The sequence below is a fragment of the Bufo gargarizans genome, chromosome 11 (genome assembly GCF_014858855.1).
Source record: "Bufo gargarizans isolate SCDJY-AF-19 chromosome 11, ASM1485885v1, whole genome shotgun sequence".
In the NCBI taxonomy this organism is placed as follows: Eukaryota; Metazoa; Chordata; class Amphibia; order Anura; family Bufonidae; genus Bufo; species Bufo gargarizans.
Window position 1 is genome coordinate 34,167,076 of NC_058090.1, and position 72,089 is coordinate 34,239,164.

At 44.0% G+C, this 72,089-nt stretch overlaps 1 protein-coding gene across 1 annotated transcript; it reads left to right on the top strand.

The window, feature by feature from the left end:
* Nucleotides 1–794: 794 nt before the first annotated feature.
* SIX4 (SIX homeobox 4) lies at nt 795–30,101 on the top strand. The gene is made up of 3 exons (XM_044272663.1): nt 795–1,661; nt 10,558–11,216; nt 27,629–30,101. The coding sequence occupies exons 1-3, from the start codon at nt 970–972 to the stop codon at nt 28,429–28,431; spliced, it is 2,154 nt and encodes a 717-aa protein (XP_044128598.1). The 5' UTR covers nt 795–969; the 3' UTR covers nt 28,432–30,101.
* Nucleotides 30,102–72,089: the final 41,988 nt, after the last annotated feature.

A 72,089-nucleotide genomic window follows, 5' to 3' on the forward strand; every position in this document is an offset into this window, starting at 1 on the left:
ACTGTGTTGGGGCACTAACTACTGTGTTGGGGCACTAAGGGGGAATAACTACTGTGTTGGGGCACTAAGGGGGAATAACTACTGTGTTGGGGCACTAAGGGGGCTGGGCGAGATTGGGCATGTATAGATAAGCATTGGGCAAAGTTAGAAAAGTGGCTTAGTGTAAAATAAAAAGTGCCACAGCCCGCTAGGCACGTTACTGCTACTGTACCTCCTTGGGTATTTCAAAAGTTGGGAGGCGTGGCTATAGGTATTAGGAAATGTAGAAAAAAATTAAACCTATTCCCAGTGACCTAATAATATAATTTCTCATAATAATAATATAATTTCAGTAACCTAATATAATTTCTTCAGATGCAAAAACCTAACACTGTAATTTTCTGCAATATTCAAAATTAAAATGAAGATCAGGTCAATGCAAAACGTCTACAAGGCCACTGTATAATGTGCCATTTCTAATACCGGTGTCTTCTTAAAAAGCAGAGGGGCCTTCAGACCCCCCTTAGGCCCCAGGACTGGGGAGTTAACTGCTACAGCCAGGATTCTGAATCAGGTTTATGGTCCTTCCCCCGACAAGAGCTGTCAGGTCTGGTGAGTTATGATCAGGTCTGGAGAGCAGGCTCCAGCCAGGTGGAGGTGTATATAATATATACGTACAGTCTGCGCCTGACCGCGCGCGATAGGTGGAAGAGGGAGGGGGGGGAGCGAACGCTTTGAGTGACGGTTGCCGCAGCAACGGCCGGTCTTGCATTCCAAAGTCCCCGCCCACCTTAGTTCCCCCAATGGTTCTCCCAGCTCCAGGCCAGGACGTTCCTGCCAGAGTTTGCAGTTGTATAGTAGTCACATTGCTGCGATTCGTTTACACTTCTGGGGAGGGGGGGAAGTAATGATCGCTGCGTGTCCGATGGAAACCTGATCAGACGGGAGGGGTGGACTTTTTTTTTTTTTTTTAACAGAAGGGGGAAAAAAATGTCTTCCCCTTCCAACGGGATCCCAAATGCAATAGAGATTAAGCAGGAAGATGCCTTGGACGCGGCTCCTTTCTCTATGGATCAGCCCGGGACAGAGGAGGGGATCAAGAACGAACTTGTGAGCGGTGGGGCCCCGTACACCCTAGCCTTCTCCCCGGAGCATGTCGCCTGCGTGTGCGAGGCTCTGCAGCAAGGTGGGGACCTGGACAGGCTGGCCCGGTTCCTGTGGTCGCTACCCCAGAGTGACCTGCTACGTGGCAACGAGAGTATCCTGAAAGCCCGGGCGCTGGTAGCTTTCCACCAGGGCAGGTACCAGGAGCTCTTCTCGGTGCTGGAGAGCCATAACTTCGAGCCGTCCAACCACGCCATGCTGCAGGACCTCTGGTACAAGGCTCGGTATAACGAGGCGGAAAAGGCCCGGGGGAGACCCCTGGGGGCGGTGGACAAGTACCGGCTGAGGAGGAAGTTCCCGCTGCCCCGGACCATCTGGGACGGAGAGGAGACCGTCTACTGCTTCAAGGAGAAGTCCCGCAACGCGCTCAAGGAGCTCTACAAGCACAACCGCTACCCGTCCCCGGCCGCCAAGAGGAACCTGGCCAAAATCACCGGCCTGTCCCTCACCCAGGTCAGCAACTGGTTCAAGAACCGCAGGCAGCGCGACCGCAACCCCTCCGAGGCGCAGTCCAAGAGGTGAGCTCCAAACTTCTGCCACTTTCTTCTATTGTGCCTGCTGCAATATGGCGCTGCTCTGCTGCAAACTTTTTTTTTTTTTTCCTTGCAGTGGATCCCATCCTTGCAGCCTGTCTCAGTAATAATAGAGGTGCATAGGTGTCAGTTTTGGGGGGGAGAATGATTTTGGTGGCCTGCCTGTCTATATATTTTTTAATTATGTCGAATTAGATGCAGCCGGGTAGAGAGCATGGCGGATCAGGCTGCAGTGTTTTGAAACCTGATTCTGAACTCATTCAGCTCGGGTTTCATTGAAATCCTAGATAGGAGACGACTCCTTCTGTGCCAATGCCCTTTGATCGCCTTTGCTCATTTGCATTGCCCATTTATTTTTATTTTTTTATGATCTTGCCGTCGTACGGATTCCTGCAGCTGCCATTTAAACCTTTCCGGTAAGATCTGACGGTTTTAGGTAAGGATTGGTCATTTTCCCTTTTACGCGCTGGGTTTAGATTATCTGCAAGGCAATGCTTTAAACTAAAATAAATGACTTCTGGGAAAGGGGGGGGGGGTAGACGGAGAAGGGGCGCTGGTTTGCAGCCAGAGGGGGCTGAGGTTGCTGGAAGCCCCTATGACTGCACAGGAGAGTGTTGGAACAGATGTGAGCTTGTTCCCCTTAGCTGCCACTCAGTTGTTTCTGCAGAGAGGGGGAAATCTAGTGGGGGCTGCACTTTTAACACCTTCGTGCTAGTTTGACTCCTTTTGTTACCTGGAAGTTGTCTTTTTAAGAAACATTTGACCGCCAAATGGTTTACACCGCTTTAATACAATGCAACAAATTGAAAGCCCACATATAGATAGGTGGCGTCTCCTTCCTGCTGTGCAGATTACCATATGGTTCAAGCGCAGACCCATGTAAAAGCAGCCTAGCTCACAACATTATCGGATTGCAGTGGCCTGTAGAGCCACCAGTTCCAGGATGCCGTGACGCTCTGCAGAGTTTTGTTATGCTGGGACTTGTAGTTTCAGAACAGCCAAGGAGCCACAGGACAGTACGTAGGATAATGTGTTGTGAATCAGGCCACAAATGGTGGTCTGTGCAGATGTTCAGAACCATAGGCTACAGAGCATTGGTTTATCATATTTAACAAAAATGGCTTCTAACGTGGTAAGTTCCATCATTTCCAAAAATTCTTCTTCTTCCCTTTCATTCTTGACATGTTTATTGACATGTGTCTACTATGACAAAGGTGGTCACATCTGACAGTGTGGCCTGCCATGGTCTGAGGGATAACCAGCGTGCAGAGCTTTCGAAATTCTACAGATTCCACCATTTTTTGGTGGTCTTACAAAAGACACTTCTGATTTACTTAAAGGAGTTGTCCAAAAGTAAGACAAGACCTCCCAAGGGTGGGTGACCTGCGGTGGAGATAATACCTGGTCCCCACTGCTGGGGTCAGTCTCTGACGGGCTCTTCTTATCCATGCAGAGATGAAATCGATATCCGTCGACAGTGCAATACCTGACGTCACGACCACTGGTCACCTGATGCAAGGGAACAGGTCACTGCTGCAGCCTTTGATTGGCTACAGTGGTCACATGTCCCCTTATCGACTGAGGGAGAGGGAGCCGGCCCGGGAGCATAAGACACCGATCCCTGCGGCGGAACCGGGTATCTCCGCGGATAAACCCTTTAAGTGCTCTCATCTAGGATATGCCATCACTTTACTGTAGGTGGAGATCTGACTTCTGGTCCTCTGACCAGTTTGGAGAATGAAGAGATGACCACGCTGGTTTTTCCAAGCCCATGGCACTCTAGGCCACATGGCTGCAAGGCGGGCCCATTCATTTAAAGGGGTCCAGAAGAAAACTGGACAACCCTTTTGGCATGCCTGCAATAAAGAATAGACCATTACTTACCTAGCAGATCCCATGCTGCCTCTCCTGTTCTCCCGGGTGGGCTCTGCTGACCCAACTACAGCATTGATGCCACATCAGCAACACATGACTGCTGCAGCCATCACTGATCTCAGCGGTTTGCTGTTTGAGCCTAGTGACTGGCAGCAGCTGTGACGTCACATTTTGTTGAAGTGATGCCACCGCTGTAGCTGGGTCAACAGATCCGTGACACTGGAGAACCCCTTAAAATGAAGCTGTGCGCAGTTCCCTTGCATAGCAGGTGGCTGAGGAGTTGCTCTACAGCAGGCATCCTCAAACTGTGGCCCTCCAGCTGTTGCAAAACTACAACTCCCAGCATGCCCGAACAGCCTACAGGTATCAGCCTACAGCAGGGCATTGTGGGAGTTGTAGTTTTACAACAGCTGGAGGGCCGCAGTTTGAGGATGCCTGCTCTACAGGGTCAGCAGTGCAACTCCTTCATTTTCAGGATTGCTGGGGGTCCCAGAGGCAAGACCTCCACTGATCATAAAGTGGTGCATCTTTACGAGATGGGAATACCCCTTCAAAGTCTACATTAAATAGGTCACGGGACAGGGTGATTTCTTTTTTTTTTTTTTCTATCTGCAATAGTCAAGTGGTGTCTGGCAGCTGCTTATCTCCACTGAAATAATATGCATGTTCGGCCTAGCTGTGTGAATGGGCGAATCAGGACTGAAAACAGGGATCTAAACAGTTGTTCCCGTGGCCGCCAGTTATCCTGTCCTTTGTCCAGATTACTTCTTATGTTTGAGAGCAAGGTACAGGGTTGTAGCGTTGTCTAGGACGTCAAGACTTTGCAGGGGTTAGTTTGTTTTCTTCAGAAATCCCTTATCTCTACAGGTTTGTGACTGGTTTGGCCTGCCAGGTGGAGGTGACCTGTTCTTCCAACAGAACGTTCAGCCCTTCCCTGTTCTGTCTCTTTTATGCCTCCCATTTGTAGAACTTTTAATGAGAGAAGTTGCCCTGAGGTGTTTTTTTTTCTTGAAAGGCACGTACAGCAGTGAAATAATGCTGTGTGTTGTATTTGCAGTGTGATCTGGCGTTCCCCATACTTCTAGATATTAGTGCTCTGTAGACAGGACATTCCCTAAACTATCTTTACAGCTTGAATATTGTTAGCAGGGTATGCTATGAAGCCTTAGCATTTACACTGTAGGACAATGCACCTAAGGTGTTGCCTTTATGAAGGAGTGTCTAGTCCAAACGAGCTGCCCCATACTATAGACCAGGGGTGGACTGGCAACCTAAAGTGGCCCCTGGGGAAAAAAAAAATTGAAAGTGGCCTATCCAAAATGACAAAGGGTTAGAGCAGCACAAGTAAGCGTGCTCAGCTATATCATCTGCAGTTCAGGCCTAGACCTCATCCAGCCTGGGACCTGAGATGCCTGCATTCCTGTGCTGTTTGTACACTGCCTCATAGGCTTCAGGTCAAGTGGCCTGTTTCCCCATGAGGGTGATTGGTGGGACAGAAAGCCATGGGTATGGGTGATACAGTTGAATTCAGAGGACACTTGTGCTACCCGGCTTGCCTCGTAATTAATCGTTGCATACCTGGCAGCTTGAGGGGGCCTCGAGTGGACTCCTTGGCATCAGCCTACCAAGAAATTTCCCGGTGGGGTCTATGACCAGTCTGCCCCTGCTATAATCTGGATTTAGGGAAGTGTGAGTGTGCATATCAACAGACACACAACCTCTGTCCAGCTGAGTGCAAAGACCCCTGAGATATGTGCAGTGCTTATTGTAGTGTATTGGAGGGACTAGGAGAAGTCCATGTGATGTCCATACAATGAGGGTTGCCACTGGTATAAGGGTTTCCATGGATTTCTAGACTTCTCAGGTGTAGAGGGCCTGGTCCGTATACATTTTTGCCTCATTTGGATAAATGGTTTATAAACCTGGGCCTTGGACTGATCTATGTAGCTGTGAAAGAGTAGATGATTTTGTCAATATCTGGGTGGAACCAATGGTTTGAAATAATCTTTGTGATGAAGATTGATTTTAACTGAATGGTAAAAATTGTCTTTGCAATCTTTTATGCCTCATGCACGTGTCTGGATAAATCAGGTGCGGACTGGAAACGAGTGCGAGTCCAAATTCACACAAGGCGGGGCAACACAAGTAGGCAGGGCCAGCAATACTGTAGTGCACCACAAAATACCGCCCCTGCAGAACCAAATACTACAGTGCAGCACAAAATACCGCCACCCTCGATGCAGTATTCAAGTGTATCACTGACCTGAGGATGGCGATATAGTTGAATTCAGTAGGGCACCTGCCAGGTGCATAAGAACCTGATGCTCCTACATTAATTAATGTTGAGAGCATCAGATCATTATGTACCTGGCTGGCAGCTTGAGAAGGGCCTAGGTGGCCCCCTGGGCATCGACCCAACAAGAATATTTCCCTGTAGGGTCTATGACCAGTCCACCTCTGGGATAAGATATCAGTTCTGATCGGTGCTCTGTACGGATGAGAAGTTGTGTGTGTGTGTGGCCCTGCCATCATCCCTAAGAGATATGGATGTGTTTTAAAAAAAAATGTTTTAAGCCTCCTTTAGGCTACTTTCAAACTGGCGATTTTGCTGGATCCGGCAGGGTTCAGCAAAAACGCTTCTGCTACTGATAATACAACCGTCTGCATCCGTTATGAACGGATCTTTAACATAGCCAAGACGGAACCGTCATGAGCTCTATTGAAAGTCAATGGGGGACGGATCAGTTTTCTATTGTCAGATTGTTTCGGTATGAGAACGGAATGCATTTTGGAGCACTCCGTTTTGTTCAGTTACGTTTTGTCCCCATTGACAATGAATGGGGACAAAACGGAAGCGTTTTTTTTCCGGTATTGAGACCCTATGACGGATCTCAATACCGGAAAATATTAACGCTAGTGTGAAAATAGCCTTAAAAAGGTTATCCCACCAAAAAGTGTTTATCTATCCACAGTATAGACAATACAGGCTGTATTGCAGGAGAATCCAACCGCTGGGACAGAGTCCCCTCTACAAATAGAGTGGTAGTGCGCAATATGTCTGTCCATTCACTTATATGGAACTGGTGTAGACATTGCCCCTTCAGCCCACTGCTCGCTTCAGATAGGGGACTTGGGATCCCTCTGTTATCAGGATCACTGGGGGTCCCAGCAGTCAGACCCTTGCAATCTTACATTTATATATGCACCTTTTTTTTTTTTTTTTTGTCTGTCCGAAACTCAGCTTTTATGCCGGAAATCAGCCGGATCACCGCTGGATCTCATTAGTCAATGGAGATGTGAACAAGGTATAAACAGTGACTGCCGCTATGACAAAGTGCTATTTAGCACTGCAGCCTTGCAACATAATGGAAATGAGTTGGGTCGCAGCAACCCTTGAATTGCAAAAAAAATTAAAATCCAAATGTCTCTTCCTATTCACATGGTGACCCCATTTTCTTACATTAAGCAATCTTTGGTTGGTCCTGACCAAAATCGCCATCGCTGCCGGAATTCGTTCTTTCCCCTTTTACTATAATGGCGGTGGAGATCCCGGAGAAACCCAGCAAATATGCCGAGAAGCGGCCAGACATAGACCGCTGCCGGCTGCTTCTCTGCATATTTGCCAGGTTGCGCCCGGATATCCACCAGTCCCCATTATAGTGAATGGGGTGGAACAGAATTACGGCAGTGATAGATCCGGAAAGCTGTTCCCTGTCGGATCTGCATCAACACAGATGTGAGACAGGCCTAACCTCTGTAGCAGGTGATGGCTCATTACACTTCAAAGATATACGCAGACGCACGGAAATACAATATCCGCAAGATACCATGACCTCAGTATTACGACTTTATACCAGAACTAGTATGGCGTCATAATATGGCCGACTGCGTTAGTAGGTTGCAGGAAAATGGATATCAGTTGCTAATAAATGAAAAGATCAACGAGGTCAACAAAATCCTTTACTTCATGATGTGATGTTTTCAGCCCTATCAATAGGAATTTGGTTGTTCTTTCCTGATATAGCATACATGTTTCCATATACCCGCCATTGTAAATGTGCAAGTATATGTCATAGATCAAACCTTTACAGCTTGTAAAATATTCATGGGCTTTAAGTGTGCAGATATGAGAGCCCCGCACAATGGATGCTTATGCATCTGCTGGTTGGGGTCTTAATTGTCCGGTTACAGGCATGAGCTGCAGAATGGTTTTTTGTAATTTGTGCTTTCCAAGGCGAGATAGCAATCTCCATATCCCCGGCTTACTGCATAGAGATGTGGGGGAAGGGAGGTCTTGATGGATGGGCAAATGTGGACAGGTAACATTCCTTGTGCTGTCTAAACGAATCCTTCCTGGGTAGAGAAAACCTCCCCCCACTCCTCTGAAGCTCTTCCCCATACATTCACACCTTTGGGGCATTCCATCGTATTCCAGGCCTTCCTGTGAATTGCAAGCTTGTGTGATCAGGAAGTATATGGTTACGCTGGACGTACACTGTGGGTTTCGTTTCTCATGCACGTTGGAGGCAGCACGCTTTCCTCTCTTACCTGGTAAAACGGTAACCTGACTGACCCTAATATAGTCACTTGGGTTTGTCTAGTGCAGTTGGTTTCAGTTATGTGTCAGATTTGGCACTTGCCGTAGGTCATTTTCATTGTGCTGCTCCTATAAATGAGCCCAAAAGAAATGGCAGCGCTGTTGTGAACCCAGAAAATTGGGAGCAATTATTTCGAGGGGAGATGGGAGGTTTGCATACACTTTAATTGGCCGGTTCCGTTGCAGTTGGCAGGTTTAACCAATGTTAATCTAATGTGTATGGACCAAGGGCTCTTATACATTGGCTGAGGATAGAGTCAATTATTGGGCACAGACGTTCGTACGAACGCTCGTCCCCGACAATTGGCCTGTGTACAGATGTCACCTATCACCCGACAAATGTAAAGAGTCGGATGATTGGATCTTTCCTGCGGCCCCTTAAACTCGTCATTTGTCGGCAGCACATCACCCTGTGTAAACAAGGATCTGCTGCCAACAGTATGCACAGTGAAATGAGACTAAACAATCATTCGACCCCCTTTTTACTTTGCATCTGGTCACGTGAATGACCCTTTAAATGAGTGCAGATCGATTGACTGGTATATCTTCGATCAGCGCTCATTATTGTCCCGCCATTAGCAAATGTAAGAAGACCCTAAGGCAGGGGGCCACAACCTTTTCTGGTTGGGGGCCACATTGTCAGCCTGAACCAATTCCAAGGGCTGAAAATAAAACTTAAAGGGAACCTGTCATCAACTTTATGATGCCCATACTAACGGCAGTATAAAGTACAGACAGGTGAGTTGATGTCAGCTGTCTGTCATTATAAGTTAAAAGTAAGTGGTCGCCGAGAAACCAACATCACAATCATTGCAGACTGGGCCTGGAAAAGAGTCCCGGACACCTGAGAAGAGTCATGGTATACATGATCTCCTGCTCTCCTGCCCACCTGCTGATGGCTGACAGTCTTCTACCTAGTTTTCTCCCTCTCTCTCTAGGAGAGAACTGCCAATCATCAGCAGATGGGTGAGAGAGCAGGAGATTAGGAATAACCAGGACTCTTCTCAGGTGGCCTTGACTCTTTTCCAGGCTGGGCTGCAGTGATTATGATGCTGGTTCTCAGGCAACCACTTACTTTTAGCTCATGAGTGACACCGCTGAGATCAGCATTTCTGTCACTATTGTATACTGCACTCAGTGAGATCAGCATAACGTTGATGACAGGTTCCCTTTAAAGGGGTATTGCCAACTGAAATACTCTATGGCATATAGAACATAAAGTATACATCAAAAATGTCTGGTTACCCTTCCAGGACTCCCATCTAATGGGGGAATACATGAAAGATACATGTGAGCAGTCACAAGCCATAGACATACATGTCTGTTACCAGATGGTTGGGGACCACACAGAATGGTATCAAGGGCCGCATGTGGCCCCCAGGCTGCAGGTTGTGCACTCCTGTCCTAAGGGTTGATTCACATGATCGTGCTCGGTCTGGGAAGCTACAGCCTGTGTATCGGTCGACCATGGCTCCTCTGACCTAACTGACTACATCATGATGCCGTCAGTTCCTATCGGATCGCGGGTGTATTGTACTGTGCTGACATGATGTGAGCATAGTACAGTAGACCCACAATGTGACCGGAACTGACTGTCCTAAATCGCTATAATGAAGTCAGTTTAGGTCCGGGGAACCGCAGTCGGTCCGGAAGATGTAGCGTGCACATGGGCTGTGTTTACTAGAAGCAAACACCGTTGTGCGAATCAGCCCTAAGGGCTCATGCACCCAGCCTTATGTGTTTTGCAAATTGTGGATTCCACAAAACAGGGATCCCGGCTGTGTGCATGCTGGCAATTTTTTTATTTTTTTTCACTTCAATAAAAATGTCCTATCCTTGTCCATGAAATGGACAAGAATAGAGCATGTTCCATCTTTTTAGCGGGGCCATAGAAAGGACGCATGAATGGGTCCGCATCCGATCCGCTAGAAAACTTGGATAGTATGCAGACCAAACATAGGGTCGTGTGCATGAGCCCTAAGGCAGAATTTGGTCGCCCCTTATTTTGGTGGCTGGTTCATAATTACTTGGTAAAAAAGAGTCGTCTTTTCTGCAGTTGTAGATGACTGTAATTGATTGCTTAGAAAATAACTTTTCTATTTTACAGCATCCAAGCATATAATCCTCGGCATGGTATTTATTGTGCTTGCTTAATAACTGCTCCCCGCTTACAAATGCCACCACTTGACTGCCATATATTTGCCAAATGGCCCTTCATGTGTTTGCTTCTTGCCACTTCACACAAGCTGAAGTGTCCATTAGTCTCCTCACAAGAGGGTTTCCCTGAACCAGCTGTTTGCTTATACTTTTGACAGTTTTTTATTTTTGCTGTCAAGTTGTGTCACTTCCATTTACATTGCAGTTTTGTTAATGATGTTTCTTTTTGTGTGCTTTACTTTGCAAATTTAGTGAGTCTGATGGAAACCACAGCACTGAGGATGAATCGAGCAAAGGCCAAGACGACTTGTCTCCACATACTCTTTCCCACTCAGATGGGGTCTCCAACCTAAACCTTTCATCTCACCCAGATGCGGTGTATATGCAGCACATTGGAAATAAGATCTCCTTAGGTTCCTCTGGAGTGCTGTTAAATGGAAGTTTGGTATCTTCCAATACTTCACCTGTCTTTCTAAACGGTGGCTCGTTTATCCAAGGACCCAATGGCGTGCTTCTAAATGGTATAAATGTGGCAAATTCACAAACGGTGACATTGAATTCTCAAAAAGTGGCCTCTACCATTATAAGCAATGGTGCCCCAAACTCGGACATCTTAGTGTCTTCTTCCGAGGAAGTCAAGGTTCTTCAAGCTGGTTTGACAGATTCTTCTTCAGCGTACACTACAAATATACAGTCTTCTTTCCCCGGGTTAATACCTGCTACAGAAGTCAAGAGTGAGACTATCCAGCCTGCTGCTTCTCAAGATGGCGGAACAGTTGTTACATTTACCACTCCCATACAGATAAACCCATATGGCATTGTCCAGATCCCCAGTTCAGGAACAAACGCCCATCTCCTTAATGGAAGCCTTGGATTCTCTACACTCCAGCTGCCTTCTGTCATGTCTCAAGGTAAATGCTAGGTTAAGATCGCATGTACGTGCATATGGATGTGCTGTCATCCTGGTACATTGTTTTCTAAAATGTTTTGTGAATTTTGACACCTCATTAATTTGGGTAGACACCTTGTAAATGCTGGACATTTAAAGGGGTTTATGGTCCTTTAAAAATTGCTGCTAAACTATGTAAAAATAGCGTGTAAAAAATATATATTTTAATATACTTCCAAATATGGTGCAGGAACAGAGCCTTTATGGTTTTCTCTTGTCAAAGGGATCGTATCCTAAGGATAGGTCACCAGTATGAGAGTCTGACTTCTGGCATCCCCACTGATCAGCTCTAAAACCTGAACTTCTCAGCTCCATCCATTGTGTAGTGGACTGAGCTGCTCCCATGCGGTATGGGGGCGAACTTTCATTAAAGGGGTTACTGTGTTTTCTTCCTCAGACCCCCCCCCCCCCCCCCTTCCCAAAAAAAAAGCATGACTGGACCCACGGTGGTGAGCATACTTAGATTTTCTCTGCCACTCGGTTCCTGCTCCATCGCTCCGCCTCATGCACTGCTAGACCCTGTTGGACGTGACCCCTGTGGGCACTGATTGGGCATGGCGGTCACGTGACCCACATCAAACAGGATATTAAACTGTGTATACCCAGGACCAGCAGTGCACAAGGTGGATCTACGAAGCCAGAACCCAGTGGCAGGGGTGTGCTCTCTACCGCAGGTCCAGCCACCTCTGGAAGTCTGAAAAATAAAACGCAGCAAAGATGGACAACCCCTTTAATACTATTGTTCGTTCTCGTACTGTTTGCGCTAGTCATCAGCACCAGGCGCCGAATAATGATTTTTAGTGCCGCATTGAGGATGCTCACAGCCAGGGAGAAGGAGACACCCACAGCAGAAGACTGCGTCCCCTCCCCGTTGCGAGTTTACTGCTCATTATAATACAGCGCGCCAAATCATCGGGGGGGGGCTTTAGAATAAAAGAAAATAAAGAAAACACCCACCATGGTGTCAGTGGGGGCCGCCCTACAAGGTAATACCATAATTAGCCTATGTCAAAACTGATGAAAGGTCCTCTTTAAGTGTGTGTGTATATACTGTCTGCCATTTCATAAAGCAAAATGTAGCCTTGAAAGCTGTGCCCATTCCATGTTTGTGAAGTCATTGAGAACAACGGCAAAGCTGTGTCTATACTTTTATGTTGCAGCTGTTCTGCGGTATTAATAGCACCGCTACGTATGAGGTATAATTAAGTGGCCTTCGTATACTTATTGGTTTGCAGCGGTCCTGCTTTAACAGCCCATTAGTAGGACTTCCAAATGGATATAGCCATCATTTGGTTAAATCAGAAATGCGCAGATGATGGGGCCTCGGTGTCTGCTGTGTGTGTATATACCTCATGATGATGCAGAGAAAAGTGGCGCACAGTAGACGCTGCTCATCTCTATCTACAGAGGCAGTCTGTCGCTGATTACGACGTGTGACAACCGCTAATTGATACGTGGTGCTTCTTTATGAAGTTGTTCTTCAGCAGCTATGCTTTATATAGTAGTATGCTGCAGCTGCTGCAGAACATCATTAGACACATCTGAGGTGCTGGAGAGTTTCTTTTAAAAAGGATAAAGTTTTGCAGGAGTGCAGGTAACAAATAATGTAGCCCCCAGCTGTGCATTATATAGAATATAATGTGCACTCTGCTTTTATATGGACGTGGTACAGCTCTGTGACTTGTACTGTTCCTATAATACGCGTAGTAGTTTACTTTTTATGGAAACCTGGCCTGCCTCTAGCAAAGCTGTAAACAGAGATTGCAGGTAATAATGTAAAATGTTGACTGCACATCACAGGTGACGCCTAGACTTTGTGCACTCGATGGAGCCCCCAATTAGTGACGTTCTAGCTCTTAAAGAGGACCTCTCCCCTCTCCTGACATGTCTGTTTTAGCAGCCACTTGCATTCCCCGTGTAATAACAATTCTGGAGCATCTGTTCTTATGACTCTGTGATGTGCCATTCCTCTATTATTCCTGCTAAAAGTTAAGCAGTTTGCAGTGAAGGTCCAGATGGGTTTTGCTAATTGGCGATGTGACCTTGCACTAATTGACACTATCCAATCGGTGCAGCCAGTGTCAGACTGTACAGGGACACACCCCCAACTGGTAGCACCCATCTGTACCTTTACTGCAAACTGCTAGCAAATAATTCATAGCTTCTAGCAGGAATAATACAACAATGGCACATCATAGAGTCATATGAATAGATGCTCCAGAATTGTTATTATATGGACAATGTAGATAGTAACTAAAACAGACATCTCAGGAGAGGTGACAACTCCTCTTTAACCACTTCACGACTGCCCATTGACTATAAACATCCTATGGGCGGGCGTTTTATCTCTGAGTGGACGTTCTGGAACATCCATTCAGAGATTGCAGCTGCACGCTAATCGTTGTCAGTGACAGCAGGGCAACCTATAGAGAAGGCGCTGTGTATACAGATCAGGAAGCGCTATGCGCTTCCTGTGCCGGCCCGGTGGTCATGTGACCGAATCGGGAGCGTCCAGAAGCTGTCGGGTATTCCACAGACCTCAATCAACCCTGGACTGAGGCTGTACAGCAGGGGTGCACAACCTTTTCTGGTTGGGGGCCACATTGTCAGCCTAAACCAATTCCAAGGGCCGAAAAAAAAACTTAGAGGTACTACCAACGGAAATACTATATTTTTGGCATATTGAACATAGAGTATATATCATAAATGTCTAGTTACACTTCTAGTACTCCCATCTAATGGGAAAATACATGAAAGATACATGTGAGCAGCTACAAAACATAGAAATACATATTGTTACCAGATGGTTGGGGGTTGCACAGAATGGTATCGAGGGCCGCATGTGGCCCCTAGGCCGCAGGTTGTGCACCCCTGCTGTACAGCCTCTCTGGGGGGTGTATTTCCCCTGTAACTGGAGCTACTATGTCAGCCCCAGTTAGAGGAGAAATCAATAGTGAAAAGAAAAAAAAAGTGAAGTTAAATGTCCCCCAGAGGTCTTGTATGACCTTTTACGGGGGACGCAAAGTGTAAAATAAAAAAATGTTTTATAAAAAATGAATAAAATAGACATATTTTGTATTGCCGCGCCCGTGACAGCCGGCTCTATAAATATCACATGATCCACCATGTCCGATAAACGCCATAAAAAATAAATGAATAAAAACTGTGTAAAAAAAAAAGCCTTTTTTGTTTGGTACCTTGCATCACAAAAAGTGCAACACCAAGTGATCAATGGTACCAATTAAACCGTCTCATCATCCCGCAAAAAATGAGATCCTGCCTAAGACAATCGGTCAAAATAAATAAATAAATATGGCTCTCGGACTATGAAGACACTAAAACATCATTTTTTTTTTTTTTTTTGTTTCAAACATGCTATTGTGTAAAACTTAAATAAGAGAAAGTATACATATTAGGTATTGCCACGTCCGTAATGATCTGCTCTATAAAAAAAGTAGAAATTTGAGAGAAATGAGGGGGCACACTCAAAAGGGATCACTGGATAAAGTATAGATATTTATTAATATTTTAAGAACAAACCCTTAAAATCATTAAAATATATATTAAACAAAATGTGCAAAACTTCACTAGTTCTAACACCAATCTGGGAAAGTTGCCAACAGTGATATGATAGCAATGGGTATCCCAGTGAGAGATTTCCAGTGAAAGTTTTTTCCACAGAGGTGTAGGACTAAGGCCTATAATGTTGGGGCAATGGTATAGTCGGTATCAGCCCAATGGCCCAGTCCTATTGGAGCGCTGATATTGTTAATGTCTATTTGTCCAATATGCTGGATTAGCAGAGGTATGTGGCAAATGGGAGACTGTGCTCCCGTACTTACAGTCTCTTGTCGCTTGTAGTGTTACGGCTCACCCTTCCTAGCTGGATCTTCACAGCGTGCGTACGCTCGCAGCGTCTCGCGTGGTGTACTTGGTCAAACCGTGGCGTCCCACGTGACCTGGTAGTCTTGGGTGCCGGCTGAACACTAGACTGACGTCACTAAGTTGACGTTGGACTGACGTCAGTAGTGTGCGACTTGTATTCCGGTTTTGATGAAATAAAGATATCTCGTATATCAATGTCTTTTAAATGAAGAGCTTTCTTGTTCTTCTCAAGAATCCGCGCTCACTCGGTCTCTGCCAGACGCGTTTCTGGGTCATACACCCCTTCCACGCCACTGAGGAAGGGGTGTATGACCCAGAAACGCGTCTGGCAGAGACAGAGTGAGCGCGGATTCTTGAGAAGAACAAGAAAGCTCTTCATTTAAAAGACATTGATATACGAGATATCTTTATTTCATCAAAACCGGAATACAAGTCGCACACTACTGACGTCAGTCCAACGTCAACTTAGTGACGTCAGTCTAGTGTTCAGCCGGCACCCAAGACTACCAGGTCACGTGGGACGCCACGGTTTGACCAAGTACACCACGCGAGACGCTGCGAGCGTACGCACGCTGTGAAGATCCAGCTAGGAAGGGTGAGCCGTAACACTACAAGCGACAAGAGACTGTAAGTACGGGAGCACAGTCTCCCATTTGCCACATACCTCTGCTAATCCAGCATATTGGACAAATAGACATTAACAATATCAGCGCTCCAATAGGACTGGGCCATTGGGCTGATACCGACTATACCATTGCCCCAACATTATAGGCCTTAGTCCTACACCTCTGTGGAAAAAACTTTCACTGGAAATCTCTCACTGGGATACCCATTGCTATCATATCACTGTTGGCAACTTTCCTAGATTGGTGTTAGAACTAGTGAAGTTTTGCACATTTTGTTTAATATATATTTTAATGATTTTAAGGGTTTGTTCTTAAAATATTAATAAATATCTATACTTTATCCAGTGATCCCTTTTGAGTGTGTCCCCTCATTTCTCTCAAATTTCTACAATCTCATCTGGGTCCTGTGGGTAGGACCAGAGGGTGAGCACCTGCCCATACGCAACGGGGGTGAGCCGCTGTACGTTATAACTTTCTATAAAAAAAGTCACATGACCTAACCCCTCAGATGAACGCTGTAAAGATAAATAAAAACTGTGCTAAACTAAAGTGTAAAAACTTCTACTTTTCCTGCAAAAAACAAGCCCCACCACAAAATGATCGGCAGAAAAATAAAAAAAATGCGTTCAGAAAATTGAGACACAAAAACATATATTTTTTTAAAAAATGCTTTATTGTGTAAAACTGAAATAAACAAAGAAAGTAGACCTATTTGATATCTTTGCGTCCGCAAAAAACTGCTCTATAAAAATAGCACATGATCTACATTGTCAGATGAATGTTGCAAAAAATAAAATCTGTGCCAAAACAGCCATTTTTTGGTTACCTTGCCTCGCGATTTTTTTTTAATCTAGAGCTATTTAAAATCATATGTACCCCAAAATTAGTACCAAAAAAACTGGCACCTTATCCCCTAGTTTACGAAATGGGGTCACGTTTTGGGAGTTTCCACTGTAAGGGTGCATCAGAGGGGCTTCAAAAGGGACATGGCATCTAAAAACCAGTTCAGCAAAATCTGCATTCCAAAAACCATATGGCTCTCCTTTTCTTCTGCGCCCTGCCGTGTGCCCTTACACCCTTTTACGACCACGTGGGGTGTTTCTGTAAACCGCAGAATCGGGGTAATAAATATTAAGTTTTGTTTGGCTGTTAACCCTCGATTGTGTTAAAGAGGACCTAAGTATACAGACGTGGAGATCTGTCACTAAGTTATAGTAGGTGGAGATTTCTGTCACTAAGTTGTAGTAGGTGGAGTCTGCTCCCAGGCTGTGAGCTCTGCGATGCGATGCGATTGGCCAGCGCTACAGCAGAACAAGGGCAGACTCCGCCTACTATAACTTAGTGACCGAAGATACCGGAGGGCATAGCGGGAGAACGGAGCGGCGCCCAGGGATAATAGTAAGTGCAGTGAGATCCCTGGGCGGCGCTCTCCATGTCTGCATACTTAGTTCACAATGTCAGGATCGGTGAAAGGTCCTCTTTAAAGAAAAAATGGATTCAAATGGAAAATCTGCCAAAAAGTGAAATTTAGAAATGTCATCTCCATTTTCCTTAAATTCTTGTGGAACACCTAACACCTTTGAGTAACTTGAGGGGTGTAGTTTCTACAATGGGGTCATTTATGGGGGGTTTTCCACTATGTAAGCCCCACAAAGTGACTTCAGAACTGAACTGCTCCTTAAAGTTTTCTTAAAAATTTCTAAAATTGCTTCAAAAATTCTAAACCTTCTAACGTCCTAAAAATAAATAAAATTACATTACCAAAATGATGCCCACATAAAGTAGATATACGGGGAATGTTAGTTAATGAATATTTTATGAGGCATCACTATCTGTCTTAAAAGCAGAGAGATTCAATTTTTTAAAATTTTCGTTAACTTTCGGATTTTTTCATAAATAAAGGTAAAACCTATTGACTCAAATTTACCATTAACATGAAGTACAATGTGTCACGAGAAAACAAGCTCTGAATGGCTTGAATAAGTAAAAGCGTTCCAAAGTTATTACCACCATTATGTCAGATGTGCAAAATTAGGCTTTGTCAGGAAGGGGTCTGGAAGTGGTTAAAGAGCACCGGTCAGCATGATCAACGCTATTAAATAGACGTCCTGACTGTAAGGGTGCTGCCACACAATTGCGGCTGTGCTGCGTTTTTGGTTCGGCAAAAAAAATTTACTTTTTCCTGGAAGAAAACACAGTATAAATGTGTGTTTGCTGATGCAGTAAATCTGCGCTGTGACATGACCCGAAGGGTTGATCATGCCGAATGAAATAATTACTTATTGAAATCCATGGCCCCGGTTTTTTGAGAAATCTGCAGTTTATCATATGCTAATTAGGTTTCAGTGTCCAAGCCCCCAGAGCACTGCTTTGCCTTTTGCCCCTTAGCTCCTCCACCCCTCACCTGGGCCAGTCATCCTCTCTGTCTGCCTGCACTGGTGAATGTTCCGTCTTTGCATGTGCAGAACATGTCAGTCGGCTTTCCCAGATCCTGAGATCCAAGTGTCATCAGCACATGCACAGTTTGGATCTCCGCATCGTGGAAAGCTGATTGAGTTGTGCTAAAAATGCTCTGATTGAAACATTCACTGTTGCATGCGTGGGATTAAAGGACCAGACAGGAAGACAGTGAGGATGCTGGTCCTTGTCTAATGGGGGAAAGGTGGTGCTGAAGCGGTGATCCAAGGGGCCAAGGCTACTTTCACATCTGTGTCTTCAATTCTGCTATTGAGATCTGTCAATGGGGACAGAACTAAACAAAACGGAATGCTCCAAAATGCATTCCGTTCCGTTTGGTTGCGTCCTCATCGCGGACAGAAAAACGCTGACACACAATGTAAGTCAATGGGGACTGATCAGTTTTCTCTGATACCATAGAAAACGGATCCCTCACCCATTCACTTTCAATGGTGTTCATGATGGATCCGTCATGGCTATAAAAGACATAATACATGACTGATCTGCAAAACCGGATCCGTTCATGACGGGTGCATGCGGTTGTATTATTTAATGGAAGCGTTTTTGCAGATTCATGACTGATCTGCAAAAACAGTAGTGTGAAAGTAGCCTAAGCCTAATTTTGATGGCCTAAACAGCCTAGCATTTAGTTCATGGCGACGTTGTCACGTGATGTCCCTTCCTCATAGAGTTTGTAAACCAGAAGGACCAATTGTGGTAAGGGATTGTAGGTACAGGTACAGTGTACAATCAAGGTACAGACTAATGGCATAGACTAGACCCAGTAGCTTGTTCATTAAGTGTTGCCTTTGATGGCACCATGCGCAGCTGCATGAAGTGCCCTTGGCAGGTTCTGGTTGCCACACTGACATCCCATATTATGAAAGGTAACTTAAAGTGGTTTTCTAATAGTACAACTATCCCCCACAATGCCTGGGCCCCTCCTATAGCCGATACCCGTTCCCCAACACCCGCGCGTGGCTGTGGCCATGCAGGGATCTGGAGGGCCGCGGATGTGGGGGGTAAGTATTGTCCAACTCTGACTATACAAAATTTTTAATTACATACAATTACAAAAGTATTCAGATCCAGGTGCTGTTTTGAAAACTGTAGAATATTTTTCATGGAACAACCAACCCTTTAAATCATCAGTTCCCTGTCACAAAGCGCCTTGAACATAGTGCTGAGATATAGCATTGTCTTCATCAATCCAGAAGAACTGCTTTTGCATTCGGGCAGTTGCCAGGGAATCCCATGGTGCCAAGAATGATGTCACAGGAATTCCCTGTGAGGAAGGCGCTCAGAGGTTTACAGAGGAGATGCAATCTGTCTACAGTGCGGAACAGAATTATTTGAACACCTTGCGATTTTGCAAGTTCTCCCACTTAGAAATCATGGAGGGGTCTGAAATTCACATCGTAGGTGCATTCCCACTGAGAGACAAAATAAAAATAAAAAGATTCAGGAAATCACATTGTATGATTTTTAAAGAATTTATTTGTCTTGCACTGCTGAACAGAAGTATTTGAACACCTGAGTAACAGCAAGAATTCTGGCTCTCAAAGACCTGTTACTGTGCCTTTTTAAAAAGTCCACCTCTACTCCATTCATTAATCTAATTTAGTAGCACCTGTCTGAGCTCTTTAAAGACACCTGTCCACCCCACAATCAGTCAGACTCCAACTACTACCATGGGCAAGACCATAGAGCTGTCAAAAGACACCAGAGACAACATTGTGGACCTCCACAAGGCTGGAAAGGGCTACGGGGCAATTGCCAAGCAGCTTGGTGAAAATAGATCAACTGTTGGAGCAATTGTTAGAAAATGGAAGAGGCTAAAGACGACTGTCAGTCTCCCTTGGACTGGGGCTCCATGCAAGATCTCACCTCATAGGGTATCGCATGATGAAAAGAAAGGTGAGGAATCAGCCCAGAACTACAAGGGAGGAGCTGGTCAATGACATGAAGAGAGCTGGGACCACAGTTTCAAAGGTCACTGTCTGTAGAACACTACGCCGTCATGGTTTCAAATCGTGCATCGCACGGAAGGTTCCCCTGCTCAAGTCATCACATTTCCAGGCCTGTCTGAAGTTTGCCAATGACCATCTGGATGATCCAGAGGAGGCATGGGAGAAAGTCATGTGGTCAGATGAGACCAAAGTAGAACTTTTTGGTCTAAACTTCACTGGTTGTGTTTGGAGGAAAAAGAAGGATGAGTTGCATCCCAAGAACACAATCCCTACTGTGAAGCATGGGGGTGGTAACATCATGCTTTTGGGGTACTTTTCTGGGAAGGGGACAGGACTACTGCACTGTATTAAGGAGAGGATGAATGGGGCCATTTATTGTGAGATTTTGAGCAACAACTTCCTTCCCTCAGTCAGAGCATTGACGATGGGTCGTGGCTGGGTCTTCCAAGATGACAACGACCTGAAGCACACAGCCAGGATAACCAAGGAGTGGCTCCGTAAGAAGCACATCAAGGTTCTGGAGCGGCCTAGCCAATAGAACAACTTTGGAGGGAGCTGAAACTCTGTGTTGCTCAGCGACAGCCCCGAAACCTGACAGACCTAGAGGAGATCTGTGTAGAGGAGTGGGCCAAAATCCCTGCTGCAGTGTGTGCAAACCTGGTCAAGAACTACAGGAAACGTTTGACCTCTGTAATTGCAAACAAAGGCTTCTGTACCGAATATTAACAGATTTTCTCAGGTGTTCAAATACTTATGTTCAGCAGTGCAAGACAAATACATTCTTTAAAAATCATACAATGTGATTTCCTTATTTTTTTATTCTGTCTGAGTGGGAATGCACCTACAATGGGAATTTCAGACCCCTCCATGATTTCTAAGTGGGAGAAAATCGCAGGGTGTTCAAATACTTCTGTTTCTCACTGTATATACAGATAAGTGGTAACTGTTACCACTAGATCACTCATCAGTGATCTGTATAAGGAGGACAGCAGGGATCACGTAAATATAGCAAAATGTAAAGTTACAAGGAGAAAAACAAAATATCTATCGGGTATCAAATAACAATAGTCTCAAATAACAAAAGTAGGGATACTCACCACATCTATATTTCCCTAAATAAGACATACAAAAATTCATTGCTATACACTCTTGATATACTCTATATTTTAATTAATAATAAAGTATTGTATGTCCTGCAAAAAAAAAATTTTTTTTTAGGGTAGACTAAAAAAATAATAATCACCTTTGAAATGTAGTGGCCATTGGGTACCACAGCTTCCCAATGATGTTGCTAATTACTGGGGATGCAGGGACGCTTACCCTTCACTGATCTGATATTGATGGCCTATCCTGTGGATAGGTCATCGGAAGGTTGATCCCGGAAAGCCCCTTTAAGGCTGATTTCACATCTCCGCAGGTTTATTCAGTTTTGTATGTGATTGTATTCATTGTTTTTTGTTTTTGATGCATTTTTCACACACGTGATGAAAAACTGAAGGATAACACTCAACATCTCCTAGCGACAATCATTGAAAAACACATTGCAGCTGGATGTCTTCCGTTTTTCACTCAAACCCTTTCACTCATTCATTTATGAAGCCAGGACTATGTGAAAAAACTGACAATATAGAACATGCTGCAATTTTTTTTTTTTTAAATTAAATTTATTTATTTTTTTTATAAATTTTTTCCTGAACGATGCGATGATCAATGATAAACTCTGCTAATGTGCACAGACCCATTGAAATCAATGGGTCAGGATTCAGTCCAGATGCTGTGTGTTCACCACATGCATCACATTTGGATGGAGGACTCTCTTGCGTGAAAGAGGCCTAAGGGACGAGTAGCAGGTCCTAACTGTTGAATGTAGCATGCACTTGTTAAACACCACTATTACAGATACATGTAAAAGTTTCTGAAGACTATGGCAATAAGGTGATATTCCTATGTTCTGCCATTAATGGGATCTGATGGGAACCGAAATTATGCTGCATAAGAAAATGTGCATGCTGAAAAATCAGACTTCCATCACATGGGGGACCAAAACCGCTGCACGCAATGCTTTCGTCATCATTAGGACAACTCTTTCTTGTGCCCCCTTCCCCCAGAGATCAGCTGTTATCTCCAAGACAGCTGCAAGTGGCCACACAATTCCCCTGCAGATGATTGCACACCGCCTGTTTGAATGAATGGGAGACATGTGATACTTGGTTGTATGGAGTCACACAGAGCAAGAGACAATCTTTCAAGTGGGACTTTTAGCGGTGGCTTGTCTTGATGGGTGTCAGGATGGCATGTAACCTGCTGTATGCCATAGTTTATGGAGGTCTCGCACTGATTCTACTTACCTGGCTCCCCGCTCCCTGCGCGGCTCCTGCCGCAGTTGCTGCTCCCTGTGCGTGGATTAAAACATTTGGGTGGGAGGGGGGTCAAGCCAGTGGCAGATGGGGACGATTCTCCTAGCATCACTTGCGATGCTGCTATTGGCTGCTGCACCACCCGACACCGGATGTTTTCATCCGCGCACAGAGAGAAGCAGCGGTAAGTAGAATCGGTGTAAGGGGCCCAACATATGGGGAGCATTTGTTAGTGTCGGATAACTCCTTTAAAGTTTAACAGTCTGTATCTCTGCTGTACCACCCAGACCCCTGCAGTTCTTGTAAACTATAATTGCGACACCATAGGGATCTGGGGGCATGACTCTAAAGGCAGCCCATATTGCAGGAGGGGTATCACATCGTCTAGCGTTGCCAGGCTTGTTCAAGCAGACTGACTTTGTGTTAAGCTGCCTATCTGTTTAAGAAAGCGGTGGCAGTGGGACAAGCGTGGTTAAAGTGGTCCCTGCTCAGAATAAGCCTTGTAATGCAAATACAGTCCATAGAAATATGTAATTTTCACTGGTGTGTAATTTTCACTTGTTCGTGGCATTTTAGATTTTTATTTAGTTTTTGGACGGGTTTCTCCTTTTGATTCCTGTATTGCGTTCACTACTTGTTATGTGAAGCCTGGGCTACTGCAAGAGAGACGAGAAGGTGTCTGAATAATAAGTGACTAAAATCGAGAACATGGCAGCATTGAGGAGAATCGCCAGCCTGTAGACACGGGTTCTAGGTGCCTCTTTAAGTTGGCCAATGTGAGGAAGATAGATGATCTGCGAGACCAGGTAAGATAATTATTTACACTGCTCCATTTTAAATGAAATAAAATATTGAATCATGATTGATTTTAACTTTCAATTAACCACCAAGTTTGATTTTTGCCAGGCTTATTGGGAGGTTTTGATTTAAAGATCAGACCTAGATGAGGTCAGCCAGATCTCCTCTTCTGCTCCTTTGCAGTAGCTCAGTCTACAGGACCTTGTGCCACAGACTTCACAGTGTGTAAGTATTTGACATGATTTTTGCCTTAAAAAATTCTCACAACCTTAGTTCTTACTTTATTATGCCATATTGTCTTCCCACAGGTAACCTTGTGAGTGAGAAGCATCGTAGGCATTTCTACTGTACCCCTGAAGACCACGAGACAGGCCGCCCTAAAGTATCTTCTCAAAATCAAAGTGATTTTGAAACCAATGTCCAAATGAAACATCTGCAGAGCATTGTTGAAGAATCTCAGAAAGATTCCAAATTTAAAAGCAGGGAATTGAACAAAAGTGACCCAAAAAGCCCTCTCTTATCTTGTGCTTCTTTATGTGATGGTGCATCGTATGGCAGAGCATCCAGTTTGGAGCAGGTTTTTCCTGGATGTTCATCTGCAGAAGACCTTTACCTGGCAGAGAGAGACTCTTCTTCAGATAGTGATGACCCTGTGCTACTCCAGAGGCCAAAAAGAATATTAAAGAAAAAGTTCAGAAGAAGCTCCTCAGTGGTAACTAAGTCTGCTCCTTGCTCGAATTTGCAGCCCCTTCAGTTGATGAAGAAACAACCTGAAGAATCTCAACAGAGAGCACAGGATCAGCCTGAGAGATCGAGTTCACGCGTAGATGAAAGATTGAGAGATCTTTGTGAGCTGCAGAGTATGATGGCTACAGACTTGCGTGGTCTTCGCACTGAGATGGCCAATATTGGTCTAATACTTGGCAAGATGTTGGTGGTTTTAGAAAAATCTATGACTTCCAATGGAGATAAAACTGATGAAATGTGAAATTGCTGTACTGTTACTTTAGTAAAGTTTGAATATATTACAATGTTTGGAATCAGTTACTTTCTATTTTTGCATTTTTTTTTAATTATGTTACCAAATAAATATTGTTGTTGAGCATGTTGGCTGATTGTATTGTGATATATCTGTTGACTACTTCTGTTAGGGTTAACGTTAAGTGATATACAGTGTATTCCCTCTTATCCTTTCTTCCTTACCTCAGCAGAAGTAACAGTTTCCCTACAAAATGCAAACGTAGGCTGGTTTTATTGGAAACCATTAGGAGAAAAAAATGCGTTTGCAGAATTGGATGCTGTGTGAGAAAAAGAGCTTTTCAAAAATCTGGTTTCCTTAAAGATACAGTATTTTAACTATCGGCTAAGTTGGAGTTGGTATAGTAATATTTAGAGGAGTTATCCCATGATTAATGTAAAAATTGAAAATCAAACGTTATATAGTAACTGTCACAGCTTCCAACAGTAGAAATGGCTGGTGGCAGTTGAAGGATGGAACTGAGCATAGGTGACCAGTGAAGTGGTCAGAGAAATAAGGAAAATAAAACAGCAGGTGGCGCTATACAGATACATTTTATTGAATAACTCAGTAGCTTTGCAAAATTTTTAATTACATGCAATTACAAAAGTATTCAGATCCAGTTGCTGGTTTCCAAAATGTAGAATAGTTTCCGTGGAACAGCTGTTTGGTTGTTGTCATGATTATAGGTCTATATACAGTAGGTTATAGGTTTATGTAGGTGCATTTGAGCAGTCAGAATCCTACATTTCATCTAACTTTAATCCCATGCCTATGACTAGCTTAATTTGCATGGTGCTGTAAGTCAGAGTGAGATGGGTTGGTGTTTCGGAGAGAATTTTCTTTCAAGGGATAAAGAATTTGGTGGATATATGACATAATAGAGGCAGATGTACTACTTTCATAATGAATGCATTGAAGTCGGTGTCAGAAGACAAGTTCCAGTTTACGTAAATGGCCGCTTGATGATTGCATATTCAATTACTCCATTGTATTTAACCGCTTGTCAACCGTCCATTGATTATATATGTTCGGGTGGTCTGCACATATCTCTGCACGGTCATTTTAAAATGTCCACGCAGAGACTGCAGCTCTAGGCTAATCATGCGGCAGCTAGAGTGAGGAGCCCGCTGTCGGTGGCAGCAGGGTCCCCATAGAGAAGGCAGTGATGCTTCTCCCCGTCCCTGCCTTCCCTATTGCTCTATATACCGCTCTGAACGAGTTCTGTGTGTAAAGATCAGGAAGTGGTGAGGCTGTTTCTTGCTCCGGTCCCAGCAGTCATGTGATCACTGGTGGCCGGGTGTCTGCGTGGGCTGCTGGGTCTTAGCAGACTCAGATCAGCTCTGCAATCAGCTCTGTGCAACCTCGCTGGGGGCTATACATGAGACTAATGTCAGCCCCAGTTATAAGAGAAAGCAGCAATAAAAAAAGTAACGTTAAAAGAGTTCTTGTATGAACTTATGGGGGCTCAATGTAAAATAGAAACAGACTAAATAAGAAAAATAAAAACTATAATTAAAAAAATAAGCCACCACACGCCGCACCGCAGCTTCTAGCCTAGTGACCATAACCCATACATCCCATATATCAAAATGATCGTTATGGAAAGGGGACATCCAAAAATATTTTAGTTGCAAATTGTGATATTAACAAAAAAATATTTAATAAATTGTGAAAATCTGACATTTTTCCTTTTTTAGTAAAATCAAAAAATACTCAAAATTGACATAAAAAAAAAGGCACAAAGTATTTATGTAACTGAACAGAAAAGTTATGGCTTTCAAAGAAAAATGTCCCAAAAATAAAATAGAAAATGGCCTGGTCTTGGAACTGGTTAAAAAAAAATAGGTAATTGTGTATTTACAGCTGCTATTTGTCAATTTCCAGTTTTTGATTGGTATTAGATTAAAGGGTTATTCTCATCTCATAAAGTGCACTTTATGGTCGGTGGGACCTCTGAGAATAAAGGGGCCCATGTTCATTATTTTCCACTGTAAGCGTTCTCCTCTTCTGACGGCACATCTGTAGTAATGGTGATCAGCTCTGCAGTATTAGTCTTTGGCTCAGGAGCCGCTCATTGGCATGCTGTGAACAGCTGTTTGTCATATACACAGTTATATTGCATATTGTGTGGGTATATACTGCTCTTGTATATAGTAGACCAGCAATACTGCAGTGAACAAGTGCATTAAATATTTGCAGCATTTACTTTGCCATCTGCAGGGACCACAGTAAGGCCTCATTCACACATATACGTGGACCACGGTCCGTGAAAACCCGTCCTGCTGAGTGCACTTCGCACTGCATCATTGGTTGCTATGACGACATGCACTTCGCGCCTACGAGTGTATTACTGTACAGCGGCGGCAGCATGAAGCGCATGGCGTCATAGCAACCAATGACGCCGCGCACTCAGCAGGACGGGTTTTCACTCCCCATATAATACCAGCTTTTCATATCACTCTGTTGAACCATTCCTCTGTTATTCCTACTATACATTTATGTATAAATTGCTCGCTGGGTGCTAGCATTCACCTTGTGAGAGGGATGTTTCCCTGCACAGTTTGCCTCTGTCGGCACTGATAGGGGTGGTCCCTGGACACTGTCCTAACTGGTAACACCCGGTTGGCAATTCATTCATAAACTCTTAGTAGAAATAACAAGGGAATATACAACCTAGAGTCCTACAATGCTCCTGAATTGTAATTTCATGTGGAGTACAATTATTGACTATATCAGAAATGTCAGGAATTGTGCCGGGTCCTCTTTAAAATGGTTTTCCAGGAATTTAATACTGATGACCTATCCTCAGTATCTGATCAGTGGGGGTCCGACACCCAGGACCCTCGCCAATCCGCCCATTTGAGCGGCCTTCTCCGTGCTTGCCGGGTTCCCGGGAGTCGGATCCAGGGGTTCACCACCAATGAGGCCAGGTGAGGCAATTGCCTAAGGCGGCAAGACCTAGAGACAAGTGGGGACAGTGGCAGGGCTGTGGCAATATTTCTCTATATTCAACTGTATCACAGTAAACAGTAGTGCTGGAGGGGTTGGGAGCCGTTTTAAATTTTCACCTCAGGCAGCAGAAATGCCAGGTGCACCCCTAGTCGGGCCCCCACCAATCAAATACTGAGGACCTATCCTGAGGATAGGTCATCAGTGTTAAAGTCTCAGAAAACCATTTTAATTCAAATAGTAATTTGTAGACAAATATTTTTGGGATATAGTCCTTTTGCCGATTTAACTGTTCACATTTCTCTTTGCAGGAAATATTGGAAATCTCTCGCTTATTCCTGGTACTTCAGAGGGAGGAACATTTACAAGTGACACCATCTCTAGTGGTGATCAAGGAAAAGTGTTCCTCAGCTCTCTCCCTCCCAGCACAGTCGTCTACACCGTTCCGCATTCTATAAAGCAAGATGGCCTGGAACGAAGCCTCGTCTTTTCTCCGTTAATGCCAGTCAATCAAAGCGCAGCACAAGTAAACATTAGCATGTCCTCTGATGAGACCCTGCAGTCTGTCGCGGCTTCCTTGGTGAACGGAACTCACGGGCAGAATTTTTCACTCGCGCCTACCTTAATAACTTCTTCTGGGAATCTTGCCTCTGTTACAGGGAACCAGTCGGCCTCTCTCAGCCAGCCTATTTCCACACATGCCGCCGCCACCACGACCAGTGTCACAGCCTCAAGTAACGCAAACTTTGCACCTCTGCTGAACTGTCACTACATTGCTGCCCAAGACCTGTTGTCTGTGACCTCTGCACAGTCTAACCTTGGAGAACCCATTGCTGCCAGCGGTAATAATGCCAGCCTTTCTGCCACCCAGGCCCATCAGGATTACAGCAGTCACCACAACCTGGTTCTGCAACGTGTACCCGAATCCAAAGAGAATTTCCTGCCCATTGAGCAGAACACCACAATCAGCGGGAGTCTTATGTTGTTGGATGCAAAATCCAAGTATGTCCTTAGTGGTATGATTAATACGGGCTGCGAAGAACTCGAAACCGATAAGAAAGAGTTGGCCAAGCTTCAGAATGTTCAAATGGATGAGGACATGCAAGACATCTAATAAACGGCCGACAGGTGATTCTCTTTGACTTTTGGTTTCATTCATATTTGTTTAAACTAGAATTTTAGGAAATCGCACTGCTCTTTGTTTTTTATCCCTGTACCACATTTAACCTTTTCATGAAAGGTGGGTAAGTAAAGGAAACATCATTTGAAGTAATTTTTTTATTTTTTATTATTGTACGAAATATTGGGTTTAAGGTTTAAAAAAAAAATTTTTAAAAAAAAAGCATTACTGGTACTTATTTTTGGGAATATGCTGGAAAAATGTCGATCACAAAAAATAGCGGAATCCTATTTGTGGTTTGTATTGTTTTTGTGTGTTTTTTTTTTTTTTTTTGTTTATGATCCAGAAGAATTGTAATCTACTTGACAGTTTAATGAACTAAAACAGACTGATTTTAGAATGTTACACGTAGACGTAGACTTCTTGTAGTTCTCTTCCGCTATTTCACAAATGCTATTACTAACATTTACCAGCTCGGTTGTAAAAATTGATGAAAGATTACAGTCTAAAGTTCTTCGAGTGTGTTCTACATAAGCCTATGTAGTCCTAGTAGAGACCTATTATGTACTTCCAGATTATTATTATTTTTTATTTCTTTTTGGAAAAACTATGCAAGTTTTTCAGTGTTTCTAAAATTACACACTACAATTCTGAAAAGCGATCCCCATTTTATTTTGTTGCAATTTATTTTATTGTCCAAATATAGCAATTTTTGTAAAAAACTTTCCAGGTGCCTTCTGGCCTATGGGCCATTTAACTGTAGCAAAGCACATTATAAAGAAATAGAGTAGATCAGTCAAATATATCTATTTGTCTTCTGAAGACATTAATGTATACTACAATTTTTTTTGTTAAAATCCCCTTATCCTGAGGCTAAGGATACTTACTTTGTGGTGTAGTTCTAGTTTTTTTAAACGTAAGCACATAGTAATATAGCCCTGATTACAAAGGGAAAGACGATCAATTCTTCATCCCGTATTGCCACGAGCCCTGTTTGAAATGTCATCCCTAGAATAATTTCTATTGGCCTATCTGAGGGCAGGATATCATGGACAGAGAGAAGCGGAGCTCTGTGATGCATAGGCTTACATGATTTAGAGCAGGGCAGGACTCTTAGGAGAGACCGAGTCCTGCTCAGCCTGACCACATAGGATGATTGACAGCTCTCTATAGGGGAGATTTATCAAAACTGGTGCAACGTAAAAACTGACTTGCAACCAATTAGATTGATCCTTTCATTTTTCCAAAGGAGATCTGAGAAATTGAAAGTGGAGTCTGGTTGCTATGGGCAACTAAACCGGTTTCCCTTTTCTCCAGTTTTGATAAATCTCGTTGTGTATCAGTGTGTGCATATAGAAAGCAGTCAATCCCTATGTGGGTGGGATAAACCGGACTCTTACAGTCTCCTCCAGGAGTCCTGTCATGATTTAGGCTACATGCACACGACCGTATCAGTTTTGCGATCTGCAAACTACAGGTACTATCTGTGTGTATGCAGCAATTGTCTCGCTCCCCTCCCACTGGCTATTCTTGTCTGCAAAACAGACAAGAATAGAGCGTGTTCTATATTTTTCAGAACGGCCACACAGATGCGGACAGGACACGGATGAAATGAATAGGTCTGTGTGCAGTCCGCAAAAAAAAAAATGCGGATCGGACACTGGCCCAAAATACGATTGTGTGCATGTAACCTTACGCTGCGTTTTTCACTCAGACATTCTGCTCTAAATGACTTAACGGGGTTGTCTCACTTTGGCAAATGGCATTTATTATGTAGAGCAGGCATGCTCAACCTGCGGACCTGCAGCTGTTGTAAAATTACAACTCTCACAATGTCCTGCTGTAGGCCTCATGCACACGACCGTATTTTGTTTCCTTGTCCGTTCCGGTATTTTTTGCTGATAGAATGCGGACCCATTCGTTTCAATGGGTCCGCAAAAAATGAGGACAGCACACCATGTGCTGTCCGCATCAGTATGTCCGTTCCGTAGCCCCGCAAAAAAAATAGTGCATGTACTATTTTTTTCTAGTTTGCGGACAAGGATGGGCATTATTACAATGGATCCGCCAAAAAAAAAGGTTGCCATACGGACGTCATCCGTTTATTTATTTATTTATTTGCGGACCGCAAAACCCATACGGTTGTGTGCATGAGGCTGTAGGCTGTTCAGGCATGCTCGGAGTCGTAGTTTTGCAACAGCTGGAAGGCTGCAAGTTGAGCATGCCTGATGTAGAGGAAGTTAATATAAGCCACTTACTAGTGTATTGGGATTGTCCATATTGCCTCCTTTGCTGGCTGGATTCATTTTTCCATCACATTATACACTGCTAGTTTCCATAGTTATGACCACCCTGCAATCCATCAGTGGTGGTCATGCTTGCACACTGTAGGAAAAAAGCACTAGCCTATGTGCAGTGCCATGGTCCTGACCACCAGAGAGGCTGGTGCTTTTTCCTATAGTGTGCAAGAACGACCACCACTGCTGGATTGCAGGGTGGTCGTAACCATGGAAACCAGCTGTGTATGTGATGGAAAAATGAATCCAGCCAGCAAAGGAGGCAATATGGACAATCACAATACATTAGTAAGTGCCTTGTATTGACTTCCTCTACATAACAAATGCCATTTGTTGATGTGAGAGAACCCCTATAAGATAGAGAAGCTTTCCTTCCTCTATCATATCCTGCTCTTGAATACGGCAGTAGAAATCACTTGACAACTTTACTTTAAACACTACATTTGTATGAATTGTTTTGCACTATTTTACCATTTTAACATAGAAAAAAAATATGTAGGCATTTTTCACTTTTGCATGGAATTTGCAGTAACAAATAAATAATGATGTGCAAAATGCTATTTATTCTTAGGGTCTTTGCTTCCAACTAGTGAAAAATGCATGCTTTTTTCTGTCAAAAAAAATTAATAATTCAGTCATTGAACTTCACAACATTTTGTTAGCCTTCTGTTTACTTGTTTAATTTGCATGTTTTACTTTTATTTTCTTTCAAGGAGGGTTAGTAAGCATTACCAAAAATACAGCTAAATCAAGCAAAATATACAGGCTATACATTGTTGTCTAGTTTATAAAGTGGGAATTGGTGGCGTTTAGTTGTATTTTTTTTATCTATCTATTATTTAACTTATATGCATGTCTCATATCAGACCTTCTGTTCTGTTTTTTCAATCTGCTTCCTTGTGCATGTTGTTTTATTTTTTATTTATATTTGTTTTTTTTTGTGCCTTACGATGATTTATGAGAACAGAACACAACTGACATTTTTATGTAGTTTTTTTTTTTATTTTTCATCATGCATTTCTTGCTAATGGTACCAACCTCAAGTCAAAAACCATTTCTGTGCAGTTACCCAACCAAAGAGGTATCGTGTGTATATATATATATGTATTTTTTTTGTTTGTTTTCATTGTACTGTAATAGGGATTTATTCTTCCCGAGTTTTATTGTATTCTGAAATGATGTGAACTTATTTTTCTAAACACTATACTGAATAAACTTTTATATTTATACATTTGTTTCATGTCGGTTCAGGTTCTTATCAAATCTGTGGCCTGTTGCGCAGCAATACTGCACCCCAGTAGTCTTCATAACCTTAATGTTTTGTAAATAAGACACTAGACAGCCATTACTGTTATATGGGGTTTACTGCCTGGGCAAGAATGTGTCACCTACCACATATCTATATATGATCTGTGGAGCTATGTTCCGGCACTCCAGGCTAAAGGTGGCCACCAGGTAGATGTAGGTAGGTGGTTAAAGGTGCTTTCCAAGTGTTTAAGGCTAGTTTCACACTAGCGTTTACAGATCCGGAAGGCTGTCCCATTTGGCTGCCAGAATGCTGTCCAGCCCCATTAACTATAATGGTATCCGGCAAATTATACCAAGAATTGGACGCAGATAAATACAGGTTTTTTTTGTCTGCCCGATTCCCGGCATTCTATGCCAGAAAAGCCTGCAGTAATGCTGTAACGTCAGCGTGAAACAGGCCTAAGGCCTCTTTCACACGAACGTGTGGCCGCGCTGCGAACTGCAAATTGCAGTCTGCATCGCACGGGCACCGATCGTGGGCCAGCCGCATACTGATCGTGACCCATTCACTTCAATGGGTTCTGCAATCCCTCCGTTCTGCAAAAAGATAGAACAAGTTCTATCTTTTAACGGAACCCCACAGTAGCACTCCGTAGTGTTACGTTCCGTACCACATCTCCGGATTTGCGGCCCCATTCAAGTGAATGGGTCCGCATCCGTGATGCGGAATGCCCACGGCCGGTGTCCCGCTTATTGCGGACCAGCCGTATGTGTGAAAGAGAGGTCATTATTATCTTATCAGGTGTCGGACACCTGCCGATCAGCGGTTTGAAGAACAGAACAGCTTACCGAGCACAGCGCAGTCCATTGTTTAGTGGCTGTGCTTGGTATTGCAGCTCAGCCCCATTCACTTGAATGGACTAAGCTGCGCCTAGGCTATGTGACATATGAACATGATTCAATTGGCCGATGAAGAGACTGCAGTGCTCACCATAGAGCTGCGGTCTCTTGAAACAGCTGTTTGACATCCCGGGAGTCTGACCCGTCATCTACCAGAGTGCTGCGGCCTCTTCAAACAGCTGATCGGCAGGGATTCAGGGATGCGGACCCCCACTGATATGATATTGATGACCTATCCTGAGGATACGTCATTAGTTTTAATTTAACGTCTGGTGAATCACTACAACCCCAACACAGCCATACAGATTTTAGCCCATATTGGCCTTAAAAGTTGTTCAGACTGACCATACATGTTCAATGACGCCTGGCAAGGGACAAACAATCTTTTTGGGAATGTTCCTTCTTGAAAAGATCAACCATTGGATGAAAATTTTAAATATGCCTCACAGTGACAGTCTGTCAGCAATTGGCTATGGCTACTTTCACACTAGCGTTAACATTTTCCGGTATTGAGATCGGTCATGGGGTCTGAATACCGGAAAAAAAAAATGCTTCCGTTTTGTACGCATTCATTGTCAATGGGGACAAAACGTAACTGAACGGAATGCTCCAAAATGCGCTCCGTTCTCATACCAAAGAGCATACCGCTGCATGCTGCGCTTTGCTTTCCGTCCTGGGATGCGGAGCAAGACGGATCCGTCATTACCCACAATGCAAGTCAATGGAGACGGATCTGTTTTCTCTGACAATAGAAAACGGATACGTCCCCCATTGACTTTCAATGGAGTTTATGACGGATCCGTCTTGGCTATGTTAAAGATAATACAACCGGATCCGTTCATAACTGATGCAGACTTGTATTATCAGTAATGGAAGCGTTTTTGCTGATCCAAGACGGATCCAGTAAAAACGCTAGTGTGAAAGTAGCCTATAACATTTTTCTCGTTCTTAAATTTCACCTGACGAATGATCATTTTGGTTGAAATGCTCTGTTCTGATCAACTCCACACTGATATTTATGACCACCTTAAAGGGGTTGGCTCATCACACACACTGGTGGCATGTCACTACGATATTCCACCAGATAGGTGCGGGTCCTACCTTTTGGGACCTGCACCTATTTCTAGAACATGTCCCACAAAACGAAGGACAGCGCACCACTCGTGTACAGCGTTTTCTCCATTGACTTCTATGGGAGTTCTGAAAAGAGCGAGTATTCGCTGCTATTTCCAGAACTCCCATAGTAATGAATGAAGAGCTCCCTGCACAAGCGCGGTGAGACCCGCACCGATCTGACATTGGTGGCATATCCTGGCGATATGCAACCAGTGTCTGAGATGGGCAAACTGCTACCCTGGCTAAAAACATGTAAAGAGTAATGTATTAGATCAAGGATGCTCAACCTGCGTCTCTCCAGCTGTTGCAAAACTACAACTCCCAGCATGCCCTAATGAAGGCTGTCCAGGCATTCTTGGATTTGTAATTTTGCAACAGCTGGAGGGGCGCAGGTTGAGCATCCCTGTATGAGATGGAAGAAGTTGTTCTCTCCTCCTGAATTTGATATTGCCATTTAGGTTTAGCTACTAGGGGTGCGGAGGGGAGGGGATCAATGAAATTGGGGGAAAGGGGGGATTTTTTTACACTATGCACTTTTATTCTGCATTCTGTGCAGTTTGCACTGTAATAGGTATTTTAATCATTTTATATCTTTTCAACACCGATTTGCTTCTATTATCAGGCATTGCAAAATGATCGGCATGATTTCTAATGTAGTGACAAAAAAGATATATGGGTGATTATTAGTAGCAGCAGTTCAAGGGCACCAGAGAGGAAGAGGAGGGCGATAAACATCACTGTGAAAATCTTACTCAATTCTAAATATATTTTTGTCACATTTTGTACAAGAACGAGAATAAAATAATGCTATTTGAACAGAACAGGAAAGAGGATTAGTAAGTATGTAGGTGAAGAATGATATGCGAGTGGGAAAGGGGAATAGAATAGAGATTATATTTTGGTAGATTTGTCTGTTTAGGGATAAGAATGACTTGAGGGAGTGGTGAGCTGATGTGCATTATGAAAGTTCCTGTAATACGTATGGAAAATAACATCTTAAGCGTTCTTGCATCTTGTCCTCTGGACATGAACAACACATTTGAAAACCTCAATCCTGTGTGAGGTGCACAGAGAAGACTGGGAGCGGTATGGGCCAGTTCTTGTAAGATAAGTGCGTTCACCGCCCTTCTACCATATTCTATTGCCAGGCAATAGGTCCATCCTCACAGGAAGCCAAAAGTTCTCATGTCAGGAACGTTAAGGGGATGCCAATCTACCTTTATTGACCATATGAATGGGTCCAAAGGATGCCATAAGAACTATACAGTTTACCTATATGCACACCAGCCTTGTGATGCGTATAATACATGTGTACAGGCAGCGGACACGCGGATGACAATCTTGTGTGCCTCCGCTTTTTTTTTTAGCGGTCCCATTGACTTGACTATATTTTTTTGACTGACTGGAATCACGGACGCGGATGGCAAACTGTGCATTAGCCGAGTTTTCAACGGACCCATTGAAAATTATTGGGTCCACAGAAAATCACGAAAAACGGCGCAACGGACACGAAATAAAACAACGGTCGTGTGCATGAGGCCTTAGGCAGGAACAGGTGTAGTAAAAATAGAAAATGAATACATAAAGTATATTAGAGTTTTATTAGGGGATTAGGCAGAACATATTAAAAGTTTATGTGAAGGTTTAGTTATTCTTTAATATATAAAAATGAGTCTTTAGGAGCCATTACACCAAGAGGCTCTGCTCTCTCTGCAACTTCTGCGTCCTCTGCACTTTGATTAGCAGGGCCAGTGTGGTGGTGATTTCACTGCCTGGTCCTGTCAAAAGTGGAGAGGACGTGGCAGTTACAGAGAGAGCGGAGCCTTTAAGTGTAACGGCCACTCCCCCGTTGCTCCTAGAGGCTCATTTGCATATATTAAAACATCATTTTTCTCAGCAATGCGGGCACAGATGCCTTCAGCTGCAGGTCAGCCAGTTTCAAAGGCACAGATGCCTTTTAAGATACACCAGTCTTGACAAAAGTGGGCCAATGTTTGAAATGTTTGCCTCTACAGCTTTATTACATTGTATATAGATTAATGGTGAGTAAAAAAAAAAAGTTTTGCCCATACCAACTAATCAAGTCATAGCTGTAATTTTAAAGTAAATGCAAGAACCTAATTAGTTGATATTAGCAGCACTGCCTCCTTTCAGTGTAAAAATTATTCTTGCATTTAAGATGGAAGTTACCGTTACTGCAGCTGTTACAAGACACCAAAATAATCTGAGGTCCTTAAAGCTGACCAGATAGAGCTTGTATGGGAAGGTCAAACAAAGGTTCTGGGCTCCAGGCTAGAAGATCCATATGAAGAAGATAATGTACAGCACACATTGTGTACTGGAGGTATTAAGATTTGACACGGTAAGTCACTTCAGTATTCTATGATTCCTTTAGTACATTTTTATTTGTCGCTTTAGCTTCTGTTTGTGTCCGGTATTCCATCTGCTGTTTATAGTAGCTGACTATGAACCAAAACAAACTTGACTTAGTATCATAGTACTATTTCTCTTATGTGGCATAGGGGCCATTGACTCTGCCTCAGGCACGTCCCATAGTTACACCTGCATCTATTGGCTATCCTTAAAGGGGTTCTCCCATGACTAATGTAAAAAAATGAAAATCAGACATCATATAGTACATGACAATCTCTTTCTAACAAAGCTAGAACCAGCCCTGTACCTCACATGGATCCGGAGATCTCTAGATTTATATCAAGCTGACAGCTCAAGGGGAGTGTCTTTTCTGCTGCAGCTAAAGAGGCGTGTCTATGCTCTCCCTATCACAGCTCAGGAGGCAGTTGAAGTATGAAACTGAGCATGTGCGACCATCTCAGTGAGGAGGACGGGACGGTAACTGCTAACTAAACACATCTTTCTTCCACAGGATAGTGCAAAGGGTTGATTTCCTAAAATGCCCAGAGAATCCTTTAAGCCCAGCCACTCTACCCTAACTCCTTTTAAAATGATATCTAAGTGTCAAGAGAAAAAAATTATAATTTGCAATGATGTATTCTAAAGGTGAATTTTTTTATTTTATTTTGCAGCTTACAAGAATATGTATTTTTAGTTTACTGTATGATATGGACTTGTTATGGTACCAAATCCATTATTCTACACCCATACTTTAGGTTTTTGTTTTTTAACCAAACAAATGTATGCGCCCCCCCCAAAAAAAAAAAAGTTTATAACTTGTATTTGGAGTAAATGTATTCTGTGTGACGTGGATCCATTAGCAGATCTGGACAAATCCCAGGAGCCGTGGTCGTGTCACAGAAGATGGTCATGGTAAATCTAAATGGGTAACATATGCACCAGGTTAATTTCTGGTCTGCTATTTTGGGGAAATGGATTCCTCCTAAATCTACTCAGGAAATCCTAATTGTAAGAAGAGTCCCAGGCACCTCCAACTGAAGCGTAAGCTGCTTTATTTGGATCGCATAAGCCAAAAACGGCAAAGTCTAGGCATGCACACCTTTCTGCTGTTTTTGTCTTCTCTGCTGCCAAAGCAGGTTATACTTCACTTGGCAGTACTCTTCTTGGACAGAGGATGGATGGACGTGGTGGCACGGGTGGGCTGGGAATGTTATGCAATTCATTCATATTTTCGGTCTTTATTTGATCCACCTCTTTTGAAGATCGCACTTGGACTCATTATTTCTATGGGGCCACAAAAAAATGCGAAAAGCACATAGATGTCATCGCTGTCCATGTCCATGCTGCATATTATAGAACATGTCCTGTTCTTGTCTGTTTTATGGACAAGAATGGGCATTTTTATACTGGGACCTGCGAAAAAGTGTGAGATGCACACAGACCACATTCATATTTTGCGGACCACAAAACGGATACGGTCGTGTGAATGTAACCTTAGCTTGTCATTCTTTATTTTATTTTTTTCAAAAACATAAGACCCACCTTGGATCGAAGTCGTTTTTTCCAAGGTAAGGCCTAGTTCACACTTCCGTGATTTGGTCATTTATTTCCCTCAGTGATTGTGAGCCAAAACCCTGAATGGAGCCTCCACAGAGATGAGGTATAATGCTCCTGTTGTGTTTTTGACCCACATCTGGTTTTGGTTCACAATCACTGACCAAATCGCTGAAATGTGAACAAGGCCTAACCCTGGGTTCAGACCTGAGCGTTCGGGATGGAGCGCTCTGTATGCGCGATTGTACGGGCGTTTGCAATCGCGCATACAGAAACAAGCGAACGCCCATTGTCGCGCGTTCCCACTGAAGTCTATGTACGGGAACGCGCGACAAGACGCCCCAAAGAAGCTCCTGTACTTCTTGGGGCGTCGGGCGTTTTACAGCGCGATCGTACGCGCTGTAAAACGCTCAGGTGAGAACCATTCCCATAGGGAATCATTGGTTCTTGCCTGTTGAGCGTTTTACAGCGCGTAGGAACGCGCTGTAAGGCTGGGTTCACACCTGAGCGTTTTACAGCGCGTTCCTACGCGCTGTAAAACGCACAACAGGCAAGAACCAATGATTCCCTATGGGAATGGTTCTCACCTGGGCGCTTTACAGCGCGTACAATCGCGCTGTAAAACGCCCGACGCTCAAACAAGTGCTTGAGCTTTTTTTTGGGCGTTTGTCGCGCGTTCCCGCACATAGATATTCGGGAACGCGCGACAATGTGTGCACACCTGTCTCTGTATGCGCGATTGTAAACGCCCGTACAATCGCGCATACAGAGCGCTCGTTTCAGAACGCTCAGGTCTGAACCCAGCCTTAAACGCTCAGGTCTGAACTCAGCCTAAGGCCCATCAGTCAGCTGTACTTTGTGGGAGAACTTGGCAGCACTTCATAGCTGCTCCTCTATCTGGGTAATAGGTGATGGGTATAAATCGGGGACCCACATCTAACTCAGAATTTCCTAATAGTGGATTTGAAAATGTGTTTTTTTTCTAAACCAGACGAGCCTCATTTCAAACTCCACCTATGACAACATAAATAATATTTCTTTAGGTTGAAAGGGTTCTCTCTGACCCATATTCATTTTATTTTGTAATTTTTTATTTTTATTTTTTTTTTTACTTCCCCTTATGTATTAGATATCGCTCAAATTTTCCCATTTTCTACACTTCCCTGCATTACTGGTATCAGTGGAATTTCGCAAGCTTTTAGCCCAGAGATCGGCAACCTTCTGCACTCCAGCAGCTGTGGAACTACAACTCCCAGCATGCCAACTCCCAACACTTATTCAGCTGTCCTTTGTAATCCCAATAGAAGTGAAAGGAGGATTCTGGGAGTTGTAGTTTCAGAACAGCTGGAATGTCTGAGGTTGTAACAGGAGAAAGGCCGAAAAGGGAGTCACACGGCCGGATTGGCGATCGATAAATCGGCAGTGCTATATTAACAATGCTGGGGTTTTCTTTCACAGGATACAGCAATTTTTTTTTACACTGTCCCAGAAAACCCCTTTAACGTAACATAACATATTGGATAACATTGCCGAAACTGTGTTTTTATTGCCTTTACAGTAAGGGTATGATTTTTACTATTTGCACCTATAGCTGCTTTTACCATTCTGCATCTTGTTAGAAATACAAATCATGTTAGAACCAGATTCTGACTTTAGCCATCAATATGAACAGACCGTTCAAAAGCAGTGCAAGCCAACATTATTCAGTATTTAATGCAATTGCATTATTAAAGGGAACCTGTCAACTGGATTTTGGGTATAGAGCTGAGGACATGGGCTGCTAGATCGTTTTTTTTGTGAGTTTTTTTGACTCTATAAAAGCACAGAGAGCTATGGGGAATGGATTTTGCAGATTTTTGAGCAGGGATCTAGCAGCCCATGTCCTCAGCTCTATACCCAAAATCCAGGTGACAGGTTCCCTTTAAATGCCATACAATATTGTTCCAAATATGGAGTTTTGCATTTTTACTAATATTTCCAAAACCCTCATTCTAACCTTTGGCAGCCTAGAACAAGCTGACTCATGATTTAAATGCCCCAAAGCCAAACAAGTGCAGGTAATAACATGACCATTGTTTTTGAGAGTTGATGGATGGGATGCATACCATAGCTTGCATTGCTGTATATGTGCCTGCCCTAACTAGATTGTCCACATACTTCTCCTTCTGTTCTATGTGTCCGGTGTGTAGTATTCCCATTTACAAAACAATTAGTGGTCCATTCCCTCCCTCTAAAAATGTTAACGACAGAAGTAGTTTTCATACACGGCAAATTTTGTTGCACAAATTTCTGCGACTGAAAATCTGTTCTGTTCATCTGAATGAGGCTTGCAGAAATCCATGCGTTTGCTGCCAACACAACTCCATTCAGCAGAATAGAAATGATGTCCAGTCGCAGAAGTTTCTGCAACAGAATCTGCAGCGTGTGAATGCACCCTCGGTAGAATAAAATATGCTACAGCATGACTGTGATTTCCTATACAATGGCTGTGTTGTACGACAATTATTCACCAAAAGTGCTGACCAAATTGTTGAATTACTGCTAACACTGATCTATGCATGCCTGGAAGAGTGTGGAGTGCTAGGACTTCCATGCCTTCAGTGGTGTTGTCATAGGCAATTGCAACTAACCACCGTCTTGGGAGTGGGAGCTGGAGCTGCAGTACCCCGGCACACCCAGTACATGGTGGACCAAACCTTCTGCTAATGGCTTCATGCATTGCATGTTTTCTTTTTCAAGCGTGCCAACAGCTTATTGGTGGTGGGTGTTTGACCCTCACTGATCTGATGTTGATGACCTATGCCAGGCATGGCCAACCTGCGGCTCTCCGGCTGTTGTAAAACTACAACCCCCACCATGCCCTGCTGTATGCGCATAGCTGTAGACTGTCCGGGCATGATGGGAGTTGTAGTTTTGCAACAGCTGGAGAGCCTCAGGTTGGCCATCCCTGACCTATGCCATATCCTGAGAGAATAGGTCACCAATATCCACAGAATGGAAAACCCCTTTAAGCTGGCCATACGCATTTGATGTATATCAGCCAAATCCACCAATTATCTAATGTTTATGGGGACTCTCCCCAGGCAGCAAATGTCATTTACTTTCAACATGCCTGATCCTTTTGTTTTTTTGGGTGTTCCATCGCTACCAAAATTAATTTTACTTCTATAGCTCTAACATACCCCATATGTAACTTGAAATCCCAGCATGGCTTCTGGTGTTAAAATATAATCTTTATTCTGTCCAAATTAAACATCCAGATACAGAGCAAGAATAATAAGCTTTTTGGCTACTTCACCTTAGTTATAATCAGGTTATGACTAAAGGGAAGGAGCCAAGACGCATAAAGCTTGTTAGTCTTGCTCTGTATCTGGATGTTTTATTTGAACAGAATAAAAAGTTATATTTTAACTTTGGATGCCATGCTGGGATTTCAAGTTACATATAGGGTTTGCTATAGAAGCAATGAATGTTGGTAGAGGCACATAGTAGTAAGTTTTAAAAAAAAGCAAATGAAGCACAAAATTGTAAAAATATAATGATATGTTAAACGGATGCCATACAGTGGTATCCGTTCACCATAGAGTTCTATTATAAAAAATATTTTAAAAAAAGTATTGTATTTTTCACAAAGTGGGGGAAAAATGTCACTGCGTCTTATGGGCGAATACTAATGAGCACTTCCATAATGGAAGCGCTCATAAGTACCGGAGGACTGGGAAGTGGTGAATGCAGCACTCCCTGGGCTCCTTACTTACTGCTTCCTGGTCTTCTGCAGTCAGCTGTGCTGTGGCTGCGCACAGCGTGAGGGCGCTCTGTGATCTCACGTTGTGCGCGTCGGGTCACAGCACAGCCGCAGCATGAAGAAGACAGAGCGCGCTGGAGGTGAGGAGTGGCGGCATCCGGAGCAGGGGAAGTAAGTGGAATATTATTATTTTTTATTTGCTCTGATGCTGGGGGCTGATATATGGCATGGGGGCTACTCTGAGTCTGGGGGCTGATATAAGCATTGGGGTCTAATCTGAGGTCTGAATGGAGAGTCTTATTAACATTGGACGTCTGATTTAGGGTCTTATTAACATTAGGGGTTTGATTGGGACTGTGAACTGAGGTTCGATTGAAAATAATTTTTTTTCTTATTGTCCTCCTCTAAAACCTAGGTGCGTCTTATGATACGGTAAATGTTTTTTTTACCGGACTCGCGTGGTGTGTTGCATGTTTGTGTCCTTTTTTTTCCAACATATACATCAAACGGATGGCAAAAACGTAATGTGGACACACCCTTATTTCCATAAATGAAAATACTGCACATTCAATTCTAAATCAAAACAAGAACAACATTTCTCCAATTTGTGTTAATCCTTTACTAAAAGCAAAGAAAAAGATATATTAGGCTCTTTAAGTAATAGCAGTGCCAGCATTTTTCTTCATAAACTCAAAAATGTAATATGTAAACTGAAAAAAATTGTAAGATTTTACTTTACTTTGAATTACTTTTGAACTACTATTTAGTGGCACAACCATTGCCTCTGAGAACTGCTTGACATTTGTGTTGCATGGAGTCGACCAACTTCTGGCCCCTCTGAACAGTTCCTCCAGTACAGGACCATTGGACTACATTCCACAGATCTGCATTTTTGGTGTTTGCCTTACAAACCACGTTTTTTATGTCACCCCACAAGTTCTCTATAGGATTGAGGTCAGAGGATTGGGCTGTGCACTCCATTACCTCAATCCTGTTTGGCTGTAGCCAAGATGTCATTTGATTACTCAGAACTCACTGCCCAGGGGGTCATCTGACATTCTGCAGCTGCTAGACCCAAAAAGAATAATTTTGCTTTCATCACTCGAAAAAAATGTTGTGCCATTTTTCTTTCGGCCAATGTGTCCCATTGCAAACTTTAACATATTCAGAACATGTCTTTTTTCCAGCAATGGGACTTTGTGGGGAGTTGGCTTCACGTAATCGTTTTCTGATTGTAGCAGTACTCACTAGTAACTTTAGATCTTCTTTGATCTTTCTGGAGGTGATCATTGGCTGACCCTTTGCCATCTTTGGCTATTTGAACCAATCGGATAGTAGTTCCCCGCTTTCTTCCGCATCTTTCAGATTATGGTTGCCACTTCAAGGCATTTGAGATCTTTGTAGCTGAGCAACCTATAATTTGCTGCACTTTTCTATATGTTTTTCCCTCTCCAATCAACTTTTTAATCAAAGTATGTTCTTCATCAGAACAATGTCTGGAACTAACCATTTTCCCCAGTATTGCAGAAGAAATTGCACAATAACCAACACCTGTTATTCCACAGAATGAATTACTTCACCAATTTTAACTCTTCATTGCTATTATTTGGAACAAGCCCCTTTCAATTAATGATTCAATTGCTCCGAATAAGCAGAATGCACATCCTAATTATTAGGACTTTTGATCCATTACTCTACAAGTAAATTATTTGCTATGTAGAAATATCACTTATATCTGCCATGTAGGGAGAGTTCCCATGCATATGGACCTTTGACCTTACTGTAGGTGCCCCCCTCAAACCCATACATGTTGCATGGAATGAACGGTGAACTTTCTGATGTTTGTAATTCAACATACCCTATAGCAGTGATGGCTAGCCTCTGGCACTCAAGCTGTTGTAATACTACAACTCCCAAGATGTACACTTGCTTGGCTGTTCTCAGAACTCATTAGAAATGAATGGAGTATGCTGGGAGTCATAGTTTCACCACAGATGGAGTACTGGAGGTTAGCCATCACTGCCCTATGGTGCTATACACTAATTCTGCTGGACTGGAGTTCCATGAGCACACAAGAGGAAATACTCATCCACCATGTACATGCCTACGTTTAATAGTATCGTGAATCAACCCTTAAAAAAGACACCCTTATGACAGGTTTTTGGCTCTGATGTCTACTCCAAATGGGGTTGTCTTTTTGCAGAACTTTGGGGCGTTCAGTTGCACTAGGGGCCCATTTTTGTGCCAGAGCCTGGGTCCACTGGAGCATCCTTTGGTATTCAGGTGGGCCGGTTTCAATCCTGAGGCATTCACTCATACTGTGCCCAGTGGGATGCACAATCTAATTTCCTTATCTCACAATTAGTTGTATAGGAAGACATCTGGCTTAAAGTACTGTAGTTTTGGGGATATGGAACGAAAGCTGTGAACATACAGATTTGTTTTGCATATATTCTAGTTGGATTCAAGCTGTCATCTCGGTGATGTAATGCAGTAACCACTGCCCCATTTAATTTTCCTAATTTGAAATGAGTGGCCTTCTGTGAAGGTGGAGCTAAATGACCGAGGTACCTTTTGTGCCCCCCTCCCCTCCTCCCCAATTTGACAGTCTTCAGGAGCACAAATGCCTTTCATTCTTAACATTCATGGGGCTTGGGATGAGGGAAAATGTATTTCAGTTGAAAATTAAATTTTAAGAAACTTGAGAAGAATTGCTGTATTTTCTATTAAAGTTCACCACAAAAGTTGCTGCTTCCCTTGATTTATCCTCTAACTTTCCTGGAACACATAAAACGTCAAATAACTAACTCGTCTGGATCCTGATCTCAGGAGAATAGCTTCACTGTACGCAGCTAACAGCCTTTCTAAGGTAATGAATAAAATACTTTTTTTACATTTTTTATTCATATGTTTAGTTTGTTAAGGGATCAGTGGGTCAGATCGCTGAGAGTTGGCAGAAGGAGAGAGTTAAAAGGGAAGTCTGTAAAAGTCTATGTCGGGACAGAACAATTGAGCAGAAAGGGAAGGTGATGGGAGATGTAAAATTATACCTGCACACCAGACTTCAGACATTCCACTGCAAACAAAGAATCCTATTCACGGCCGAAGAAGACTGCATCCTGATATCCAGGGCCGAGAGCATCATTTTTACTCACTGGTTGAAATACCACACCAGTAGTTACCCAGACTTCTGAGCAAAGCAACACATAAAGAGATGCATTAAAATTATTTGGCCACTGCTAGCCCGGCTTGTGCCTGATCGTAAAACTGAACGATTCAATCTGGTTTCAGATGACTACAGTAGCTCCACTGCCATGAAAAGGGGCCCGTGGTGAACCAAAGGCCCCATCCCCGATTACACTCATTACTGTCCAGCTCCAGTATAGTATCCCTATCATCAGCATAGAAAGCTAAAAGACCTGTGATGATGTCATTACAGGTCCTGTACATCTAGTAAAGGAACTGCACAAAGAATGGTGTAGTTCCCAGGTTAGATAGGAGCATCTGTCAGGACCTGCATCGGGTATCGAAATTTCGATACCCAATAAATATTTTTATGCCAGTATTGATTCGGTACCGGGATTTGCTTTATTGCGATACATGGCGTGTCCCACTTGGCCAGACAGTGGAGGGAACATAGTGACTCTTGCCAGTGCCATATTTTAAACATGATGAGGGTCACTTTTTTTTTTATGTCAGGCTGGGCACATGCTTTTGGACTGGACCTCATGTGCTTCACATTAATAGTAAGTGACCCCCAAAGTACCATCTCACATAATGGGCAACATGGGGTTAATGTGAGTTACAGAATGCAGGCCACTTATTAATATGAAGCACATGGATTGGAAGTCAAAATTCATAAGACTGTGCCAAAACCAAGTGACTGTTGATGTAGCTCATGCATTAACCCCATGTTGCCCATTATGCAAGGCTATGGATTCTTGATAGGGTTATTGTGAGGCACCTGGGGGTTTTATCACTAGGAACGGTTGGACCTGTGCCTCACATTAACCCCATCATGTATAACTTTGGCAGCTTCCGATCAGAGACATGGCATCCAGGATGGTTACCATGGCAGCCAGGACGCTACTGAAGCCCTGGCTGCCATGGTAAGCTCCCTGCTGCTGTGTGCACAAAGCATCGGGCAGCATGGACAGTGTAAAGTCCTATTCACCCCAATAGAGCTCTATTAGGGTGAATAAGATAGGGGTTCTACCCCCAAAGGGGGCAAATAGTTATTAAATAAAAAGTTTTAAAAACACCTAAATATTAAAAGTTTAAATCACCCCCTTTCCCAATTTTACATATAAAATATATAAACAATAAAAAGTTAACACATTACATATCGCCACACCCGAAAAAGTCCAAACTATTGAAAAATATCTCCTATGTGGTAAATGTCGTAACAGAAAAAAATAAAAACCGAGCAATTCGCCATTTTTTTGTCATCTTGTCCCCCCAAAAAATAGGATAGTACTGTTCTGTTATGGGGCAAATGTTCCATAAAATGCGGAATACACACAGCTTTTTTGGTGTTTAATTTTTTCAACGTGGTATCTAGTATCGCAATACTTTTTCATGGTATCGAAATCAAATCAAAATTTTTGTATAGTGACAACCCTACTGTGATTACATCATCTTTAGTATCACGGGTCCTGTACATTTAGTAAAGGAACTGCACAGAGCATCATCACAGGTCCTTCAACCTTCAACAGCATAGAGAAGAACTGCAGAATGAGCTCTACAGTGAGACTAGAATGTACCCCATTCCCTATTTTTAACTCATATCTTATATATATAGTACTGCAAACAGTTACAACCACTATTACCTCATGTGCCTCACACAATAAACATAATATATAACTGACCACATACACTACTCACAAAAAGTTAGGGATATTTCGCTTGTGTGTAAAATTTCAGAATGAACCTAAAATGCACTCTAACCTTTACAGGTGAACTGAATGTGACCTTCTCTAAACTTTTGAATGCACATGTCCAACTGTTCAGTGTATTAGTCCTTTTTCACAGCTTGCTGTTTTCATAAAAACTCACAACAGGTGTTTGATCCATAAATCACCTAATAAATTTCCTGGTTCAATTAGAATTGGTATTTAAACAGTCCTCCTAATCATGCTGTTCACATTTTGACATCATGAGACCAAGACGACACCTTACAATTGACACACAGTACCTCGCCATTGCGAGGCTTCAAGCAGAATGTTCTCAGACATAAGTGGTCACTGAGCTAAGAGCGTCATCAGAAGGTTGCAACACAGATCCAGAGAGACTGGAAGAGTCCCAGAAAGGCAGAGAAGTGGACGTCCTTCCAACAGTGGCCACATCCCACACTGACGACCGCTTCATTGTGAACAATGCCCTGTGGAACCGGATGATGAATGCCACACAATTCCAGGCACATTTAAGGGAGGTGAGAGGCACCCAAATGTCATGTCAGACCATTCAAAACCATTTACATCAGATGTTGGAGACGTCAAGGAGAACGCTATGCATCAGCCACTGTTGAGACTTTTGTGGTGGTGGTGTTACAGTGTGGGCAGGTGTGTCTAATCAATACAGAACTGTCCTAGACTTTGTGAATGGTACAGGGACAAGCCCATACTACTTGAATAACATCATTAATCCAGTCATTGTGCCTCTGCATGAACAACACAGGTCTAATTTTATCTTTATGGACGACAATGCGCCAGCTCATCGAGGTCGCATCATTAGGGAACGGCTGCTGGAGACTGGGATACCTCAAATGGAGTGGCCTGCACTTTCTCCAGACCTGAATCCCATTGAAAACCTATAGGATCAGCTGAGTCGCTGTGTAGAGGCTTGTAACTCTGTACCCCAGAACCTCAATGATCTTAGGGCCGCCCATCAAGAGTGGGATGCCATGACTCAGCAGACGATAAGGAGACTTGTGAACAGCATGAGACGTTGTCAAGTTGTAATTGATGCTGAAAGCCACATGACAAGTTATTGAGACAGTGACATTTTGTGGGGGTGTACCCACCACTGGTGTTGGCTTTTGTTTCAATAAATTGTTTGAGATGAGGAAATCACAATTGCTGCTTCTACTTAAATGCCCTGCCTTCATGATATAATATCACTGTGGTGTGAACATTTAAAATTTTCCATAAATTTCACCCGAAAGCCAAATATCCCCAAAAAAATTGTAGTAGTGTATCTATTATACCTCGTACCTAACCTATCAGTACACTGCTGTATATTCTATATATGTGTACACAGTGCATCTATTAAACATTGTACCTCACATGTCAGTACACTGCTGTATATACTGGCCAACAACGGGTAGTGGGAGGGGCTATGAATGGGGCATGGGGGCCCAATTTAGATTCTTGCTATGAGGCCCAGTGATTTCTATCTACGCCCCAACCAGCACCCTTAGGACATGTCCCTTTCCCATGAAGCCACGCCCTTTCTAGTAAGCCACACCTTCTTGTTAAGCTAGGCACAGTAGATGTTTCCAAAGCTAGATTTACCAAATTGCAGTATTATAGGTGCACTCATATTTGTAAATGTGGGCGATATGTGTAAAACCACCCTTTGGCTTCCATCACATATAATTATTTCATTTTTTTCAAGCGTTATTGCAGGGCTTGAGGGTGTTTGTTTAAACTGTATTTTTTCAGGATTTTTTTTTAACTCCCTTTTTTTAACTCCCATATGGCACAATAGATTCATTGATCCCCCACTGCTGCTGTTTTGATGCTGATCTGATCCCCACTGCTCTGCAATTTCTAGAGAAATGGCTTGGCCATTTGTACCCACTCAGCGAATTACTGTCTGTTGTGCCCAGGACTAGGAAGTGAAGTGTGGAGGGGACCAAAACAGCATTGGAATCAATCTGTGGGCGATTGGTGAATATATACTTTGTGGTCGTGGCAACCAAGAGAATGCACCCTGTCCCACCTGAGACTACCTTGCCCCTAAGCGGTTAGAGTTATGCCGCAACCGCGCCGTAGTAGGGACACCTGAAAGAGGGCATCCCCTTTAAGAGTAGTGGATAGTAAGGGTGGGTGGGTGGGGAAACGCTGTAACAACGTACAGAGTGAGAGGGACGCTGGCTGTTGAAGTAGGCAGCCATGCCCCTCCCACAAATACAGGCCAATGAATCGGCCTTACACTTGTGGTCGTGGCAACCAAGAGAATGCACCCCGTCCCACCTGAGACTACCTTGCCCCTAAGCGGTTAGAGTTATGCCGCAACCGCGCCGTAGTAGGGACACCTGAAAGAGGGCAAAAGACATACTGAGTAGCAGGAGTAATTATTACAGCATAGATCACAAAACCAGACTTTGGAAAGCCATTGACATCTTAGTTTTGGGGTAAGGTATATAGCGGCTAAAACACGAGGAGCGCCAACGACCCAACTTCCGGATGGCATGCGCTGGTACCTGATTCTTGTAGGCTGTGGAAGCTGCACCTATACGAATAGATGTCCTGAGATCGTAGCTGGGTCGCCGCCCAAACTGGCAACTAAGGAGCATATGTGAGACATGAATTGGTGAGAAGCGAGCGGTACCACCCCGAAAGGCAATAGTGGACTATCTGGCCTGAACCCAGCTAAGGCTATCTGCAGCTGATAAAGAACTCTGACAGGGCACCATCGATGAGACATAGGGAACTAGGACGTTGGAACTGGGGGAACTGTCTGCGAGGTCTTGGATGTCCTCAGCAGCAGCACGTAACCCTCGGGACCCTGGACCAACTGGCTGACTGTGAGAAACTTGCTACTATAGGGGAACAAGTAAACTCCCCAGGCCTCAAGAAACCATAGAAGGCTAAATAAACAGCGGATTTAAGCACCAGGCTGGGCAAAACCCAGAATGAGTTCCTATCCAGGATGTCAGATAGGTTACGAAAAGCAGTCCAGTAACAGCTTGTCTGCGTACTTGGCCTCCTGGTCCACATCTGCTCAAACCCCTCAACGTAGCTTTGACAGCATGCAAAGAGAACGCAGATGCCCGTTCAGGATGACTGACAGAGAGGAAATGCTGCACCCCCGACAAGTACGACTTCACCGTGTTGTGGGACAGCTTGAGATCCGAGTGGCAGTAGCCAATGAAGGCAAGGATGTATTCAACAAAACTGGACTCCCTTTGAGGGCATATTCCCTAGAACCTGCAAATGCCCTCCACCCAGTGCAATATGCCATAGTTGTATACGGCGAAAGGGGCTTGGCTAGTAAGGAGTGGGCCGTCTCTAGGTGACCAGTTAAACCAGTATTAGTGACTCGTGAAGGGGGACGGTAGCGCCCACAACATCCGCCTATGGCATGACCTGTGAAAAGGGAGAAATTAGCCATCGATAAAGCATCAGCTGCCACATTTTGAGAACCTGGCACATGCGTACTACTAACACAAAATGATGTCGCAAGGAGAGTTGAACTAGACGTCTCAAGAGACATATGACATAAGACGACTTAGACAACCCATTGGTTAAGATATCTACCACCGCAGCGTTGTCGGTTACAAACAAAACAGTGCGATTTACCCAGCTGTTGCCCCAAACACGGGCGGCCACCACAATGGGGTACAGCTCGAAAAGTGCTGAGGTTTGCAGGAAACCTGTGATTTGTCTCACCTCAGCAGGCCACTCGCCTGCGACCAAGTGGGTGCCAAAATAGCAGCAAAACCTGAGCTAGCAGGTCTCTTGGGGGAGACCGGGACACCTAACTGGGAAAACAGCTCAACAATCTCCCCAGCCCTAAGGGGCTGACCATGGCCTCGAGATCAGCAGGAAGTCATCTGAATAATGAATTAATTCACAGCGTACCTTATATTCTAAAACCCAATGGAGGCCTGAGCCAACTGATCAAAGAGCCACGGGCTGCTCCTAGAACAGAAAGTGAGTTTGGTGGAAAAGTAGTTTCGGACCTTCTACTTATCAATAGAAGAATACCTCATGCCCACTTCCTCTGAAGGAATGAGGGAGTTAAGACTAGGGACGTGGGAACCATGTGGGGCTGACAGGTCGATGATAAGTCTCTCCTTCTTGCTAAACTTACCTGTGACCACCCCATCGGGACTAACTCTCCACCGCTGAAAGGGGGGCACTTCAAAAGGACCGATCAAAACCCTTCTCCAACTCGGTTTCAAGAACAGACACCCAGAAAGTAACACTCAGAGGGTGACCATGCACTTACCTGCTCAGAATACCTACGGACTGACAACCGCAGAACGGTAGTAACACAGCACGACCTGGACGAGAGTGCATGAGACACAAACCAAGCTTCCTCCCCCCTCCCCGACGTGTACCCCTACTACCTTGCCGATAAGCCAAATTTCAGGATGTAACTTGAGACAAGGTTTGGACCTAGAAACAAAACAATTAAGGCATCAACACTGGATTGTGCACATGTCGTGAGGAAACCCTGCGAATGTGTAAAACGTGAATGATGCAACAAGAGCAGCATTTATTTATTTTACAAATTAACCCTTTACCAATTAAAATTTACTAAACCTGGAAACCTAGGGAGGGTAAAATACCGCGGCAAGCCGCATCTACTAAGCCCCCGTATTGGCTTAACACTGACACCAGCGAACCTAGGCCCCTGACCTGCAGCCTCCGCTAGGATTGCTCACAGCGGACCAGGCTTGTAGACCGTGCGGTACTCTGTAACCCGCTCTTCCCCGGAGACCTTGCTTCGCCAACTATGAATTCCCGTTTTTTTTGTTTTTTGTTTTTTTAAAACCCGTCCCTACTAAACCAGACCCAACACACCCGTCTAAGATCCCTGGTAATCACCTGCATGGATTCAATAACACCCTGTACCTAAATAACCCCCTGGGAAACCTTATGTACGGGCAGCAGAAGGAAGCCAGCCACCGCCTATGAGCTGTTCCCCCTGACCGAGCCTAGTTCTCCCAGCCACAATCCCTGCCATCCGTGCCAGACTTTGTTGAAGACAAGGAGCGGGGACATGCTGTCCCCTGTACTTTTACGCAATTGCCGCACGGGGAGCTCGCGCTGCTCCATGGCAGAGTGCTCCATGGCAGCATTATTATCTTTTTTTTTTGTTTTGTTTTTTAAATGAAATCAACCCTTTGCAAATTAAAATAAATCACTTGCATGGACTCATAACACCCTGTATCTAAATAACCCCCTGGGAAACCTTATGTACGGCTGGCAGAAGGAAGGCAGCCACCATCTATAACGTGCTCACCCTGACCAAGCTTAGTTCTCCCACCCCTGAAACCTGCCTAACTAACGGCATGGCGGCCCGTGCCAGACTTTATTGAAAACCAAGCTTGTGACTTCTCTCCTCACCCCCGACATGTACCCCTAGTACCTTGCTGATAAGCCACAAATCAGGGTGTAGCCGAGACAAGTTAGGACCTAGAAGCAAAACAATCAAGACCCTGGATTGTGCATTCGTCGTAAAGAACCATGCTAAGTAAAAAAAAATATCCCTTTTTTTTTTTTTTTTTTTAAATAAATTTTTTTGATTTTTTTTTTCACTTTCTTTTTTTTTACATTTTCTTTTTTTTTCACTTTTTTTTTTTTTTTTACCATTAACCCTTGCCAATAAGAATTGCCTAACCTGGGGGGGGGGGGGGGAAGCTACCACCGCAAGCTGCGCCTACTAAGCCCCTGTACTGGCTTGACACTGAGACGAGTGAACCTCGGCTCCTGACCAGCAATCCCAGCTAGGATTTACTACGGTGGACCAGGTCTGTAGACCGTGCAGTACTCTGTAACCCACCCCTCCCCGGAGACCTAGTTCTCACCTGTATGGACTAATTAATCCCCCATGCCTAAATGACCCTCTTGGAGACCTTGTGTGCAGCCGGCAGAAGGAAGCTAGCCACCGGCTATGACCTGCTCCCCCTGAACAGCCTGGTTCTCTCATCCCTGATCCCTGCCTCACTAACGGCACGGCGGCCCGTGCCAGACTTTAACGAAGATAAGGAGCAGGGCCACGGTGTCCCCTGCGTCCCTACACGATAACCGCGTGGGGAGCCGCGCAGCTCCCTGGCAGAGTGCACCAGTGCGGGGGAACCCCCATCAGCCAGGGGCCGACCCACCGCCGGCTGGACACTCCTGCCGCGTGGGGATCCGCGCAACTCCCTGGCACCATGAACCGGGCCAGGGGGAGCCCTTCATACACCGTGGCCCCCGCCCCCCATCAGCAAAATTTGTGTGCCGCGTGGGGAGCTCATGCTGCTCCCTGGCAGAGTGCACCAGTGCGGGGGTGCCCCCATCAGCCAGGGGCCGACCCACCGCCGGCTGGTCACTTCTGCCGCGTGGGGAGCAGCGCAGCTCCCTGGCATTATGAACCGGGGCAGGGGGAGCCCTACTTCCATCAGGGGCTCAGCCCTCCACCGGTTTTGAAGTCGATGCCGCGTGGGGAGCCACGAAGCTTCCTGGCAGAGCGCACCAGTGCGGGGGTGCCCCCCATCAGCCAGGGGCCGACCCACCGCCGGCTGGTCACTCCTGCCGCGTGGGGAGCAGCGCAGCTCCCTGGCATTATGAACCCTGGCATTTTGAAGTCGATGCCGCGTAGGTAGCCACGAAGCTCCCTGGCAGAGTGCACCAGTGCGGGGGAGCCCCCATCAGTCAGGGGCCGACCCACCGCCGGCTGGACACCCGTACCGCGTGGGGAGCCGCGCAACTCCCTGGCATTATGCTCCGGTGCGGGGGAGCCTCCCTCACCTAGGGGGACGAGCCCCCCCGCCGGCCGGACCCTAACACTGTGCGCTGCAGAGAAGCAGCTTCTCACCCTCACCGACGTCAGGATATCCAGGTATGCTGAACTCCTCTGACTGGGAAGCCAGGTGTGGCTCATCAAACGCTGTAACGACGTACAGAGTGAGAGGGACGCTGGCTGTTGAAGTAGGCAGCCATGCCCCTCCCACAAATACAGGCCAATGAATCGGCCTTACACATATACTACCCTGTTGCACCTTTTGCATACTGTGTTGACCCAGGCCAGCATTAGACTCCCACTTATTAGATATTAGATGCACAGTTGGTTTCCACTGTAAGAACATCTGTTGGCCATAAGTGCACACGAGGTGCTCTCATTTTACTTGCATCTTTAAGTGACAAAGGGCTTGCTCTGTCTGTGAAGGCAGAAGGAACATTGTTATCAGGCTGCCATCATGTTCAAGCTGCTCATCTCCTTCCAGGTTCACTCTGGGCCCGTCTGGTGCAGGAGATCTTAATCAGACACAAACTGTTCTATATTTTAATGCATGTTCTTTCTGGATGCCCTGGTTGTTTTACATTATTCGATCAAAGCTTTATAATATCCTGTGCTTCGCATATCTACATGCTAATTTCTCCTCTCTGACTCACAACCAGCTCTCCGAATTTCTGCAGCACCATCCATTATACATGAAATATTAGATATTTTTTCATATTGATATTTTCATTTGAATGCCACCTTAGAAAAAAATACTGTATTTATGAATAGATATTGCAGGGAGTAGAGAAAAATGTCACAAAATTGTCTAAAATCTAAGGTTTGACACCATTGTGGTCAGTTTTGACGCAAAGGTTTAGTTTATTCTTCCCCAGAAGAACTGTTTTATGGTTCCAATAGCATAGCGGCATGAGACCTTTTTTTCCAAGAGAAGATGATTTTTTTAATAGCACCATTTAATATACCATAAATGTATTGAAAAACATGTAAAAAAATCAATAGTGGGGTAGAATAGAAAAAGATCATAATTCTGCCATAGCTTTTTGTTTTCATTATTTTGTGGCTGTTCACTATGCAGTACAATTGACATGTTAACTTTACTCCATGGTCAGAATGATTGCAGCAATATTAAACATACTTAGGCCTCATGCACACGGACGTTTTTTTTTGCGGTCCGAAAAAACGGTTTCTGTTGTTCCGTGATCCATGTCCGTTTTTTCTTCCGTGGGTCTTCCTTGATTTTTGGAGGATCCATGGACATGAAAAATGAAAAAAAAATCTAAGTCAAGTTTGCCTTTGAAATGATAGGAAAAAACGGACACGGATCACGGACGCGGATGACAATCTTGTGTGCAGCCGTGACTTGAATGGGTCATATTTTTTTCACGGACTGGAAACACGGATCACGGACGCGGATGCCAAACGGAGCATTTTCCGATTTTTCTGCATGAGGCCATATATATGCAGTTTTAGTTATGTTCTACTACTTTCACAAAAAACTGTTAATTTTCTTTTCTTTGTGTCACTATATTCTGCCATCTATAACTTTTTTTGTTTGTTTATTTTTCTATAGTTTTTATTGGCACTATTTTGGAGTAATACTACTTTTTGATCACTTTTTATTCCATTTTTGCAGCTGCTTGATCCCTTGTATTATACACTTCAATATTTTTGTTTTACAATGTATCATGCCTCTCAACAGAATCAGGCCACTTTCACACTCGCATTTTGGCTTTCCGTTTGTGAGATCCGTTCAGGGCTCTCACAAGCGGTCCAAAACGGATCAGTTTTGCCCTAATGCATTCTGAATGGAAAAGGACCCGCTCAGAATGCATCAGTTTGCCTCCGATCAGTCTCCATTCCGCTCTGGAGGTGGACACCAAAATACTGCCTGCAGCGCTTTGCTGTCCGCCTGACGAAGCGGAGCCAAACGGATCCATCCTGGCACACAATGTAATGGATCCGTTTTCTCTGACACAATCTGGCACAATAGAAAACGGATACTTCACCCATTGACTTTCAACGGTGTTCAAGACGGATCCGTCATGTCTATAGAAGACATAATACAACCGGGTCTGTTCATGACGGATGCATGCGGTTGTATTATTGTAACTGAAGCGTTTTTGCACATCCCTGATGGATCCGCAAAAACGCTAGTAGGAAAGTAGCCTTAGGGGCAGGGTATAATAGGAAAACCAAGATGGCAAACCTGAGGACTTTCAGTAGGCCCTCGGCTGCCATGACAACCTCAACACCCTGCAAATAGTGTTGCAGGATGTTAAGTGATAGAGGGAACCCCCTCCCTGTGTTTCACTGTCAAGATGTCACAGTCACTATTGACAGGATCTAAGAGGTTAAACAGATGGGATCTGAAGTTTAGGTGGATGCAGCTTTAAAATACCTGAATCCACTGTATAAACTCTCTTGCAACATCCTTCATACATAATACAACAGCTGTCAAGAAGGAGTTAAAAGTTATTTTACATTTATTTAGGCTCATATTCCATGAGGAAATCCATGTATCCAATGGGACTTCAGCAGGCCGCCCCCCAGGGGCAATCGGGTTACCAGTGTTTATGCCGAGTGGTATGTTGTGGCCCTAATAATTTTGTGTCACAGTGCTCCTACCTGAATACTGTCGCTATGGGGTTACACTCTGTAGCAGCAAAGGAGTTGTAGTTGGTGGGATAAATAAAGTCCAGACTTGGTAAAGTTTGAAATTTTTTACCTGAATAAACTTGTGTCATCCAAACAATACTGATCTTTCTCTTGGCTCCAGCAGGCTAAGGGTAAACTGGCAGGTGAACTTTAATACTTTGCTTTATCTGTCTGCTGCTGTGCTAATCTCTGGCTTCAGTCTGGTTCCTGTCAGCTTCAGTTACTGTTTCTTATGAGAGTGAGGTATCCTGGAACCTGCTTTGCTGAGTAGGGTGTCATGGGCTTTGTTTTCTCTCTCAGAGGTACTGAGAAGTCCTGAAGTCCTTTTATATATCAGTGGGCTGCTCTATGAACTACTTTCCCAAAGCTCCTGCCGCAGTGAGGGGGAATGCTCCCTCACCACACCACGCTGCTTCACTCCCCCACTCCAACTCTCAACTCTGGTTCTCAACTTCAACTAAAACTATAGCTTCCTGCAACCCATACCTTTGTAGGAAGCAGGACTAGCCCACTTCAGCCCAAAAGGGGGAGCATGGAATGGTAAGTTCCATTTTATCTAAAGGTACTCTCAGGCATGTTACATGTACATAGAATACATAATATTATTAAAGGAAACCTGTCATCACTTTCTAAGCCTATTTATTCGCTCGCTTTTCTAAAAAATACTTTTTAATACAGTACATTAATAATGATATTAAAATCAATTCTGAACGAACTATCAGTTCAGAGAGAAACCTAAAATAAATGTTCCCACCATATATGTAAATGAACCTTAGATGAGTCCTGTCTCCTCCATGCTTCAGAGAGGAGTCCAGCGTTCTCTGACTCTGAGCCCAGCCCCGCCCACTGTGAAGGAGCCCAGCACCGCCCCCGCATCCACCGAAATCTCCTCCTTGCTCCCCGACGTCACAAAGCTAGAGCGCCGTAATCTCGCGTGAGCTAGCGCATGCGCAGTTCGTTCCCTGAGGCTGATGCCAGCACAGGGAAGGAACACTATGCCGACACTGCGCATGCGCTCTAGCTTTGTGACGTCGGAGAGCAAGGAGGAGATTTAGAGGATGCGGGAGGTGCTGGGCTCCTTCACAGTGGGCGTGGCTGGGCTCCGGAAACGTTAGTAACAGTTCCTTGGGCTTCTTACTTGCCTCATTTACATATATATAAAATCGGGTTTTTTTACACAATAAAAGCACACAGAGCTATGGGGACTGGATATTGCAGATATGCTAGCGGTGATTCTAGCAGCCCATGTCCTCAGCTCTATACCCAAAATCCAGGTGACAGGTTCCCTTTAAGTCACAGTATCAGAGGACCTAGAAAAAAAAACACAGATGACATTCTCTGCTAGCCATTAGAGATAAAAGTACCTTAGCGGTACCACACTTCATACAGCTTCAGATTTAAAATCTGTGCTATGGAGGGATATCTGTAAAATCTGTGTGGAAACCATAGCCACACTCAGATTAGCCTCATTGAATTGAACTGATCTGTGGTCGGATGCACAACCTGACAAACTAGAAATCCTCAGATTTCTGCCATTGATTCTGTGACAAATGCATGTTGGACCTTTCCAATGTACAGTCGTGGCCAAAAGTTTTGAGAATGACACAAATATTAGTTTTCACAAAGTTTGCTGCTAAACTGGTTTAGATCTTTGTTTCGGTTGTTTCTGTGATGTAGTGAAATATAATTACACGCACTTCATACGTTTCAAAGGCTTTTATCGACAATTACATGACATTTATGCTAAGAGTCAGTATTTGCAGTGTTGGCCCTTCTTTTTCAGGACCTCTGCAATTCGACTGGGCATGCTCTTAATCAACTTCTGGGCCAATTCCTGACTGATAGCAACCCATTCTTTCATAATCACTTCTTGGAGTTTGTCAGAATTAGTGGGTTTTTGTTTGTCCACCCGCCTCTTGAGGATTGACCACAAGTTCTCAATGGGATTAAGATCTGGGGAGTTTCCAGGCCATGGACCCAAAATATCAACGTTTTGGTCCCCGAGACACTTAGTTATCACTTTTGCCTTATGGCACTGTGCTCCATCGTGCTGGAAAATGCATTGTTCTTCACCAAACTGTTGTTGGATTGTTGGAAGAAGTTGCTGTTGGAGGGTGTTTTGGTACTATTCTTTATTCATGGCTGTGTTTTTGGGCAAAATTGTGAGTGAGCCCACTCCCTTGGATGAGAAGCAACCCCACACATGAATGGTCTCAGGATGCTTTACTGTTGGCATGACACAGGACTAATGGTAGCGCTCACCTATTCTTCTCCGGACAAGCTTTTTTCCTGATGCCCCAAACAATCGGAAAGAGGCTTCATCGGAGTATATGACTTTGCCCCAGTCCTCAGCAGTCCATTCACCATATTTTCTGCAGAAGATCAATCTGTCCCTGATGTTTTTTTTGGAGAGAAGTGGCTTCTTTGCTGCCCTTCTTGACACCAGGCCATCTTCCAAAAGTCTTCGCCTCACTGTGCTTGCAGATGCGCTCACACCTGCCTGCTGCCATTCCTGAGCAAGCTCTGCACTGGTGGCACTCCGATCCCGCAGCTGAATCCTCTTTAGGAGACGATCCTGGCTCCTTGCTCAACTTTCTTGGACGCCCTGAAGCCTTCTTAACAAAAATTGAACCTCTTTCCTTGAAGTTCTTGATGATCCTATAAATTGTTGATTAAGGTGCAATCTTAGTAGCCACAATATCCTTGCCTGTGAAGCCATTTTTATGCAACGCAATGATGGCTGCACGCGTTTCTTTGCAGGTCACCATGGTTATGTCACAACCAGACAGCTGAGAAGCTCTGACAGAGGCCTTTCAGAACCTCCTCCTTGAGTTTCTGTGTTGTGGTATTCAGCTCCTCCTCTCGTTAGCCTCTCTCAGCTGTCATGTGTTGGACTAATTGCTTCCCTTTTAAATTCTTCCCCAGAAGGCTTTTCTGGGCGGCTTATACTACTTCCTGGAGTGTGTGTGCACGCTGACTCTGTCCTCCTGTTTGCTTCAAAGCTAAGTGTTGTACCTTTATCTGTTATTTTCTGTTTGCTGGATCCCAGGTGACCCTGACTCCCTCCGTATCTTGTGTAGGGAGCCGGTGGTCGTGTCCCCTCACTATTGTAGGGTGCTCAGGGCTTTATAGTCAAGGTTCGTGGATATGCAAACCTCCACCATTCGGATCTTTGCATAGGCTGAGCAGCCAGGGAAAGTGCCAGGTCTTCTGCAGGGGTCTCCCTTGGTTCCTTAGTTTTTGGATCCAGCGAGTCGTTTATACATGTTGCTTTGCCTTGTTTCCTGTACACCGTCCATGACATTATAAGCCGCCATAACCGTCTCAAGCATGGATCCGGTTTCACTTTTGGCTGAACGCTTCCAGGGTCTTTCATTGGAGGTAGCTGATCTCCGTAAGACTTTTTCTCAGCTTCAAGTGACCGGTTCAGCTTGCGTTCATGGAGTTTGTTCTGAGCCTAAGATCTCGCTCCCGGATACGTTCTCCGGGGGTAGTGAGAATTTTGTGCGTTTTAGAGAGGCTTGCAAACTCCATTTTCGCCTTCTTCCCCACTCCTCTGGTGATGAGGAACGGAGGGTGGGGATCATTATATCGCTGCTCAGAGGTAACGCTCAGTCCTGGGCCTTTTCGCTGCCGGAGGGGGCACGGCCTCTCCGTTCAGTGGATGAATTCTTTTTAGCCCTGGGTCAGATATATGATGATCCGGATCGTATTGCTCTGGCTGAGTCTAAACTACGTCTATTATGCCAGGGTAAACAATCTGCAGAAATATACTGCTCAGAATTTCGGAGATGGGCAGTTGATACTGGTTGGAATGATGCTGCGCTGCCATGGTCTTTCAGAGGGATTGAAAGATGCATTTGCCTTTCATGAGAGGCCTATTTCTTTGGACTCTGCTATGTCTCAGGCCGTTCGTATTGACAGGCGTCTTAGAGAGAGAGGAGAGATGTCTCCTTCCTGTCATACGCAGTCCCAGGACAGTGCAGCGGTCCCTTTCTGTGCGCAGGGGTCTCAGTCGCCATCAGCCCCTTCTGAGCAGGAGCCCATGCAGCTGGGGTTGATTGCTTCTGACAATAGAAGTTTCAGCCCGCATGGGAGGGTTTGTTTTTGTTGTGGAGGTATAAATCATTTGGCAAATATTTGTCCCTCTAGGAGATTCAGGCAGTTTTCTGGGAGTAATAAAGAAACAAACAGGAAAAAATCTTTTAAAAATGTTCCGTCTGTTACTATTGGCAGGGTTGAGGCGGAAATTGAAGGTTTTCCATTTGCTTGTAGTTCCCGTTTTGTCCTGCCGGCTAGGGTGGCGCTAGAGAGCAAGAACATTTTTTGTGAGATTTTTGTGGATAGTGGAGCAGCGGTTAATCTCATTGATAATCAATTTGCGATAACTCATGGTTTCCAGGTGCGCACTTTGGGAAAGGATATTCCTGTTTTTGCTATCGATTCCGCTCCACTTTCTCAAAAATCATTAAAGGGCATAGTTCACAATATCCGTTTAATTGTGAGTGATGCTCATGTTGAGGATGTGTCATGTTTCGTCCTTAGCGGTTTACCCACCCCTCTGGTGTTGGGGCTGCCCTGGCTCACTAAGCATAACCCCACCATTGATTGGCAAGCGAGGCAAATAAATGGTTGGAGTGACTTTTGCAGAGAGAATTGCCTCATGACATCTGTTTCTGAGGTTGCTACTAAGACTGTACCATCTTTTCTCTCTGAATTTTCGGATGTCTTCTCTGAGAGTGGAGTTCAGGATTTGCCCCCGCACAGGGAGTACGATTGCCCTATTAATCTCATCCCAGACGCCAAGCTGCCTAAATCTCGTTTATACAATCTTTCCCAACCTGAGAGGATCGCTATGCGTGCTTATATCTCTGAGAGTCTGAGAAAGGGACACATACGACCCTCGAAGTCACCTGTTGCCGCTGGTTTTTTCTTTGTTAAGAAAAAAGATGGTTCTTTAAGACCTTGTCTGGATTTCAGGGAGCTGAACAATATCACAATTCGTGACCCTTATCCGCTTCCTCTGATCCCGGACCTATTTAACCAGGTTGTTGGGGCTAAAGTCTTTTCCAAATTAGATTTAAGAGGGGCATACAACCTGGTCAGGGTCAGAGAAGGGGACGAATGGAAGACGGCCTTCAATACCCCTGAGGGCCATTTTGAAAATTTGGTTATGCCTTTTGGTTTGATGAATGCCCCAGCCGTTTTTCAGCATTTCGTGAACAGCATTTTTTATCATTTGATGGGAAAATTTGGTGTATTTGGATGACATTTAGATTTTTTCTCCCGATTTCAAAACTCATAAGGAACATTTACGTCAGGTCTTGCTCATCCTGCGGGAGAATAAATTATATGCGAAACTGGAAAAATGTGTGTTTGCGGTTCCAGAAATTCAATTTCTGGGGTTTCTTCTCTCCGCTTCTGGTTTTCGCATGGACCCCGAGAAGGTCCGCGCTGTGCTTGAGTGGGAGCTTCCTGAGAATCAAAAGGCGCTGATGCGTTTTTTGGGCTTTGCCAATTATTACAGGAAGTTCATTTTGAATTATTCTTCTATTGTTAAACCACTCACTGATATGACCAGAAAGGGGGTAGATTTTTCTTCTTGGTCAGTAGAGGCGCGTAAGGCTTTTTCTGATATCAAGGAGAGTTTTGCTTCCGCTCCCATCTTGGTGCAACCTGATGTTTCTTTACCCTTCATAGTTGAGGTTGATGCTTCTGAGGTGGGTGTGGGGGCGGTCTTGTCTCAGGGTTCCTCTCCTGCCAATTGGCGACCGTGTGCCTTTTTCTCAAGAAAACTCTCCTCCGCAGAGAGAAATTACGATGTGGGAGATAGGGAATTGTTGGCCATCAAGTTGGCTTTTGAGGAATGGCGCCATTGGCTAGAGGGAGCCAGACACCCTATTACCGTATTTACTGACCATAAAAATCTGGCCTACTTGGAGTCAGCCAAGCGTCTGAACCCGAGACAGGCCAGATGGTCGTTGTTCTTTTCTAGGTTTAATTTTGTTGTCACGTTCCGCCCTGGAGTTAAGAATGTGAAGGCAGATGCCCTGTCACGTTGTTTTCCGGGAGGCAGGAATTTTGAAGACCCGGGTCCCATTTTGGCTGAAGGTGTGGTGGTCTCTGCTCTTTTTCCTGAATTGGAGGCAGAGGTGCAGGCAGCCCAGTCAGAGGCTCCTGATCTTTGTCCTCCTGGGAGGTTGTTTGTGCCTCTCGCTTTAAGACACAAGATTTTTAAAGAACACCACGATACGGTCCTTGCTGGGCACCCGGGGGTAAGAGCCACACTGGATCTCATCGCTCGGAGATTCTGGTGGCCTGCGCTTCGTAAGTCGGTTGAGGGTTTTGTGGCAGCCTGCGAGACTTGCGCTCGTGCCAAAGTCCCTCATTCACGGCCATCAGGTCCTCTCCTTCCCTTACCCATTCCTTCCCGTCCTTGGACACATCTGTCCATGGACTTCATAACGGACCTGCCTCGTTCCTCGGGGAAGACTGTGATTCTGGTGGTGGTGGACCGTTTTAGCAAAATGGTGCATTTCATCCCTTTTCCTGGTTTGCCCAATGCTAAGACGCTGACGCAGGCATTTGTTGATCACATTGTCAAATTGCACGGTATTCCTTCAGACATAGTCTCTGATAGGGGCACGCAGTTTGTTTCCAGATTCTGGAAGGCTTTCTGTTCTCGCTTGGGGGTTCGGTTGTCATTCTCTTCTGCTTTCCACCCGCAGTCGAATGGCCAGACAGAGCGCGTCAATCAGAATCTGGAGACATATCTGCGTTGTTTTGTGGCGGAGAATCAAGAGGATTGGTGTTCTTTTTTGTCCCTTGCTGAGTTTGCTTTAAATAACCGTCGTCAGGAGTCCTCTGATAAGTCACAATTTTTTGGTGCATATGGGTTTCATCCACAGTTTGGGACTTTCTCGGGAGAGGGGTCTTCTGGTTTACCTGATGAGGACAGATTCTCCTAGTCTTTGTCATCTATTTGGCAAAAGATTCAAGATAATCTAAAGAGCATGAGTGAGAGATATAAGCGTGTGGCTGATAAGAGACGTGTGCTTGGTCCGGACCTGAATGTTGGTGATCTGGTGTGGTTGTCTACCAAGAATATCAAATTGAAGGTTCCCTCCTGGAAGTTGGGTCCTAGGTTTATTGGGCCTTACAAAATCCTGTCTGTCATCAATCCTGTTGCATACCGTCTTGATCTTCCTCAGACTTGGAAGATCCATAATGTTTTTCATAAGTCCTTATTGAAACCTTATGTTCAACCCATTGTACCCTCGCCTTTGCCTCCTCCTCCGATTATGGTTGATGGGAATCTTGAATTTCAGGTCTCTAGGATTGTGGATTCTCGTCTTGTCCGCGGTTCTCTTCAGTACCTTGTTCAGTGGGAGGGGTATGGTCCTGAGGAGAGGATGTGGGTCCCAGTGACGGACATTAAGGCCTCTCGTCTCATCAGGGCTTTCCATAGGTCCCATCCTGAGAAGGTGGGTTCTGAGTGTCCGGAGTCCACTCGTAGAGGGAGGGGTACTGTCACAACCAGACAGCTGAGAAGCTCTGACAAAGGCCTTTCAGAACCTCCTCCTTGAGTTTCTGTGTTGTGGTATTCAGCTCCTCCTCTCGTTAGCCTCTCTCAGCTGTCATGTGTTGGACTAATTGCTTCCCTTTAAATTCTTCCCCAGAAGGCTTTTCTGGGCGGCTTATACTACTTCCTGGAGTGTGTGTGCACGCTGACTCTGTCCTCCTGTTTGCTTCAAAGCTAAGTGTTGTACCTTTATCTGTTATTTTCTGTTTGCTGGATCCCAGGTGACCCTGACTCCCTCCGTATCTTGTGTAGGGAGCCGGTGGTCGTGTCCCCTCACTATTGTAGGGTGCTCAGGGCTTTATAGTCAAGGTTCGTGGATATGCAAACCTCCACCATTCGGATCTTTGCATAGGCTGAGCAGCCAGGGAAAGTGCCAGGTCTTCTGCAGGGGTCTCCCTTGGTTCCTTAGTTTTTGGATCCAGCGAGTCGTTTATACATGTTGCTTTGCCTTGTTTCCTGTACACCGTCCGTGACAGGTTAACAATGGAAGAACAATGATTTCAAGCATCACCCTCCTTTTAACAGGTCAAGTCTGCCATTTTAACCCAATCAGCCTGACATAATGATCTCCAGCCTTGTGCTCGTCAACATTCTCACCTGAGTTAACAAGACGATTACTGACATTATCTCAGCAGGTCCTTTAATGACACCAATGAAATGCAGTGGAAAGTTTTTTTGGGGATTAAGTTCATTTTCATGGCAAAGAAGGACTATGCAATTCATCTGATCACTCTTCATAACATTCTGGAGTATATGCAAATTGCTATTATAAAAACTTAAGCAGCAACTTTTCCAATTTCCAATATTTATGTAATTCTCAAAACCTTTGGCCACGACTGTATGTTTTAATCTGTGTGGACATACCCTAAGAGCTGTATAAGTGTGTATGCTGTGAGCCCCCTCTGTCACTGAAAAAGAAGAAAATGATAGTGAAACTTAAAGGGGTTGGCCCATCTCACACATTGGTGGCATATCGCTGAGATGTCAGATAAGTGCAGGTCCCAGCGAGCATGCTCAGCTATTTCCAGAACTCCCATAGAAATCAATGGAGAGTGCATCGCGTAAGCACTGCCACCTCTCCATTTACCTCTATGGGTGTTTTGGAAATAGCTGGAACTTGGCTATTTTTGGCACTCCCATAAAAGTCAATGGCCGCGCTTTTGCATTGCACCCTCGTTCACTTTGGGGGGCCCCGTACTAGAGATAGTTGCGGTGGGTCCCAGAGTTGGGACACACACCTATCTGTATTAGATGGGCCAACCCTTTTATATAAAATGTTCAGTTTACCTGTAATGTTTTTCTTAGGTTTCTAAAAAGAAAAGAAATTGAAGACAACAGCTGTCCCAATGTCTCTGTGGGTCCCTCTGAAAATCCCGGACTGATTAGTAGCCGGGGAGGTAAACATTTTCTAATTGACCTCTACATTCCTGGTGTGTTTTTCTAAGATCAGGATTCTTCTTGTAGGTCTCCTGATAAAATTGTTTCAGGGGTTCTAGAACATTGTAAATGAAATTGATTCAATTAAGTAACAGAGTACATCTACAGTATATAGCAAGGATTTGCCACCAGCACAGCAGGGGATAGTATGCCAGATGGACCCCATTGCATTAGGGTTCAGTTGTCTGCAAAATTTAAACAGCACTAAATTATATAAAAATCCAAATGGCCCATTATTCTTGAAATATATGATATCCAAGAAATAATGATTTAATATTTAAATTTTTAGGGAGAAAATCTTAAATCCAAATAACAAAACAGAAGACTCCAAGTGAAGCTCTGTAAGCGCTAGGAAGGAGTGTAAATGCCATATGATGGCTGGAATTTCAAGTAAATTGAATCTCCTATTTTATTATAATCTATAAAATTAAAACAGCAACAGTATGATCCTGCTGGTGGCAGATTATCAAGATTTTACTTCGATACAAACCATTTTACTAAGTCCTCTTTCACTTGGGCGTGTGCTCCCCGTTGCCGTATTGCGGACCGCATTTGCAGATCCGCAATACACGGGTGCCCTTCCGTGGGAATTCCGCATCACGGATGCGGAATGGTGCGGAACAGAAGCACGGAACGGAACCCTACGGAAGCACTATGGAGTGCTTCCGTGGGGTTTCGTCCCATACTTCCGTTCCGCCAAAAGATAGAACATGTCCTATCTTTTTGCGGAACGGCCGGATCGCGGACCCATTAAAGTGAATAGGTCCGCAATCTGCTGCGGCTGCCCCACGGACTGTGCTCGTGCATTGCGGCCCGCATTTTTGCGGGCCGCAGCACGACCACGGGGCGCACACGCCCGTGTGAAAGAGGTCTAAAGTGGTCACAAAGAGACGCTGATAGGAGAGATCTGAATGGAGGGGGGAAAAAAGAGAGAGAAAAATAATGCCATATGAGCCCATAAAGAGTATATTAGGGCCAGTTCACGCGACTGATTTTAAAAATACACTTTAAAAATTTTGACCAGAATTGGCATGTTTTTCGTGCGTTTTTTTTAACGTATCTTTTTTTTAACCAATGGGTGCTCACTTCAATACAAAGCTGAATTTTCAGCTTGAGGTTTTTGAAGCAGATTTGATGCAGACATGTGCCAAAAGAAAAAGTGTGTAAAACGCACAAAAGCCACACGTAGATCATGGAGCAGTTTTTTCTGATTCCTATTCATTTCATTTCAATGGGAGATTCTGTGCTGATTCTGCCCCAATATAGGGCATGCTGCTTCTTTTTTACACGTGTTAAAAAAACGCAAGTGCTGCCTCTCATTGAAATTAATAGGAGGCTGTTTTGAGGTGTTTTTGAAGCTCCCCCTAATAATGCTATTTCTGGCATTCCCATAGAAGAGAATGGAGCTGTGGTCACCCATGAGCACTACCACTCCATTCATACAGGGGAGTCAGAGACCCAATGGTCATACACCCATTGATGATACGTTTATCACTTATCTTGTGGCTAGGTGATAAATGTTGTATATGGGAAAACCCCTTTAAGACAACTGGCTCCCAACTTCTCTTTAAAAGTGTTATCTGTGAATTTATATTGATAACCTATGCTCTGGAGAGGTCATCAATATCAGATCGGCGGCGGTTCCTCACATGGTACCCCTGCCAATCAGCTATTAGAAGAGGCCGGTACTCCATGAGCACCCCGGCCTCTTCCTAGGCCATTTGATGTCACTGTACATCTGTCACATGGCCTAGATGCAGCTCAGTCCTATTGCAGTGAATAAGAACAGCCACTATTTAGAAACCCCCCGGAGCCTTTTCACCTGTAGACGAAAGATCGTTTCCTCAGTACTTAACCGTCTGACTCACTTGTTCAGAGGTGTTCCAGGTTCAGAGACCAAATCCCATCTTGGCTTCTTCTGGTCTCCGCTGGACCAGAACTGTGATGTGCCATCTACATGCAAGTCACCACAGCTGGCCAATCAATGGCCTCAGTCATGGGCTGTTCCTGGACAGGTCCCCACTGAGGCCACTGATTTGCCGGCAGTGGATGATGGTCATGTAGACAGCACACACTTCCAGTCAGCGGGGACTGGAAGCAGTGGAGATGGGAGCTTGGTGCAGGACCCGTAAAGCTCTGAACAGGTCAAAAAAAAATAATGTATACACTTTTACACCATGCCCAGACTCCTGATCATTGGTTACGTCTTGGAGACCCCCTTTAAACACACAGAATAGTGATACACTTTGCTATAAGATGGTTATGATGGTGGTGAATACCTCAACTTCAGGAGGTCACCAACATGGTAAAATTTTGCCCTGAAACAAAGATGTTTGTGAGATGAAATATCCCTAGGACAGAAGTTTGAGAACTTTTACAATCAGAATTTGTTGTACAATTATCTAGTAATGAAATAGTTAGGAAGAACCTTAGTACCTGAATAAGAAGGTTCTCCTACAGAGCCATGAAAGAGGTCTTCTATAGCTTCAATCTTCTGAAAAGACATGGACCCTAACACTACACTTACATAGGGGCCCTCTGCTGCCTGCACCTCCATATATCACATTTACAATATACGGTACACTATAGCGTGTGTGTCCCCCAACTCTCTCATTTGGCAGCCTTATCAGCCTGGCTATATACTTCCCTTCAATCCTATGTCTGCCATACTTTTGCTTGTAGCTTTTTATTTTATTTGGGTGTGATTTTATTTTTTATTTTTTATACTAGGAAAATAGACATAAGATAAGAAGCTGATTGTAATCTTACACAGCACAGATCGGCGCGGCGGGATACTTCTCCAGAATGAAGCAATTTTGACACAACACAAAATGTTACACTAATTTTATGGGATGCAATATGACATTTGACATCACATGAATGGTTGTGGATTAGCCTGAAGCCAAGTGTAAATCAGGGCTTTTGTTTAGTGTTTAGTCAGTGAATGTGTTCCCATGAGGTGACCAGCTGCTTCATATCTAGGGAAATGGCACACACAAAATTCTAAATTTCTGCTAGCAATATTATGTATATGTTCTCCTGAATATACCCGTCTATTAGTGCTAACACTGTGTAGAAAATGCTGCAGCAGGATCATGGGAAGTGAGACTCCACCTTCTATCCTTATGCCATTTTAACTGCTGAGCTGATTCATTGGTGAATATGTATTTTTATAGTGATCTGAATGCCAGATCTTTCCATTATGTTCTCTGAGTAGGTTTCACTACTGGTTTCGGCTCACAATAACTGATGTAAATAACTGACCAAATTACTGAAGTGTGACTGGCCTAAGGGCTCGTTCACACAAACGTTTTTTGCGTTCAGTATACTAGCCCTTTTTTTGCGTTCCGTATACGGTACCATTCATTTGAATGGTTCAGCAAAAAAAAAAAAACGGAATGTACTCCGTATGCATTCCGTTTTCGTATTTCTGTTTTTCTGTTCCGTTCAAAGATAGAATATGTCCTATTATTGCCCGCAAATCGCATTCTGTAGCTCCATTCAAGTCAATGCGTCCGCCAAAAAAACATAACACATACGGAATGTACTCCGTATGTCTTCCGTATCCGTTCCTTTTTTGCGGAACCATCTATTGAAAATGTTATGCCCAGCCCAATTTTTTCTATGTATACTGTATATGCCATAAGGAAAAACAGAACGGAACTAGAAACAAAAAACTGAAAAACAGATCCGTTAAAAACGGGCCCGCAAAACAATGAAAAAGCCATACGGTCGTGTGAACGAGCCCTAAGTATGATCTCCACCATGGGTCGGCCACTCTGGGAGATCTGTCTGTACGACTCTTGGGTGACCCCTTTAAAGCTTCACTTTCATGATAGTATGTATGCTGTGTCTGCAACAAACACAATATTACTGGATTGTGACCAGTGTGGCTGCACAGGGCCCATCACTTGACATTACTGAAGGGGGTGCCACTGGCCCTGATGGTCTGGAATCCTTGTGTGCGTATACTCTCAGTCAAACACTAGTTTACTAATTGGGCAACGTTATATGGGCACTATATTGTACACCATTGGGGCATCATTAATTTCTAAGAACACTCCCAATGATACAGACTGACAGCTCTTCCCACAATCCTCCACCCTAATGTCCTTTTCAGCCAGTAAGAGACACAGTAGGAATATCTTCTTTTGACAATTAGACAATTTGGTGTATATTCCGCCAGTCCGTGCACCAGAATTTGAAATCTATGGTGTTCATTTCAGCTATAATTTACGCCAGTTTCTGACTTATAGTAAATCTGGCAGCCTGTGGGAGCGCACTTGAAAATTATCCTAATTCTACACCTTCCCGTTATCATTATCACCATATGCAGAATTACAATGACAAGTAACACCTCTGTATAGATAACACAGAATCCACCATTCACAATAGATGTTATCACAGCTCCCTCCTGACCTCTGCACAGGTCACAGAGCATGCCTAGAAAACTTGTCCATATAAGTCAATGGTGTCAGCTTCTGCCCAGTGGCCAGTGTGAAAATTGCAGAATCATATACAATTTTTTAAAGTATAGTGACATGAAAAAATAAAATAAAAAACAAAAATTCTAAAAGAATATGTTTAAAATCAAAATGTGGTTTAAACAATACAGTAGATGATTTTCTAATGACAAATTATTCCCTTTTAAAATTTACACAATTCTTTCACACTTGCGTTGTGAGGATCCGGCGGCTAGTTTCGTTGCCAGAACTGTCTGCCGGATCCGGAAATCCGTATGCAAACGGATATCATTTGTAGACGGATCCGGATCCGTCTGACAAATGCATTGAAATTCCAGATCCGTCTCTCCGGTGTCATCCTGAAAAACGGATCCGGTATTTATTTTTTTAGCATTTTTAAAGGTCTGCGCATGTTTTTTGGAACACTTGGTACCAGATCCGGCATTAATACATTTCAATGGATCCGGCAAGTGTTCCGGAATTTTGGCCAGGAGAAAATACCGCAGGATGCTGGGGTATTTTCTTCGGCCAAATACCGTTAGAGGGACTGAACTGAAGACATCCTGATGCATACTGAACGAAATGCTCTCCATTCAGAATACATTAGGACAAAACTGAAGCGTTTTTTTCCGGTATTGAGCCCCTGTGATGGAAACTCAGTACTGTAAAATAATAACACTAGTGTGAAAGTACCCTTAGGTGATTTTATCTATATGTTTGAAGTAAAACAACATTCAAAGCAGAATATATGTGTTAATATAATTAGTGACGAGCAAAGTTTTCAAATATTCGATTCAGCTGCTTTCGACAAGAAATTAAATTTGTTACGATTTACTTTCGCAAAAAATCACATTCCATTGTATGTAGTGGGTGCAATGATGGTGAGCAGCGATCGCGCTGCCCCCGTCATTTAACCCCTCAGATGCCACGTTCAACTCTGATTGTGGCATCACATTCAGCCTATCAGGGGTTAATCAGGGGTTAAAACAAAAAAATACATACTCACCTCATCTATTTGACCTTCCTACTTGAATTAAGAAAACGCGCCAATTCTCATGTGCTCTGACGTGAGTCACGCTGGGTGGGTGTGTGGTGACATCACTGCACGTGCCCGGCGTGATGACACAGGTCAGTGCGTGAGAGAATTGGCATGTTTTATTCAATCAACATGGCTGAGATGGCCTCTCCACGATCAAATGGATGAGTATGTTTTTTGGTTTTTTTTAACTGCCATTTCAGGAAAAATTGATTCGTTGCCATGAAGAACCAAGAAATTAGAATTCGTGACAAATCAAATTTTTCCTGAAATTTAAATAAAATTCCACTTTGTTAACTTCGATTCGCTCAACACAAAATATTATATTACATTAAAGGGGCTGTCTGGAGGGATCACATTTTTTATATATGGGACAGGATTGAAAAAAAACGAAAAACCCATTACTCACCTCACTGATGTTGACTGGGTCTCCGCTGGTCTCTGATGCCTGCTCAGCCAATCAATGGCCGCCGTCTTCAGGGTGATTTCGTCTCGTCAGTATACAGTAGGATTCTGGCTGGTTGGATATAATTCCCAAGGAAGAGATCCATCTCTCCAGCGCCACCTCTTGGAAGTAGCTCCCTAGGAGTCAAAATCTGACTTTCCAACAAGCCTTGGGATTTGACTAGGGAATATAGCCAAGCCAGATATCCATCCATAGACAGCTGTTTTGGGGAGACCTATTGACTTATAGGGAGTGAATTCCATGAGGTGGCGCTGGCAGGTTGGTTCTCCTGTTGGGCGATACCTCTTTGCATATTTGTTTCTAATGGAGCATTACCAATAAGTCTCCATACAGGACTGGTCTCTTTAAGGAGATTCAGCACCCTGCCTAAGCTGGAACCAAGATCTGTAGACCAGCAGGGACCTGGTAAGCTTTAAAAAGGCAGTAGATGATGGGGGTGGATTGGTGAGAGTAATACCTTTTTTTTTATTTTTATTTATTAAACCCATTCTGCCCTACTTGTAAAATAAAATGTAGTTTCGTCGTACAACCCTTTAACAAAAGTTATATATTTTTGTTGCATTCCGAGTATACAATAAAAAATGTACTTTTTTATTTAACTGTGCATCCTTTTTTTTTTTTTACAATAGTCTCATATATAATTATATTGTTACATATTATACTTGTTTTATTATTTTCTTGTTATATTTTCAGTTTTATTGGTATCCAAAATAATAATAAAGAAAAATTCCCCATTTCCCCAGGTTTTGTATTAGCAGTTGGCAAGCGATGATAATGCTGGAGCCGGCAACAACTGTTCTTTATTAGGTGAACAATCAGTTGAGGAGTGAAAAGCAATCTAGAATACTTTACAATGATCGAAGACCAACTTGTGCAGGACGGATTCAAAGCGGCAGAGAACCCTGACAGACATTAAAAACTGATATAAATGCAGCACTAATAGCACTCAGTGGGTTGATGAGGGGAAGCTATGAATAGGTTTGGACAGCAGAACTGGACACCCACACAGCAGTACTGGAGTTTGCAAGAGATCATTGAAACCCTTCAAACTTGAGCTTATTAAAGATGACCTTTGACTTCTCTAAAATTTCAAAGCTG

Excerpts from the sequence above, each read along its gene's own strand:
- SIX4 (XM_044272663.1), top strand. The coding sequence starts at position 970 with ATGTCTTCCCCTTCCAACGGGATCCCAAATGCAATAGAGATTAAGCAG. Across the intron at positions 1,662-10,557 it reads TCCGAGGCGCAGTCCAAGAG|TGAGTCTGATGGAAACCACA; the intron begins GTGAGCTCCAAA and ends TTGCAAATTTAG. Across the intron at positions 11,217-27,628 it reads GCCTTCTGTCATGTCTCAAG|GAAATATTGGAAATCTCTCG; the intron begins GTAAATGCTAGG and ends TTCTCTTTGCAG.